This window comes from Callospermophilus lateralis, unplaced genomic scaffold, assembly GCF_048772815.1.
Source record: "Callospermophilus lateralis isolate mCalLat2 unplaced genomic scaffold, mCalLat2.hap1 Scaffold_65, whole genome shotgun sequence".
Classification (NCBI taxonomy): domain Eukaryota; kingdom Metazoa; phylum Chordata; class Mammalia; order Rodentia; family Sciuridae; genus Callospermophilus; species Callospermophilus lateralis.
In genome coordinates, this window is record NW_027514826.1 from 560,711 (window position 1) to 632,799 (window position 72,089).

Sequence of the window (72,089 nt, forward strand, 5' to 3'; positions counted from 1 at the left end):
GTAGTTTTATGACCTAGAGATTTGGTATTGAACCATTAGCATGTTCTTTTGTAATAACTGTACTGAATTTAAGGTGATAATAGGATAGACAGACATGGAGGTCATTGGCTAAAAGATGAAATTACAGTTTTCATGTACTTCTCTTTTTATAAGGCAAGTAGTACATAACTGGCCCTTGTGCAAACCATTCTTAACTTGGATGTTTAGATGACTAGCAGAAGCAAAAAGTACTTGTATACGTTGAAATTTATTGTATGAGATGTTTCCCCCTTAGCCTTCAGAAGTGTCTGCTTTTGTAAATCAAAAGAAAAATACTCTGAGTTTGTGGGAGAAAAAAAGATTTCACAAGCATGTAATCAACTAAATATTTGATCCTGGTGACTTGGATCAGTGGTTAAAGCCTGAACGTGGAATCCTTAGCTCTCCAATTGCCTTATGGTGACTTTTAACAAATCTCTTGTTATTCTCCCATCTATCAAGTGGTAATGCTACCTGCTCTAACCACACATAGCTGCATTTCAGCCTATCAAGTTAATGCTTATCTACAAAGTACTTTGAACACCTCTGAGAATGAGGTTATGTAGTCTTAACTTTTTCTCACCTCTACAAAATTACCATCTCACTAGCATACTAAATTCAGCTGTTGTAATAACAATTATAGCAACAAGCTTATCAAGCTGTCTTGTTCTGTTTGAGTTTTGGTTTTATATTAATTTTGAAAGGTACTACCTCTGTCCATTTAGTGGCAAGATAGGAATACTGATGAAAATTGCAGAAATGTAAGCAAAGGTCACCCAGAGAGAATGGAAAGATAGATGCTGTGAGTTCTCACCTAGGCTTTGCTAACTCTGTGTACATGTAGCCTTGAATTTGTTTCTCTTCTTCCTGGCAGTTTAGTTTTCTCCATCTATGAAATAGTATGGTGGGATGACTTAGCTTCTGTCGGCCTTGGGGAATATGATGGTTGAGTCTGTAGAAACTTTATTTGCTTTAGATTGGGGGTTCTTAACTGTTATATTCCATGTACCCCTTTAGCAATTTAACAAAGGACCCCTTCTGAAAATATTTTTTAAATGCACAAAATAAAATGCATAGAATTGCTTATGAAATGTAAACAGTTATCAAAATGTTAATTGTGGTATAGTGATGTATGTTCTTCTTTATAACACACTGAATAATAAAATGTAGCCTCAGGTCTAATGATACTATAATTTTGAAGTAGCAATGACTGTACTAAGTTATGTTAGGGTATCTACAACAACTATAATGTTGACATGAAAATGTCTTGTGGTTATTTTGGTAGCATAGTCACAGGATTGCTAATACTTTTATGAATTATTATAACTATAACTACAGTTGAAGAAGTTTTTCCCAAAGAGTCCATAGACACACCTCCTCCCTGAAGTCTCTCCACAGAAGCCTTGGGAGTCAGTGATTCCCAGGTTGGGGAATGCCTGCTGCAGACCAGTGGATTTTGTTTTTTTCCTAGACAAAGCAATTTGGGGAAGTTAAATTATCATTTCTTATGGAAACTTGCCTTTTAGGCTTTGTGATATCTTTCAGTATCTCTACCACTTGAAAAACAGGGACATATGAAATAAAAGTCCATTTTACAACCTATGGTGGCTATTCTTGACTGTGGAAAAAGTTAAAAACAATAATTCATATGAAATTTTTGTGTCTGGTGGATTTTGCTCTATAAGCTCTCAGTTACCTGTTAATCATAACTGTTGCTCAGTGGGCTAAATCTGGGCTGCAGGGTATGTATCTCCAACTTGTATTTTGAGTTCTAGTGGGTTTTGCTTTCCTTTCCCATTTTAGACCAGGGTGCTTTTTTTATTGCCTTTTCCAGATAGTGCTTTGACCACAGAAAATTGTGGAATGGGTGGTTTTCTTTGGAATCAGTATGAACTTGGGTATAAACTTTAACTTTCATCTTGTCCTTGTAGGACTGAATGTGGGACTAGCTAGTGTCCTTCCACTTTGATTTAAAAATTTCCTTCTGTTTGGGTTCAGAGATCATTCTCAGAAAGCTCTTGGGTCCTGATGTAGAAGAAGCGGTCAGATTGGACACCTTGAAAGGTAAAGAACTTGATAATAAGCCCATAACTTCTGAGATTCGGTCTGCATTTGGGGGGTTTTTGTTTTTGTATCCATAGGGTTGCTTCTAAGCTAAATTGTATTGGTTCATTATTCTAGCAGTTCCTAAGGTAAAAGTCATCAAATAAAAGCAAGTCAAAACTACAAGTGCAGTTACCTTATACTTTTCTGTGAGCAGGGACTGAGCGTAAGTCACTTCAGAAGACTGAGGAGTAAGACAGGTGATAGGGGGTGGAACAGGCATTTGCCCCATCACCTTTGGTTTCTAGAAATGCAAGGTGAAGGTGGCAGTGCTCAATCCCATTATGATGCATGCGTCAACCTGCTTTTATTGAGTTTCTCCTGGGTGTCAGGTGGTGAGGTGATGAAAGACATGGTCCTCAGGGAGTCCCCTGTCTATATATAACAGTGCCACAGTTTTATAGGTGTTATAGTAGTGTTAATACAATGCTATGTGGCCATAGAGGACATATGGGGGACAGTTGGCAATCTAGGAGAATTTCACAGAGAAGGGAAATTTATTCTAAATACTTCTTTGGGTAGCCATTATTCTAAATGATTCAAATCAATAGTTGGAATTCACTTTTAAGTGCTTGAATGTTGTCGATTCTAGTTTAATATGAATTTTTCTTTCTTTGAAAGTTTGCTAGTTATTGAAGGTCAGTAGATACATTTTACCTCATAAGCACATTGATATTTTATGTGGACCAAGGTCTAGACATACCCTAGGTAGAGTTTACTTTCTTTCGCAGTCTTCCTGCTGGTGGGGAGAGACTGTTTTTTCCTATTGTGTACTGTTGCTGAGAAGAAGCCTTTTATTAGTTGGCATGCCACAAGTTAAGAATGAGCTCGGAATGGAATCCTGAGGCCTTTTAGTTCCACATTCTAAGTTTGATTCTATGCTTTTTATGGAGTAGTGGTCATAGCATAGAAATGAAATTTGTTAAACATGACATAGTTCTAATAAACTTGGAATAGGAAAGTAGGAAAGCATCGTTGTCAGAGCTAAAATTGGAATTTTAGAGGTGATTCTGAGCTTGGTCAGATTTATTTGTGAATTTACCTAAAACTTTACACCAACCCTACAGAGTCTCCTTTTAAAAATTATGAATAATCTGGCCGTAAATTATGAATAATCTGGAACTCTTCTTCCTTGCAGTTTCAGAACTATAAATTCTGGGCAAAGGCGGGGCTCAGTGTCATGACTCTAGTATATGAGGACTAATATTGAAAATAGTTCTCCTTGACCAGTATTTGTTCTGCTGGCTTAATCTTAAGCGTTTTGCACATAGTAGGGGTTGAATAAAAGGAGATCACATGGCCAGGTTGCTCAGCCCTAAGTTCCTTCCAAAGTCTATGAAAATACATTTTCTTGCTGGATGCTTGCCCTGTAGAGATACAGTTGAGAGGAGGGAGGAACCATGAATAGTCTTCACTTTGTCAGTTCAAAAGGGCGTCTGGAATTTTGTCTTTTCACCTTTTAGAGTCAGTGCTCAATTCTCTATACTCATAAGAAATGGGCAGAAGCAAAAGTACCCTAACCAAATGCCCAGAAACTTCAAAAGTAGAAAAATAAATTTTGATTTCACCCAGTATTTCTCTAGTGTCTGAAAGTAAAATATGCAGTTGGGAAGGAGGAAAAACCACAGGGTCTTGAATTATCTACAGATTGTGTATCTACCCTTTAATAATTGGAAGTAGGTTCTGTTACATAGAGATGACAATTTTCTTGTCAATTAATATTTTAGAATAAGTGGGAAACCTGTTTTTCTCTTAAGGTAGTTAATCCCAAATTGATGTGGTTCATTTTTTAAAATTTATTTAGGAATTTTTTCCCACTATTTACTGTCTTCCAGGTGAGATCACCTTTAAGAAAGGGGTTCCCGGACTCCCCACCTCCAGGATGAGCAGTGCAGTGTCGTGACCGGGGGTTTCGGTGAGTACACTGGTGGAGCGAGCACTGGGGCACAGGCCTGGCTTTGAGAGGTGGTCTTGAGGAAGTTTGGGCTTTGCTTCACGGACCTTTTCCCCTCTGTATCACCCAACTCCCCTCTTCACCTCCTGTCCCTCAGTAAGCACCATCCTACTATTTACTTCTTTGAGTTCAACTTTTTCCAGTTCTGTGTGTGAGGTCATGCAGTATTTGTCTTTCTGTGCTTGGCTTATTTCACTTAAAGTAATGTTCTCTGGTTTCATCTATGTTGTAGATGACAGGATTTCAATCTTTTTTTAAGGTCAAATAGTATTCCAGAGGGTGTGCATGAATGTAACGCACTTTCTTTAACTGTTCATCCGCTGACAGATACTTGAGTTGATTCCACATCGTGGCTATTGTAAATGCTATAGTGAGTGTGAGAATGCAGATATTTCTTCTCCATGTTGGTATCATTTTCTGGGTGGATGAAACCAGTATTTTCATGCCATTGTAGTAAGTTCTGGAAGTAGAGGGATGAACAGGTCGGTCTCCGTCCCCACCTTCAGGGAGCTTCTGGTGCTGTTAGAGATGAATGTCACACAGATGATCACATGATCAAACATGTGATCATAAACACGGAAAAACGCAGGGTGCTGTGAGAAGAATGTGATGCAGACTCCCGTGTAGATTCCTGGTTTTAAGGAACCTTCCTTCTCTGAAGAAGAAACAAGCTGGGACTTCATTCTTTAAACAAAAATGTGCAAACTTGACGTGGGGGTTAGCAGAGTGTCAAGTGTCAAGAGTGACTCCCAGATTTCTGACATGAGCAACTGAGTGGATAAAGGAGACATTTACTAAAGTGTGGGAAACTGAAGGAAAGTCGTTTGGGAGGAAGACTACACAGAGACAAGAACTCATGTTTGATCCTGTCAGGTTGGAACTGTCTGGGGAAGTGTGCAGTGTATGGGTGGGTGCAGTTGCAGCTGGAGGCTGAGCCATGGGGATCTGGGAGCTGACGGCATGGAGAGGACTTCAGGATGAGCACAGCCAGGGCCCACAGAGACTCCTGAGGAGCTTGGGGCTTTAGAGCCTGAGTGGAGAAGAGGCCTCAGGGAAGCAGGCATAGAATGACTGGAGCACTAGGAGAAAACGAGGGAAACCAAATGAGGTCATTTTCAAGAAGGAAGGGATCCCTGGCAGAATCTAGATGAGCTGGGCGTCATGGTGCACGCCTGTAGTCCCATCACTCGGGAGGCTGAGGCAGGAGGATCACAAGTTCAAAGTCAGCCTCAGCAATTTAGTGAGGCCCCCTAAGCAACTCAAAATAAATATAAAAAGGGTTGGAGATGTGGCTCAGTGGTTTAGTGTCCCTAGGTTCAATTCCTGGCACCCCCTGCCATCCCACACAAAAAGATGAGAATTTTGCTCATTTGTTCTTACTGTCAGAAGGCCTAGAGCTTGGGGTGATAAGAGAATAAGGAACTATATGTAGAAGTACTTTGAAAATAAAAGTGTTTTATGGTCACAGCATTATTACTAGAAAGAGTCTGTGCTACCAGCTCATAAATTCGTGGCAGATTAATAGAGATTTGATATTTGTAATATGTTTTGCATTGCTTTGGAAAGAGATTGCAACACAAATGCTGGGTGTTTCCAATCAGTGAGAAGCCAAGTAAGTCACAGAAGACCCAACCCTCTTAGTGTGTTGTGCTGAGTGTTATAGAAAAACCAAAGACCTTGAAACAGGGGGTTGTCTTCAGAGACACAGCGTTCACACAGGGGTAAAATACGCACACGGAGTGGTCAGTGTGTGACACAGATGGGAGGGAACAGGAGCTACAGGCCCTGTACAGGGGTAATGCTTTTCTTTCCTGAGGTAAAGGGTTTGGAATAGCCTTGTCTGTGCGGATGCATTTGCTGCTTCCTCCCTACCAGAGGTTGCTGATGTTTGTTGGGGAGTTACAGAATGCTTTATGATTCTCTGTCAGATTGGACAAACAAAATCCATTTTATAGTTTAAACTGGAAAAGCAAAAAGGCTGAAATGTGATAGGGATGAAATATAACCTTAAATTAAAAACAAAATGTTTAGCCTAGCAACATTCCCTATGTTTTGTTATAGTTCTTTTTCCTGTCTTCTCTATTTAAAAAGTGTGTATATTCAGAACTTCCATGAATTCCTTCTGTGTCCCAGGTAAAGTGGTTGGAACTGTAAAAATTTCTAAATGACAAAATAGACACTTGGCATTGATCATACTGCCAAAACCTAGAAAATAACTGACCCTCCCAGTATTAGTCCAGTTTTCAACTCTGGAAACACATGTAAGCTGCAACACCTGAGCTGTTTGTGACACGTTTTGATTCTTCAGCTACTAATCCTGCACTTAATAACCTCCCCCTTCAGTCTTGTGTTCTGAAGTAAGACACCAGCAGCAGAAGGGGAGGGAGGGGAGGGACTGACTCAGGGTATACCTGGATTTTCCCTTAGCCAGTCTGGGCTTCCCTAAATAAAGGGCTTTCTCATTTATTCTCTAGCTAGGTTTGGGAATATTTACTTGACCTTTATGCTGCACATTAGCCTTGCAAATTGGCTCAAAAAATATATTAGACTTCAAAAATGTTCTTTTACCTTCAGAATTATGGATCATTCCCTTGCTTACCCATGCCTAAAGTCCCTGTCATTAAGCAGTGAGAACACAAGACACATATTTGGCATAATTTAATAGAAAGATCATGGAAATCAGGAACAGAACTGATTGTATTTAGTATTGGCTCAATATTTGTTTTCAGAAGTACCTCCTTTCATGTCTCCTCGCCCTTGAGGCCCTAAGAAAATAAGCATAGATTCATTGGATTTGTGGTTTGAAATTGGGGTGGGTTTGTTACATTTTGGTGCCATTGTTTCGCCACCAGAGCTAAAATAGCAGAGAGTCACTGGATCTGCACTTCCCAGTGGTTTCAAAGCATTGTTTTAGAAGAAATAAAAGAATAAAATGTTTTTGAGGATTTTGTATTCAGAAGTAGAGAAATGTGAAGGAAACTAAATGGCTAAAGATTAAACTTCATTTCTCCTCTGCTTACAGATGCCTAGTTCTTGCTGCTTGGGTGGGAGGTTGTGTGCTGGGATAAGGTCTTAGTCACTCTTCAGCTACTTCAGCTCCAGAGCCTGTGGCCAGGATAGGAGTGTTGCCCTTTCTTTTAACTCTGCTGGAAGCTGAGGGATGATCTTACTGGCTCTTTGTTGGCTGGTGCTTTCCTCTTGATCCTGTTGTGATGTGGTTTTATGTTTCAGTGTTATGTTATGTCTCACCATTTTGGGGTGTTCTTTTCTTGTAGAGTGCCCTGGAGATGCGAGATTTTCCTTTGGCAGCAGGAGGCACACACCCAGAGAATGCGGGAGCTGCAAGGAGAAAGGACCCACTTCCCCAGCAGAGAAAAACAAAGAGGAAAAAGGTGTACAAGTGGTCAGTGCTAAGGGACACGCCAAGCAAGCAGTGGGCCACTGCTGCTGCTCCCAGCAGCTGCTTCTGCGATAGCCTGAGAGGAACTCGGTGAGCCCGTCCCTGTTAGTGACTGCAAGCTCAGGATTTCAATCAATGCATTCCAGTAACCCTAAAGTGAGGAACTCTCCATCAGGAAACACACAGAGGTGAGGACAAGGGCCACTCCCCACGGCCCCTTGGGGATTCCTGGTGCACCACAGACACTTACTGATGATACGGTGTGTTGGGTTAGAAACAGATGACACCCAAATGGGAAAGAAAGGGAAATGGAATAGTAAATAGGAACAGAAGAGTCACCGGGCTAATGACAAAGCTTATGTAGTTTCCCTGTAGTATTCTTTACTCATCGTTCTCAGACCTCTCCTCTTTACCACTGCACACCTTGCCAAAACTCCCTTACAAAGACCAACAGGACAGTTGCTAAACTTGGCAAGGTGAGGGCCTGAGGTTGCCCCAGTCCCATGCCAGCTTTCCCTCTGCTACCCAGTTCTTGAGTTTCATTTTGAAAGGAGCCTTTCCTTCCCACACTGGGGCAGTGGTTGGTCTACCCTGTTTTGGTAAAATGCACTGTTGGGAGGGATTCGCGTCCTGGAGGATATCCCTAAGCTTCCAGGCACCAGTGGGTTTCCCTCTTGCTCTCTGGGACTGTCCACATTTCCCAGCAGGGAAGCTGGCCTGTCCTCACAGCTGTCTGTCACCAGGCTGGGGGTGCATGTTTGTTGACTCTAAACTAGTCTCCGTGTGAGAGTCACTTCCCTATGTACATAGAAACCTTTGTCCTTTATTGACAGAAGGCCTAGAGATGGGTCCCCATGTGACCAGGGTTCCTGAGACCTGGCAGTCCACTGTGTTCAGTCCGCCTCTGTGGATGGCTCTGAAATGGGAACGAGCAAGTGGCTGAGGTGCAACATGGGGTGGTTATTTAGTCCTTGGGGTTTCCTGGACCCACTGAAGAAATTGCTGCTCCTGTGCCTGGTGTCTCATTTCCTTTTGTTATTTGTTTCTTCTAGTAGCCCTAAGTCAAAGCAGGAGGTGATGGTCCGTCCCCCTACAGTGATGTCCCCATCTGGAAACCCCCAGCTGGATTCCAAATTCTCCAATCAGGGTAAACAGGGGGGCTCAGCCAGCCAATCCCAGCCATCCCCCTGTGACTCCAAGAGTGGGGGCCATACCCCTAAAGCACTCCCTGGCCCAGGTGGGAGCATGGGGCTGAAGAATGGGGCTGGAAATGGTGCCAAGGGCAAGGGGAAAAGGGAGCGAAGTGTTTCCCCCGACTCCTTTGATCAGAGAGATTCTGGGACTCCAAACGATGACTCTGACATGAAAGGTATGTCTGTAAGATCCCTGAGACTCAGAGGGAAGTCGGTGTCCTGAGGGAAAGCCTCTGACATGGGCTGGAGGCCAGAAAGGCCAGCTCGGTCAAGTGGGGAGAACAGGAGTCAGATTCAGGAGTTCTCCCAGGGTGTAATGGAACTGTTCCTTCTCACTTTTCTACTCACTGGAGCCTAGTCTGGAACCACCTTGTTGAGTGCTGCCCAGGGGGATGCACATAGTTTGACAGGGTACCTCACAGGGCTGGCCACATTTTTATGCATGTCTTTGGCCTCTGTGCTGATTCTCCTTCAGTTTCCAGTCAGTAGCTCCAGCCTCTCTGCAAGTGGCATCCCCTCCTGTTCTCCATCCGAGTAGTCCCCCTGGGCTTGGGTTTGTGCTCTCTGGTTGCCACTTTGCTAGGCTTGCAGACACAAGGGGAAGCCTTGGTGGCCCTGACAGTACTCTAGACTTGTCACAGCTGATTTCACTGTGGCAGGAATGAGGGACTACCAGATGTGGTAGAGATTTGGCAGGTACCAAAGTGGAGTCAGCCAGAAAGGGGTATGATATGTGATTTTAGGTTTTTTTCCTCCTAGTGTAAGAACAAAAATCTAACTGTAGGCCAGAATGTGAAGTTAGTTTTCAAGAACTGGAACCCATAAGAAAAATGGAAAACCTTGCCAGGTGCAGCAAAAGCTGGCCTCATGGTTATCCCAGCTATCCTGGAGCCTGAGGCAGGAGGATCATCAGTTCAAGGCCAGCCTGGGCCATTTAGTGATGTGTAATGGAACTGTTCCTTCTCACTTTTCTACTCACTGGAGCCTAGTCTGGAACCACCTTGTTGAGTGCTGCCCGGGGGGATGCACATAGTTTGACGGGATACCTCACAGGGCTGCCCACATTTTTATGCATGTCTTTGGCCTGGAGACTCAAAATGAAAAATAAAAGGCCTGGGGTTTTAGTTCAGGGTAGAGCATTTGCCTAGCATTCAGAGGCCCTAGGTTCAAGTCCCAATATTGTGAGAAAAAAAAAGAAAACCTGGGTGATTGTTCCCCCTTTCTTTCCTCCCTACCTCTATTCCTTTCTTTTCTTTCCTTTCCTTCCTTCCTCAGGTGTTGGAAGGCCTCCTTAAGTTTTGGAGGCCTACTATGAGGGCCAGCACTATGCAGATGCTAGGGGTACCATGGTCAATAAGATAGACGCAGTAGCCATCCTTAAGGATTTGAGTGTATCTAGAAGCTGATCGTTAAATAAACAATGAAATTTCATGAATGCTGAAGTAAAAGAAGTTAGGCGACTATGAGTTCCATTAGCTGGGGCATCTAGGCAAGTCCAAGAAGTTTGAAAACTGTTACCAGGAGGGAGGGACAGTTATACTGATATCTGAAGGATGTATTCTATTTACAGAAATGAGGAGGGAGGGTGCTTTGTAATGAGTCATGTAGGGAGAAGAGTGTTTGAAATTTTATAAGCAGAAAGAAGGTTTCCTCTTAACAAGATAATTTCTTCTTGAAATTCTCAAGGTGGGTTTGTGTTGTGATGCTGTAAATGCTGGCAGAAAAAAAAAAGAGTCTCAGTCTTTCCATGATAATGAGTCTTTTATTCTTTTAGAATGTAATTCTGCTGACCATATAAAGTCCCAGGATTCCCAGCACACACCACACTCCATGACCCCATCAACTGCCACAGTCCCCAGGTCTTCCACCCCTTCCCATGGCCAAGCTACTGCCCCAGAGCCCACACCTGCTCAGAAGACTCCAGCCAAAGTGGTGTATGTGTTTTCTACTGAGATGGCCAATAAGTAAGTAGATGGCACTGTCTTGCTGTTAAACGTCACTTATGTGTGTGGGGAGAGGGGACCTTAATTCTTATTCCCCTTCCCCTTGCAGATTGATTTTTTCCCTCTTGTATCATGTAAAGTTGACAGTACAAAAAGAGATAAAATAAAATGTAAATCCTTCCCCATCTTACTCCCCAGAGGCAACCACTGATAATACTTCCTTGACTTTTCTTTCAGAATTTTTTTGTGCTAATACAAATATACACATCTACCTTTTTTAAACATAGAAGAGTGATTGTATAATAAACACTTTTTCTACAATTTGCTTATTATTATTTTTAAATGCCCCAAGTAGTAAATATCTATAGTCGAATAATTAAAATTAAAAAAAAAACACTAAAAAGAAAAACCTCTGGAATTTAAACATAACTACCATGAACGTCTTGCTATATATGTTCTGAGTGAATGGCTGAATCGATTTTTATTCATTTATTCGTCAAAAATACCCTGTGTGCACTTTTTTTTCTTTTCTTTTTCACTTAAGATAAAAAGTGAATCTTAACAAACTTAAACTTTCCCTATCCCTGGGTGTTTTTGAGATTTTAGTGTTCACACTTCTCAGTTTGGGATTTTGAACTAGGATCTTCTATAAAATACCTTAATAGTAGGTTCATTAAGAAGAAGAAAGTTTGGGGTTTTGTTTTTTGTTTTTTTTGGTGCCTCTTTTGGGGTACATTCATGGCTGTCTTTTAGTTTCAGGTGTTTGATGATAATAAAATGTTTCCCTTAGTTTCTTCTTCTGTTCTTAAATTTATTTTTTAGTCGTTGATTTACTTACTTACATATGGTGCTGAGACTTGAGCCCAGAGCCTCACACATGGCAGGCTGCGCTCCACCACTGAGCCACCCCCGGCCCCTTGGTTTCTTCTTATCCAATATCTCTGGTGGTTCTTGGTGCTTCTCCTTCCACTCCCTTAGAGGTCCAGCGTGGGGTCCAGTTGGGGTCACAGTGAGAGAGACAGAGTCATGGCCTAGCATGTTTTCCATTTTGTCTCTGCAGAGCTGCCGAAGCCGTGTTGAAGGGCCAGGTTGAGACCATCGTCTCTTTCCACATCCAGAACATCTCCAGCAGCAAGGCGGACAGAAGCACAGCCCCTCTGGTATGTGGTTGAGAAGTGGGTCCACAGTGACTGCCCAGGATCGGGTGGTGATTGACAAGGAGCTGTATTCTGGATATCTAGTGTGACCCTGGTATTGTGGGACCTTAGGCATGTCACACTGTGCCTTTCTATCAGATGCTGGTAAACTGATGACGAGTGAGGGGAAGAAGGTGCTAAACAAAAGAGGAGTTACACAGATATCTCAGGGTCACCATCTCTAGGAAAACCTAAATTCAACCTATATGTAGAGCAGATTTTTTAAAAAATAACATTCTTGAATTAGTTGAAGAAAAAATATGCAGTGTTTATTTTAATGCATATGGTTGATTAAATTGAACCAAACGACATTTCTGGTGTCTGGCACTGTCCAGGCATTGCACCAGATGCTGTGGGGAGTGCTAAGAAGCTCAAGATACAGTCCCTGTGTTCAGAGAGCATGAACTCTAATACTGGTATGAGTCTTAATCATGGGAAAGTTAAATGACAGTAAGCAAAGTTATAATTCCAGATAAAATCGGTGCCATCTTGTCTACTTTGTGTATCAAAGAAATCTCCATCTCTGTGGACATAGCAGAGCTTGAGCTTTCCTCAACTGAGGGATTTTATATTTCCCAGGTTATCTGCACTACTCAGATGGAGAGTGAATATCGTTATATTTAAAATGCTTGTTGTCTGGGGGACCACTGGGTACCTTGCAACCCAGTCGAGCTTTATTGACTTAATGGTAGTTCTTAATACAGTTGTCACCTCCACCTTCTCTGGTGCTAAAATGTAATCAGAATTGGAGTTAAGGAGGGAATTAGTAATGATCCATTGCTCCAAATCTGAAACGAAAGGGGTAGTGAGAAACAGTTTCCTTGACTGTAATTGCTTTATTAAAACTGACCCCACCTCTAACCTGGCCAACCAAACCAAACCTGAAACGGCACGACAAGGAAAATTCGGGTGACCTCCATGCTTCGGTTGAGGAGTTGCAAAAGTGGAATTGTGCAGAGTCAAACAGATTGAGCTGATTTTACCCATACAAATCTATCTACAGAAAAATGTGCATCAGTACTTCCAAATGAAACATTTGTGTATATATTTTTTTACAGAGTATAAATACTCAAAGATGTTTTTGCTTATATGAAATATAAATTCTTCATATATGTAGATACACATAATAATTCATGTGCAGATTTACCCAAAGGTAAACATTCCAGAGAGTAAGTGGGGAGGTAAGTTAAGAGCCTTGTGGGTTTAGGAATACATAATGGATTAAATGAACAAGTAGGAACAAATGAACACCAGAAAGTGATTAGGAGGGTCACTGACGGCTGGTGAAAAATAACTGAGAAAGTTTGTAGACTAGGCCCTTCTTAACCCTCTGAAGTCTCAGCTGTGCTAAAGTTGAGACCTAGAACATGTACATCCTTCTTCCAGACAGTCGTAGTGTCTGTGTCACCAATTGTAGGTAAGGGAGCTTTTATCCAGGACTCAGTTTAGCAGTAGTACTTAATAAGTTAAAAAGGGCAGCCTGCTGTCCATTGGAAGGAACAGATCAAGGGACACCGCGAGCTAGATCACCTCAGACTTGTGTGCAAATGCTTCCTTCCTGCAGATTATCCTACTACAGTTAATGTACAAATTCTTATCAGATATGGAATCAGTGATCACAAACTAAAAACAGAAACCATAGATGTGAGGCCCCTGGAAACTCAAGGAGGGGAACACTTCAGTCATCACCCTACCGGAGGGGATGTGACATGGAGTGGCCTCCCGCTGTATCCAGCTGGCAGAGCACAGAGCTACAAGTGAAGCATCAGACCTTTTGATTGATGACGATAAGTCTGCATACCCTATTGTACTTCCAGGAAAAAGAAAAAGGTGTTAGGTGTAGCCTCCCACATACCAAGGAACTAATCTTTTCCCTGAATCAAAAACACATAGTAGACATGTGATATCAAACCTGTTCCTCGAAATAGACACTCAGATGTATTCTCTTTGGCAGAGTGGCTCTCCCCTGGCATGCTTATACAGTTATTGGAACCCGATCTTCAAGAAGGGAAAGAGGATGACATTGGACAGTAAGGTTTAAAAAAAATCGAAACATCTCTATGTCCAAAGAAGGGTTGTACGTAAATAATTTCAGAATCAAGTGTCAGTATAGAGTTATGTCACTGGGACAAATCCTTTATAACATATCTTGCTCTTTTAATTGCCCCTCCGTTCAGTTTACCAATGATCTAAACAATCTCATTTATCTTCAGAATACACAGATATCTGCCCTTCGCAATGATACGAAATCTCTCCCACAACAACCCCCAGATCCAGCCAACCAGGACCAGAATTCTTCCCAGAACACCAGACTGCAGCCAACTCCACCCATTCCGGCACCAGCACCCAAGCCTGTGGCACCCCCACGTCCCCTGGACCACGACAGTCCTGGGGTGGAGAATAAACGGATTGCTCCTGTAGGCAGTCCTGCCAGCTCCACTCCGTTGCCTCCGGACGGCACTGGGCCAAACTCAACGCCCAACAATCGAGCAGTGACCCCTGTCTCCCAGGGGAGCAGTAGCTTTTCGGCAGATCCCAAAGCCCCTCCACCCCCATCAGTGTCCAGTGGCGAGCCCCCCACACTGGGAGAAAACCCTGACGGCCTGTCTCAGGAGCAGCTGGAGCACCGTGAGCGCTCCTTGCAGACCCTCAGAGACATCCAGCATATGCTCTTCCCTGATGAGAAAGAATTCTCAGGACAGAGTGGGGGGCCCCAGCAGAATCCTGGGGTATTAGATGGACCTCAGAAAAAAACAGAAGGGCCAATCCAGGTCATGATAGCTCAGTCCCAAAGCCTGGGTAAGTGTCCTGGGCCCCGGACAGATGTGGGAGCTCCCTTTGGCCCTCAAGGACATAGAGATGTGCCCTTTTCTCCAGATGAAATGGTTCCACCTTCTATGAACTCCCAGTCTGGGCCTATCGGACCTGACCACCTGGAGCACATGACCCCTGAGCAGATGGCGTGGCTGAAGCTGCAGCAGGAGTTCTACGAGGAGAAGAGGAGGAAGCAGGAGCAAGTGGTGGTGCAGCAGTGCTCCCTGCAGGACATGCTGGTCCACCCGCACGGGCTGAGGGCTGTGGGCCAAGGGCCGCCCCCTCCCTACCAGGTGACTCCTGGTGAAGGCTGGGCACCCGGGGCTGCAGAGACGTTCTCTGATGGAATCAGCATTTCACATTCTCTGTCCCCCAGGGCATGGCTCCCCATTCCAACATGCCAGGGAGCCAGATGCGCCTCCTGGGATTTGCAGGAATGATAAACTCTGAAATGGAAGGGCCAAATGTGCCCAACCCTGCGTCTAAACCAGGCCTCTCTGGAGTCAGTTGGCCAGACGATGTGCCAAAAATCCCAGATGGTCGAAACTTCCCTCCCGGCCAAGGTGTCTTCAGTGGTCCTGGCCAAGGGGAGCACTTCCCAAACCCCCAAGGATTGTCTGAAGAGATGTTTCAGCAGCAGCTGGCAGAGAAGCAGCTGGGTCTCCCCCCAGGGATGGGCATGGAAGGCATCAGGCCCAGCATGGAAGTGAACAGGGTGATCCCAAGCTCCCAGCGCCACATGGAGCCCGGGAACAATCCCATCTTCCCACGGATACCAGTCGAGGGCCCGCTGAGTCCTTCCAGGGGTGACTTTCCAAAAGGAATGCCTCCACAGATAGGCCCTGGTCGGGAACTTGAGTTTGGGATGGTTCCTGGTGGGATGAAGGGAGATGTGCATCTGAATGTCAGCATGGGGCCCAGCACTCAGATGATACCTCAGAAGATGAGAGAGGCTGGCGCAGGCCCTGAGGAGTGGATGAAGTCCCGCCCAGGCGGCTCAGACATGCTGCCTGCCCAGCAGAAGATGGTTCCCCTGCCATTTGGTGAGCACCCTCAGCAGGAGTATGGCATGGGCCCCAGGCCATTCCTTCCCATGTCTCAGGGTCCAGGCAGCGGCAGTGGCTTGCGGAATCTCAGAGAATCAATTGGGCCCAACCAAAGGACTCACAGCCGGCTCAGTCATATGCCACCACTACCTCTCAACCCCTCGAGTAACCCCACCAGCCTCAACCCAGCTCCCCCCGTCCAGCGTGGCCTGGGACGCAAGCCCCTGGATATATCTGTGGCAGCCAGCCAGGTGCATTCCCCAGGCATCAACCCTCTGAAGTCTCCCACGATGCACCTAGTCCAGTCCCCAATGCTGGGCTCACCCTTGGGGAACCTCAAGTTCCCCCAGACTCCGTCACAGCTGGCAGGCATGCTGGCAGGCCCAGCTGCTGCTGCTTCCATTAAGTGCCCCCCTGTTTTGGGGTCTGCTGCTGCTTCGCCTGTTCACCTCAAGTCTCCATCACTTCCTGCCCCATCACCTGGAAGGACCTCCTCTCCCAAACCTCCCCTTCAGAGTCCTGGGATTCCTCCAAACCATAAAGCTCCCTTCACCATGGCCTCCCCAGCCATGCTGGGAAGTGTAGAGTCAGGTCAGTATGTCAGCATCCTCACAGTCGCACTCATACCTGGAGATTGCCAGACCCTGATTTTGCTTAAGAAAATTGGTGTCTTTGAGTGTAACCAGAGGAAGTGGCCTTTGCCAAAACTCGTGGCAAGGTGCATCATTCTGAGTACTGCGTTAGGCGTTTGCACAAGTACCCAGCCCTACAAAGTGTCTGTGTGTGGTGGGTACTGTGGAAGGAGGAAGGGAGTGGGACGCTGTGTGTCAGTTGTCACAGTGACTTACCTTAGCACAGTGAACAAGGCTGGTGAGATAGAACGTCCTAACTGTGGGGAAATGTGACTTCCTCAAATCCTGGGCCCACCCACTTCAAGGGGCTATGACTGAGTCTTGTCCCACACATAGAGGGAAGCTATTCTAAGACTTGTTTGGTTCTTGTAACTAGTTGCCCACAGAAAACTCCATTTTCTAAGATCAGCTGCAGTTTGTTCATATTTTCTTCTTGGGAGAGACCCTCACTGATGATAGTAGCTTTGTGGGTGGAACCAGAGCTCTGAGGTGTGTACTAGTTTTGGTACAGTCTCCACCTGAGAAAACTAGAACCAGAACAAGATGGGAGGCCTGTCCTGCCAAGCCAAGGGTCTTCCTCTGGGGTAAGCGGGTCATTAAAACAGTGGAATAGCTAGCTGCTTCGGACCTTCTTAGGTCAAGCATCATGGCCATTGTTTTAGTTAGCTTTTTTGCTGCTGTGACTAAAAGATCTGACCACAACAACTTTAGGAGGGAAAGTTTATTTGAGGGCTCATGGTTTCAGAGGTCTCTGTCCATAGAAGGCTGGCTCCATTCCTAGGGACTCAAGGTGAGGCAGAACATCATGGCAGAAGAGTGTGGCAGACAGTAGCAGAGAGAGAGAGAGAGAGAGAGAGAGAGAGAGAGAGACTGCCCACTCCAGATAAAAAATACATACCCCATAGCCACTTCCTCACAAACCACTTCCTCCAGCCACAGCCCACCGGCCTCCAGCTACTACTCAGTTGGTCCCAGAAGGGATTAATTCATTGATTAGGTTAAGGCTGTGACCCAACTGTTTCTCCAAACCTCCTTGCATTGTCTTACATGTGAGCTTCTAACCCGTAGCAGTCATGGAAATGAAGAGTTTGTGTAGGGTGATATGGCTGGTCCTGGGGTTGGGCACTAGTCTGGCTTCATGGGGTTCTAATACCTGGATCAAGTTCTAAATTGTGACTGGAAGGGAAAGAGTTCTATTTATATTTCACATTCTTTTCAATGAAATGGTTGTTTGTAATCTCATTTTTCTAATGTATTCCTGCTGCGTTTTGTCTTCACATCTGCTGATCTGTCATCTCCATATCACGCCACAGTTTCCTTCTGCACACACAGAGAGCTTGACCAGAAGATTGATGACTCGTGTCCTTGGTCTAATAACACTGTCCTGCTCATCTGTCTCCTTCCTGGCCTTGCCAGTTCATTATCATAGGGCCCAGTAGCTCTCAGAACCAGTGGACTCCCTGCCCATCTTTGTTTTGTTTTGCTTTGTTCTCCTAGGTGGCCCTCCACCGCCTACAGCCAGCCAGCCAGCCTGCCTCTGTGAATATCCCTGGAAGTCTTCCCTCGAGCACACCTTACACTATGCCTCCAGAGCCAACCCTCTCCCAGAACCCTCTCTGGATTATGATGTCTTGAATGTCCAAGTTCGCAATGCCCAGTTCGACCCCATTGTACCATGATGCCATCAAGACTGTGGCCAGCTCTGATGACGACTCCCCTCCAGCCCGTTCTCCCAACCTGCCGTCAATGAATAACATGCCAGGTAAGAAGCCAAAAAGACGGGTGTGGAGCTGGTGCTGACCAGGGAGAGACTTCCTGAATTGTTTTCTTAGAGACAGGTGGACATTGAACAGTTAGCCATGTGCCATCAGAGTCAGTCTCAGTGGAGTGGAGGTGCCTGACTAGAGGAGGATGGCCTTCTTCATCAGCTCCTCTGAGGCTGTGAGAGGGCTTCCCTGCTCTGTGTACCTGGCGGGTTCTGGACTTTTTCCTTTGGGGTCATCCTGCAGTCATGCTGAGGTCATTTCTTTCTCACATGCTGATGGGAATGTTGTTAGCTCTCATGTGGTTTCCTGGAAACGCACCCTCGAGCCACCAGCCACCACAGGGTTCCAGAGAGTGGGAAGCCCCTGTTTCCTATACAAGTCCTTTCTTAGAACTAGGGCCATAATAAAAGTCTTCCTTTCACTGTTTGCTCTGTCTGCCTTCATTCCTTCACCCACTCCCACCTCTGCCCCCACTAATCTCAGAAAAAAGGCGTGATCTTCAGTGGTGAAGGTGATGGCAATCCCAGTTAACCAGGTTAGGCTGCGCTGTGTGAGAGGGACAGACGCCATCCCTGCCGCCCTCAGTGACGGTCCAGAGGGAGGCCAGAAGTTTAGACATCCCAGACACTGGCAGACAGGACACTTCCCCTTTTCCATTAAACGTCATCACTGTCATTGCCTTGACGTGTCTTTTAACCTGGAGTTAAATGGTCTCTTGGGAAGGCAACATAAAATAATGCCAGGTTTCAGTTGGAAAAAAAGACTCGTTTGGGTTCTTTGTTATAATTCCTGACCATTGGACTTTTGGAATCAATAATCCTCCATCTCCACAAAGGGCCGTACTTCAGTCGTTCAGGCAGATTATTTTCTTCCTGTGTTAAATTGTCTCCAGTGAAGACGACAACACTGTTTGCTTATTAACATAGAATTTTTCCCTTGCTGTCTTCTGCACAGTCATGTCATATGCGTGGGTCAGACGCCCCCCAAGTATGTTTCAGTCTTTGATGGCAGAGATTTTGTTTTCCCACCAGATAACTTTTTTTGTTAATTTGATTTATTAGTTTTTCTGAGTTGCTTTTAATTGAGTTGATTCCTTTGATATCTTTATTTTTCTAGGAATGGGCATTAATACACAGAATCCTCGAATTTCAGGTCCAAACCCCGTGGTTCTGATGCCAACCCTCAGCCCAATGGGAATGACCCAGCCACTTTCTCACTCCAGTCAGATGCCCTCACCAAATGCTATGGGACCCAACATACCTCCTCATGGGGTCCCAATGGGGCCTGGCTTGATGTCACACAACCCTGTCATGGGGCATGGGTCCCAGGAGCCTCCTAGGTATCCTCAAGGACGGATGGGTTTCCCCCAGGGCTTCCCTCCAGTGCAGTCTCCTCTGCAGCAAGTCCCATTCCCTCACAATGGCCCCAGTGGAGGATAAGGCAGTTTTCCAGGAGGGATGGGTTTCCCAGGAGATGGCCCCCTCGGCCGCCCCAGCAACCTGCCGCCAAGTTCAGCAGATGCAGCACTCTGCAAACCTGGAGGCCCAGGGGGTCCCGACTCCTTCACTGTCCTGGGGAACAGCATGCCTTCAGTGTTTACAGACCCAGATCTGCAGGAGGTCATCTGTCCTGGAGCCACCAGGATTCCCGAGTTTGATCTGTCCCACATTATTCCATCTGAGAAACCTAGCCAGACTCTGAAATATTTCCCTCAAGGGGAAGTCCCAGGCCGTAAACAGCCCCAGGGTCCTGGACCTGGTTTTTCACACATGCAGGGGATGACGGGTGATCAAGCCCCCAGAATGGGACTAGCATTACCTGGCATGGGAGGTCCAGGGCCAGTAGGAATTCCGGACATCCCTCTTGGTACGGCTCCATCCTTGCCAGGCCACAACCCAGTGAGACCACCAGCCTTTCTCCAGCAAGGCATGATGGGACCTCACCATCAGATGATGTCACCAGCACAATCTACATTTCCCGGCCAGCCCACCCTGATGAGCAATCCAGCTGCTGCCGTGGGCATGATTCCTGGCAAGGATCGGGGGCCTGCTGGGCTGTACACACACCCCGGGCCTGTGGGCTCCCCAGGAATGATGATGTCCATGCAGGGCATGATGGGACCCCAACAGAACATCATGATCCCCCCCCCAGATGAGGCCCTGGGGCATGGCTGCTGACGTGGGCATGGGTGGATTCAGCCAAGGACCTGGCAACCCAGGAAACATGATGTTTTAAGCTGCTAAGATTGGATGTGCCGATGCTTGTCAAGATGGTATTCCAGGTCCTGAGCACTGCTTGGAGGGAGCGCCAGGAGTGCTTACTGTTGGTCATGCAATAGGGGGACAGAGACCTGAGGGCTGCTTTGGGGGAGGGGAACTCGAGAATGTATGGATCTGTCTGAAAACAAATTCTTCATTTAATCAACAGGTGTGTGTTTTTTAAGATTTATTTTTTAAAAATTATTTTTGTGGACTTGGGTATCCCATGGTGGCACCTACTTTTGGGAATGTGTAGCTGTGCTTTGGGAATCGCCATCGGTCACATGTTGCACCGTTCTCTGTATGTTTACGTCCTTTGGACTGGCTTCTCCCAGGATTCTTCTATGTTTTTTTTTTTTTTTAATTTGGGCTTTATTTTTTTGTGTGTACTGTACTATATTGTAAAAGGGATTTTAGCAGAGACGTTAGTCTTTGGGGCAAGAGGAGAACAGGAATGCTGGGCTGTTTACTTTAGGTGGAGAATCCATCTTCAGACTTTGGACTATTTTCTCTCAACTCCAGTGTATAGAAAAACCAAACTATGACCTCAGAGCAGAGTATTAATGAAAAGCACAAAAAAGGAACTAAGTTCAGCGAGGGGTGGGGGGAGGGGGGAATTTTTTCTTTTTAAAAATAATGAAGCTTAGGACATTTGTTTCAGTTGAGTGCTCGTCAGCACTGTCTGTCTCTCTCAGTACACAAACCCACCATCAGGTCTTCTCTGTTTCCCCCACGCTTCCCGTCTTAGCTAAGTGTGTTCTCCTCCCTCGGGCCCCCCTGGTGACCCTTGGCCCCCTCCTCTCCCCTCCCCTGTGGCAGCTGCAATACCTGGTGTTCTGCTGGGGACTGCTCCAGAGAAGCCCTGTTCCTGCCGAGTGTCCTCCTGGCCCTGCAGGGGAGCTCTGTCTTGGGAGGGCCCTTGGCCTTCTCCCTGGGCCTTTCCACCCCCAGCCCACTCCCCCTGCCCACCTCATTTTCTGTTCTCTTTTTATTAGGAATTCCCAAGTGAATTTTATTAATGTGGGAGTGGAACAGATGCTAAAAGCTATCAAGGATTTTGTTTTTGTTTTAGATTTTGTGGTTCCTTCCCCTTCCTCCCCTCCCATGCGTAAAACGTTCTGTGTGACCTCCATTAAATTTGATACAAAACCACTCGCCAGAGCTGTGGTGTCAGAAAAATAAACTATATTGTTTCTTACAAAACGGAACTGCCTTTCTGCTCACTTGGGTCCTGTGTGTTTCGTGTTGGTGTACTGGTTGCCATGTGCCCAGCAGCGGAGAATCCATGTGTTAGAGTTGGTCACTGGGGCGACTTGGGAAAGTCTCAAGAGTGCCTTCTCGGATGAAGCCTGTTCCTTGCTACGGAGGAGTCGTTACTCAGGAAGTTCATCCTGTACTGTCTCAGCCCCAAAGTCCTGGTTATGAGCAGAAGAGCAATCCTAGTCCCCTTGCTGACCTTGACCTCTCGGGCGGTTGATCATCCTATTTATTAGGAGTTTTTGGTGACAGTTTAATGGTATAAAATAATTAAGAAGGCAAAGATATGTTCAGCCATTTGAACAAGCTGAGAGGTGTCCCTGCCTCCTGCCAAGATAAAACGGTACTACACCTGCAGATCCTGGGTTCTCAGCCCGTGGATTTCTGTGTCCATCCTCCTGACCCCCGTCCCCACCGTCGGCTTCCTGTCACCCCTGCTGGCCCTGCAGTCTGCACACTGGACGTGCCTGCAGCATCTCAGGGTCTCTGAGGGCCTCTGTGTCGTGTTTCTGGGCAGTTGACTTTATTCTGGCCTGCGCATTTCTTTGGTCATAGGAGTTTTATCCCGATGAGTGGGCGTCTGTGTGCATGTTTGTTTCTAGGTGAGAGAATCTAAGCAAGGAGCAGCAGGTGCAGCATCATTTGCTGACAAACTCGTACAGTTGGGCTCTGCTGGCGTTTCACGGTCTGAGTTTGGTCTGTGAATGTTGCTCTTTCCGACAAGTGCGTTTAAGAGCCATTTTCTCTCACCTTCAGCAGTTTTCCAGCCTGAGCAACACAAGAGCCCCAGACAGCAAACATGTGGAGGTAAGTGTCAGAGCACCTACTCTCCCAGTCACCTCCATGTGTTGTCCTGCTGATTTTTGAGGGGCCCTATGAAGGAGGTGGTTATGATTTCTTCTGCACTTGAGAAAATTGAGCTTAGGAGTTTAAAAAACCCAACTCAATCAGATCTATTCTGTTGGTATTGGGTGGTGTGACTTTTTATGTTCTAGAGAAATTAGGATAGTAAGAGGTTTCCATTTTGCAAATTCAGCTATCTCTCTAGGTTTCTTGCTAGGTTTCTTTCTTAGAGGACAGGGTAACAGCCAAGCATGTGGAGCATGAGATGAGAGCCTTGAGGAAGGCTGGGGACTGGCATTTGTCCATGGGCTCGTTTCTTAGCTGCGCTCCTTGCACATAACCATGGAATAGTGTCACAGTCACTGGTGGTGTGTTGTCCCCTTGCTCCTGCCAGGCAGTGGGGAGCCAAGTCAGGAAAGGGTTGCAGAGCAGGTACCACCTTGGAGGGCAGGCAAGAGGTGGGCAGCCTCTGAGGAGGCAGTTACAGTTGGCTCAGGGAGTGCTGCCCCCTTCTGGAGAATTGCTGCAGTACAAATCAAGTTTCCCATTTCCAACTAGTTGAGACTTTTAAACACGTCAAATCTTTCATTTATTTACTCTATCAACATATGCCAACATTTCATCATGATGTGTCTGATAAGCCAAGTTTATTTGGAGCTATTACAACTTTTTCTACTTATTATGAAATAAAATCAAATTTTGAGAGACTTCATGTGATTGCATAGGGAACTAATGATGCAAGATTTTTTTTTTTACAAAAAATCAATAAGTGATAAAAATTTCTCATCCATATACAATCCTGTGAAGGCTCGGCCAGTCTTCTCTTACCCGTTCTCCCTGAGTTTGGGATTGGATGGAGGAAATGCAGTCAGTCATGGCCTGCTGCTTCAACTCACGGGTAAGTGGTGGGGCATGGGTCATGACATTATTTCTTAAGAGCATTTTTACTAACACAATCTGAAATAAAGTAATTCTGCAGTTGTAAATGAACACATACTGTAGTGATCTTATGAAGGATGTGGCATGAGAAAATAAAATTCATTCATTTTGTGGTGCTGGGGATCAAATCCAAGGCCCCACACTTGCTAGGCAAGCTCTCTGCTACATTCTCGACCCCCAATAAAATTTAAGTCACTCTTCAAAAAATTGATCCAACCTCTTTCCCAGTTTTCCTACTCTCTCACAACTTCTCAATATTGTGATTGCTGTTCAGCTGCATCACTGGGGCTGTTAGACCCCAACTGGTTTATTGACCTGCTGTCACTGTTTGGAATTCTTAACTTCTTGATATTGTGCCGTACATTTCCATTTTTTGGTACTGGGATTGGAAGAGCACTCTACTACTGACCAACGGCTCCAGCCCTTTTATTTTGAGATGGGGTCTTGCTAAGTTGCTAAAGCTAGCCTCAAACTTGTGCTTCTCCTGCCTCAGTCTCCTAGGTAGCTGGGGTCACAGGTGGGCACCACGTGCCTGGCACTGCATTTATTCTTACTTTCTGCTTAACCAGCAGCTGGGAGCACCCCAGCTAGACAGTCGTGTTCCAATTAAACTGTGTACCCCTTTGTCGTTTCCTTTTCTTTCTCTGAGCACTTTCAAAGTCGTGAAAGGAGAAGGAAATCGTCTTTAATATAGGACACATGTATTCAACAAAACTGGTAGAGGAGCCACTGTATGTAAGAACTGGGCTAAGGCTGGGATGAAACAGTCGATGTTTGATCAACCACTAACAGACAGGTCCCCACTGGTGTGAAAGTGCTGACCCTGGTCCAGCAGGCCAACAGGCCGTCTCCATAGAGCCTCAAGCCAAGGGGATGTTGTGTGACTCTTGAAGGAGGGAGTTTCCTGTTGGTGAAGGAAAGGGAAACAGCAGGGTGGTCTCTTTAAGGGGGCAGAGTACACCATGAGCCCAGAGGAAGGGGCGGTCCTGAAACCCTGGAGCGGCCCACTTCAAGGTTCTGAGCAAGAAGGCTTAGGGTGTCACTTAGTGGTAGCGGTCGGGCTTAGCATGTGTGAGGCCCTGAGTTTGATCCCTGAACCACAAAATTTGTAAATCAGTTTTAAGCAACGGAATGAAGTGATCCGATTTTTTTTTTTTAGTTGTAGTTGGACACAGCACCTTTATTTTATTTATTTTTATGTGGTGCTGAGGATCAAACCCAGGGCCTTGCACATGCTAGGCAAGCGCTCTACCATAGAGCTGAAGCCCCAGCTCAATCAGATTATTTTTCATAAAATTTACAAACTGGAATGTGTGGAAGACAGCTGGGGGCTGGGGGAGGGAACCACAGGAAGATCACTAGTAAAACTTGCTTATTTTACAAAATCCTTAAACTCAAGACTCATCCCTTTTGCTTTAAAAAAAGAAAAAAGAAAAAACATCAAATTGCATCACATTTCCCATACTGTTTAGACAATTTGAATCTTAATGCCACTTTCTGTTCTCTAGCTCAGATCTGTAAATTTTTTGGAAGTCACAAACTCTTACAATTAAGAAAAATCATATAATCTTAATTTGGCGGTTAAATTTTTAATAACACATGTAAAGCAAATAGTCTAAAAAGCACAAAAACCATTTTATGGCCAAACATTTCATGGAGGGAGTTAAATAATAATGTTTAAAGGAAAGTATATTATGAGGATTGTAATAAACTTTGTCTCCCCCTCCCTCTCTCCCTCCCTCTCTTGTTTAACCTGGCTTCTTATCTGGGTATGAATCTGTTTTCTGCCTGTAGGTGACCACACTCCAATGTCAGCTCCTGGCTCAGTGCTTAATTGCACTTGGCAACCAACCCTGCTAGAGGAGGAAGGGGAGTGGGCGTGCGATCACACAAAGACGGCAAAGAGAACCTTCACGGGGGTTGTCTCACACATGCTTCCTCACACAAAGTTAAATGATGAATTCATTTATTTCACCAAATTCAAAAGAACTCGGGCTTCCCTTGCAAAATACCCCACTCAGAGTCCAACCAATTTTGAGGGCCCTAGGATTCCAAAGAACTGGTTCAAGAAACCAGTCATAGGAAAGTCAGTCTTTGCTTGCAGCCACAGGTGGGAGGCAGCTGGGCTGGCTTACCTGTGTATTCAGTGTGGTCCTGGGGGGTTGGACTCCTCATACCTTGCAAGAGGTGAAGTCCAAGAATTTAATTTTTTTTTTTAACATGGGAAGCAGCCCCCAGCGCACAGCTGTGTGCAGGCTGCCATCTTCCTTTCTCCAGTGGCCAGAGCAGGGTAGAAGGCAGAATGGCTCACAAGTCCCAGTGGTGTCTGGCTCCAATTAATTCATGTTAAAGGTGAGTTTCAGTTTCAAGATTTTATGTATTTGTTTACTATAGAAAAGGTCTTTCTGTAAAATCTTCTGGGACCATGCGTCTACTTCTGATCTTCACCAAGCTTCCAGGGCTTTCATTTCCTCACTTCCCATTTAGGGACTCCGCAGCCACCCTGTGAGGACCTCTCCTGAAGACTCTGCCTGTCCCCAGGAGTCCGTCTGTGACCTGAGAATGTGCTTCACCGGCTCTGGTTTGGCTGCTCAGTTCTCAGTGTCAAGTGTGATCGGGGGCTGGGCCCAGCACCTTCTAGGACGGGGTCATCACCATTACATTCAGTCAAAATGTATTAGTTACAGGGGATGGAGGACTGCTGTGATTTATTTTGTTCTCCAAATTACAAAGTCTCCTAGTCTTTGAGCTATTAAAAAGTTTCATACACACACAGATTTATTTATACAAGTATATATGAACATTTAATTGAGTAAAATGTGAAAATAATTAAATGACAGTTTTGAAATGTCAACCCACTGCATGGAGTTACACTCCATGTTTGTATAAACATATCAAAATATACTCTACTGTCATGTAAAACAAGAAATAGCAAATAAGATTTTTGTTTTTTGGAAAGTCAGTGCAGTCAGGGCCTCTGAGGCCGCACGCTGGGCAAACCCTTGGAATGTCAGCCGCCCCGTCTTCCTCAGGACCCTCCTCTACTGCCCACTCCCACATTAAGCCACTAATTCTGAGGATAAGCCGAATGCTCTTATTCTAACAGAAAAAAGAGGCTTGTGACATTTGTAAGAGGGAAGCCTTTCCTTTTGGTGGCCAAGAAGCAGGCCTTCTACCAACAGCATCCCCACTAGCAGGAAGAGAAAGAGCAAACACAGGCCTGTCCGTCAGAGGGCTGGTCCGAGTCCTGGCTCTGGCACGCACTAGCTCAGCTCAGGCAGGGCTGCCGACTCTCAGCCCCAGCTTCTCACCCACCTGACGGTGAGAAGATGACACTCACGTGTAAAGTGTAACATGATGAAGAAAGTGAGAAATACATTCTTCCATCAGCTTCCACACCTCCCACTAAATCTTTTGAACCTTGGAACACAAGGAAAAAGGGAATGCTGAGACACTCAGCATGTGGTGCTCTATATTCTTTGCAACACAGGGTGGAGGCACCGGGTCACCAGCCCGGATCAGAAGCATAAGGACCTGGGAAGGCCGTAGAGCAGGGGCTCTGTCTCCCAGGCCACGGTGGTGCCAGCAGATGGTGTGAGCAGGCCTGAAGGGCCTCCTTCCCACACACTCGGAGGTCTGACCAAGCATGACTCTGGGCCAGCAGCTGCACAGGCCACTCACCTGTCTTCCCGCTGTAGGACGTACAAGGCCATGTCCATGGCCCTCTGCTCAACCACCTGGGTGAATCTCTGCAGGGTGGGGCAGCTCGAGAGGCTGTGTACCTGAAAGACCACAGGCAGGACTTCAGATCACAGCTTCTACCCCCAACCTGGCAGCTGCTCGGCTCCCACCCAGGCTGCAAGGACCTGTCTTCTGGGAAGGGGCTAAATAGCTCAAAACGCCATGACCCCAGGTCCTTCCAAAGCCATGCACTCCTGGTGGGTTGAAGAGCCAGAATCGAAAAGATTTCCTCCATTTCTGATGGCTCCCAACCACTCCACATTTTTTAAAATTTTTATTTAAGTTAAAAAAAGAATAAAACACCAAGGCAAGGGATTCACAAATTTCCACTTGACTTTCATTTTCCCTAAAATGCTTTCTGAAGATCTGCCATACAAATGCTCTACACGATCTCTCGCCCATGACCTCAGACCACTGCACCTAAGCACAGGTGCGTTTGTGCCTCTGCGGCATGAGGTCATTTTCACAAGAGAAGGAAGGAGGCTCCTACGCTGCCACAGTGTCCAACTTCTGAATCTAGAGAGATATTTCCCATGTGTGATCTTCTTTATGTATTCATTATACAAAAGAGGTCCTATGGCTAGATTAGTTTGAGGAAAACAGACTTAAAGATTAACTGGAAAAAAAGATTAGCTGGAGGCCGGACCGCGGTGGTGCACTCCTATAATCCCAGCGGCTCAGGAGGCTGAGACAGGAGGATCGTGAGTTCAAAGCCAGCCTCAGCAATGGGAGGCACTAAGCAACTCAGTGAAACTGTGTTTCTAAATAAAATATAGAAAATAGGGCTGGGGATGTGGCTTAGTTCAATCCCCGGTAATCCCCCCACCCTGAAAAAACAAAAGATGAACCAGAGTTCTTGTGTGTGTGTGTGTGTTGCTAGGGACTGAACCCAGGACAGCAGGGCCTTGTGCATGAGTGGCAAGCACTCTACCAAAGGAGCTCTACCTCCAGCCCCAGAGTTCTTTACTATGGGCTTCTCAGATTTTTAATATGATGATATGCATATACTCTTCAAAAAATGTAGAATAAATAAGGACCCAAAAGTTTTAGATCCTAGCAGATACTGACTGAATGTAAAATTCACATGTAAAAATTGAGCACCCTGGGCTGGGGTTGTGGCTCAGCGCGTCTAGCATGCGCAGGGATGTGGGTTCAATCTTCAGCCCCACATAAAAATAATTAAATAAAATAAATGTGTTATTAAAAAAAAATTGAGCACGCCTCCCTACCCACAATCCTCCCTAGTCATCACCCACTCGACCCCTACTCTATCAAACACACACACACACACACCCCAGGTATTCTAAACAAATTTCAAGAAACTGATCTAAAGCTGGATATCTGTACTTCTGACTGATCTAGAGCTGGATGTCCATACTCCTGACTGATCTAGGGCTGGAAGTCCAAACTCCTAACTGATCTAGTGCTGGATGTCTGTATTCTTAACTGATCTAGAGTTGGATATCTGTACCCCTGAATAATCAAGAGCTGGATGTCTATATTCCTGACTTATCTAGAGCTGGATGTCTATACTCCTAACTGATCTAGGGTTGGATGCCCGTACTCCTGACTGATCTAGGGCTGGACGTCCCGTCTGTACTCCTGACTGATCAAGAGCTGGATGTCCATACTCCTGACTGATCCAGGGTTGGATGTCTATATTCCTGGCTGATCTAGAGCTTGATGTCTATATTCCTGACTGATCTAGAGCTGGATGTCCATACTCCTGACTGATCTAGGGTTGGATGTCTATATTCCTGACTGATCTAGAGCAGGATGTCTGCACTCCTGGCTGATCTAGAGCTTGATGTCTATATTCCTGACTGATCAAGAGCTAGATGTCCATACTCCTGACTGATCTAGGGTTGGATGTCTACATTCCTGACTGATCTAGAGCAGGATGTCTGCACTCCTGGCTGATCTAGAGCTTGATGTCTATATTCCTGACTGATCTAGAGCTGGATGTCTGCACTCCTGGCTGACCTAGAGCTGGATGTCTGCACTCCTGGCTGATCCAGAGCAGGATGTCTACACTCCTGGCTGATCTAGAGCAGGATGTCTGCACTCCTGGCTGATCTAGAGCTGGATGTCTATATTCCAGACTGATCTAGAGCTGGATGTCTGCACTCCTACCTGGGTGAGGAGTCCATGACTATTCCCGTCCCCTCCTCATTGCTCCCTCTCCCTCAGCCCCCACATCCACTCCACCTGTAAGCCTCACCACAGTGGCCTACACACCAGAGGGCCTCCACCCACTTCTCCCCACCTAGTTCCAAGTCAGGAGCCTGTTCATCCAAGTGCCTGCCCCATGGTCACCAAACCCCAAGGTTCAGGGAAAACTGTCATCCCACCTGTTAGCAGCCATATTGTCTAAGAGAATGAAGAAGTCCACTTCGATGCTACTGTCGAGGCCCATCCCTTCCTTCACCTCTTTCAAATCCTCTGAGATCTGTGACTGCGAAGTAGCAGCCTCCTTCCGGCCTCTGCCAAAGCAATTTTAAAAATATTTTTTACATCATCTTTATGTTGTATAGCAATCAAGAGTTTACTAAATGTGTGTTGCTCAACCTTTTGAGATCTCCTTCAATCCTCACAAATAGCCAGTGGAGCTAGCTGCATTATTCCCATTTTATAGATGAGGAAATTAAGATTCCACGAGGTCAAGTGATTTATAAAAGTTAGCAAGGATCAGGAGTAAAATTAAGGTCAAACTTTCCAAGTCCTACTCTAGATTCCTATCGTGCCCACCACCATGCACAGCCCAGGTCTGTCTGGAGACAGCACTCTCTCTCTCTTCTATGAACACATCTCATATCACTTTGGTGCAGCTCAGAATGGCTGAGGACTAAAAGGGTCATCCGCCCAAACCAACGGACCTGCGTGGCAGCACACCAGCAGGGACAAGGAGGGCAGTCTGTCTTCTTGGGCCAGTACACCTGGATTCGCAGGCTGATGACCGGCTCACTCACTACCTTATCCACCCACTCCAGAGACGGAGTGTAAAGTCCGAATGGGGAAAAGGCCTGTTCACGACTGTACACCACCTCCAGACTCCCTGCACCTCCGCTGTGAGCCTGCGGCCACGAGTAAGAGCTCCTGCACTCCCTCGGCAGTGGCAGCAGGAGGCAGCCACGAGGGTGGGTCTGGGCAAAGCCTCAGGGCAGGCAGGTCTGCCAGCCAAGGTGGGGAGGGGCACCCTCCACTAGGCAGTTACCTGATCCTCTGCCTCAGGTTCTGGCAGCTTTGGTAGTTGGGGTATAACACTTCCGAGTCTGCCTCAACAGTGTGGATGACGACAGGTCCTGGGAGGAATGGGGTGCACAGGCAGGAAGAGGCTTCACTGGGTTCTTCCCAAGCCCCACTTCCTCCTCCTCCTCTTTGTCCACCACAGAGATGGAGCACAAGGTCTCCTTAAGGAGAGCAAAGGCCCCAGCACACACCGGCCCTGCTGAGTGTTCCCACGGCCCGAGCATCGCACAAAGCAGGCAGCAGCCTTGTTCTGCCCAGCACATGCCCTCCTACGGGGCCATGAACAGACCAGAGGGGAATGGACTGCCCCCACCCTGTCCCACCTCAGGCATTCTGAGGAACACCCTTCAAGGTCTAGAGTTGAGTGAAGGTCTGAGTGAAGCATTCTCCTTGATTTTCTTATCCCACACTCCCCTGTCTCATCCCCAACACTCCTTGCCTTCAAGCCCTGCCAGCAACTAAGCATCCTAATGAAGAATGGGCTATCCCTAATTTGATCAGAACTAGGTTATTTTCTTCCCAAAGTTCAATCTCATAGGCCAATATGGCAACTTATCACATAACAATCTGAAAGGTGGCCACAAAGCCATAAATCTCCTCAGGCTGGAGTCCTGCACAAAATAAAAGTCAGCCTTCTAGAAGAATTGCTAGGAACCAAAGATCAGACCACAGTGTTCCTATACCTAGCTGCTGCTCAGAGATCACTAGCTCTTTTTCCCTCTGGCAATGCCTGGAGGTATCCTAACACCCTGCCAGAAGCAGCAGAGTCCTGTGGCGGCTCTTTTTTTCCCACAGCCCAGGCCCAAGGGCAAAAGGAACATCTCCCATCAGCAGCAATCTGGAATTCACTGCGGTCAGTCCACACGGCAAGTAGGTGAGCCCGAGTCCCAAGGAGCTCTTTATTCTCCGATTACTGATGACCGGAACCCCAGGTTTTTAAAAGCAGCCATGGTAGCTTTACTAGAACATGAGAATCCAAACACACTTCGTTGGTCTCCACAGAAGGAAACCCCACTGAAGGCCTGTCAGTTAGGTCTTGAGTCCGTAACTAACCCACAGGGCTGCCTTGGGAAGCCACTTTCTTTCTCTAGGGCTCATGTGCAATCCCAGGGGTGGAACCCTATCAGTGATCTCGGGAACCTCGCCCACCACTATGTCCAACAGTAACAGTGCTGATACCTGCAAGGTGGTGGTTCAAAGCCAGAGTCTATCTGCATGTCCCATGCCCCCTCCTTTCCTATAGTCCCTTGACCTCTGAAGAATCCTGGGCTTCTGCATGTACAAAAACTCAAAAAATGATCTACATGCACATATCCCTGGATAAGTAGTTGAACCTATAGGTGACAGCATGGTTTTCGATACCAGACTGTTTGAATTCCACCATTTACCGTTTAGTGTGCCTGGGCAGGTCATTTAGCCCCTCTTAGTTCTCTTATTTGTAAAATGGAAAATGGTACCTTCCTCATAGGGTTATAAAAAGACTTAAACAATATATGTGAAGTCCTTAGAATACCGTTTGGTATATACCAAGTCTTTAGTGCTAGGATTTTAAAAACTGATAATAATCTAGTATAACACGGATGGCACTACAGAGTATTATACCATCTGGAGTCTGCTGCTGTATTGGCACCTTAGAACTACAGTTTACAGTAAAAAGACACTCTAAATAGCTACTCAAATATGAACTGAGCCAAGGACTGGCCAAATGGGGCCATCCAGCAGTCTCTAGCTTCCTCCCAGCCTGCGTCTCCACAGTTCTCACGGAGCTCCCTGGGGCTTCTCGAAGATTTCCTTCCTAAAGCAAAACCCAGTGTCGCACCACTTCCATTCATGGTGGCACCTTCTGAGGTTCTTTGGCTCATTCAACTCCCTTGATGCTGGGGAGAGCACAGAAGTAGCTCTAACAGGAGTCAAACTGAAGTCCCCATCTCTCTGAGTCCCATGCATACAACCTCTACCCAGGAAGCCACACAAGAGACATGTAAGGACCCACAGAATTCCCTGCTGGAACCCTGGGGCATCCCCAATTTGTGACCTGCCTGAAGAGAAGGGGTCACCTAAAGACATCTTTCCTCCTTTGTCACGCCTCTGGTGTTTCCAGGAAGAGGGAATTTGCCCTTCTGAAGCTGAGCAAGTGAGGACTTCAGATCAGGCCCTGTGGGTGATTCTTAAGCTCTGGGCTCTCCAGGAGGGAGGAAGAGCTGCTCTGTTTGCTTTCTGTTGGCGATACACATCTGTGCTTAGCAGCCAACTGCAGCAAGAAACCAGCCGCAGCACCCAACCCAGCTAGGGATAAGGCAGGCTCCTCTGGCCTGAAGTTCCTATTCTGTTACACATTTTTAAAAGTTCAATGAATGTTTTGTTTCTATTTGAGATACTGCTAAAGAAGCTAAAGAAAAGAACAATAACCTTTGCCTTATGGCACCCTTTACTATTTTAATTCTGATGAGGTAATGATGCTCTGCAGACGCTCTGCAGACCAGGGATTCAAGTAAGTCTGAATCAATAACAAATGATAAAATGCAGCCACCTTTTCTGGGGGGGTGGGGGGGTCAGGGGTACTCGACTACTGAGCCACCACCCAGCCCTACTCTGTATTTCGTTTAGAGACAGGTCTCACTGGGTTGCTTAGGGCTTTGCTAAATTGCTAAGGCTGGCTTTGAACTTGTGATCCTCCTGCTTCAACCCCCCTCCCCCAGATACTGGGATTACAGGACTGTGCCACCGTGCCCAGCCAAAAATGCAGCCTCCTTTGATGGCCAAGGACCCTAGATATATGGGATCCATGAGGGGAAAAAATGCAGTCCTTGGGAGTAAAAAGTTGGGGAATTTCTGACCGCAGCCATACACAGGTTTATCGTCAAAACTCAACTAGGAAACGCAGCTAATGCTTGGGTCTTACTGTGAATCAGCACTCTTCTGCCCTCCTCTCCCTTAGCAGGTCACTACTGTCCCCGGGATGCAGCCAGCACGGCCCTGGGCAGCCTGTGCAGATGCCTGGGAGGAGAGGCCAGAGCAGGAGGCACACTGGAGCCACTCCTGACAGGTCAGGCTGAAGCTGCAGCACACGGCAGGCAGCAAGGACCCTGAGGACAGGCACACCCGAGGCCACATGTGCAGAAGAGAGATGGGGAAACGGACACAGAGAGGGACTCTGGGAGGCCGCTCCTCAAGGGCCAGGGGCTGGCTTGTAGATCCCACAGACAGACCTTCTTTCTGACGTTGGAAAAGCCCAGCCAGCAAACATCGAGTGGACTCCAGATTCCAATGCATTTTGGTGGAGCGAACACTGGAAAAAACAGAAAGGCAGAGACGCGCGGGAAGGAAGGCTGAGTCATACACTGCACCACGAGCAGCTGCAGTCTCCGGACACCCAGGGCCCTGAGCTCAGGAAGACGCTTCGCTGCTGCTCGGTGGGATGGCTGCCCCCAGAGGACGCACAGGCCAATGAACGCGACCTCCAGTCACTACTGCTCTCAGGACCACTGCATCAGACAACTCTCCCCCAAACCTCTCTGGGAGAAGACAGGAGCCCCTGGGGTGTCTGACCCCTCACACTCAAGACCTCACTCAGTGCCACATCTCCTCTTCTAATGACTCACAAGACCTCCTGTAGGTGGAAAGTCGGCGAAAGGAAGGGGACGTCTTTGACATAGTTCTTCCTCAGCCTCTCCCCCAGGGCAAACATCTGCTGCATGCCCACCGTGGTCAGCTGCCCAGCCAGCATGCCCCCCTGAGGTGGGGAAGAAAGAGAATCAGACACCTTCCAGCTGATCTCACCCAGAGACCCACTGAAACTCGCAGTGGCCCAGAGCAGGACGCATGCTCACCTTCAAGGTAGTCCTGCTGTACTGAGAGTCATAAGGAGAATGTGGTTTCGGGCCACCAGCTCGGTGACTGTGTGATCAAACTGAGTTTGGGGTGGGACTTCTAATAGCTGGGGGTTCCACTCTACCTGTTGTGATCATAAAAAACAAGATTTTTTTTTAAAAGTTTCTTGAAACTCACAGCATTAACATCTGGTGGTCGCATGGAACATTAGGCAGAATCACTCGGACATTAGGCTAAAGATCTTCCCGTGGGAGGAAAAGGGAGAAACGACCGATTTAGGATTCCAGGTGTTCTTGGCCCAGGTCCTATGAGTGCTGCACTAATACTGTCAGGAGCTACTCTGGCCCTGAGCCCAGGCTGAAGGGGAGAGATGGCCAGTGCTGGCGGCAGGTGCTTGGCATGCATGAGCATGGCCTTAGTGACCATGCCTGGGAAATCTCCAGGGAACCTGGACCCCCACGTAGCACACCACACATGCTGTGTCCCTTGTTATCAGTTCCTGCTATCCAATTTCTGAAATAAACAGCTGCCACCAGGAAGCCTTGGCTGCTCCCCACCTCCCTTTATTCCCTGCAGTCTGGCACTTGCTCCCGCTGTCCTGCAATGGCTCCCAGACATCCCAAGTGGCCACAATCCCCAGCTCCAGCTGTCGGTGACTCTCGCAGCCAGGAGTGCACCTCCACACAACCTCGCAACCTCAGCTGTCCTTTCCAGTGCAACCACACCCTCCCAGGCCCAGGACTCCAACTTGTGACTCCCTGCCACACACCATCCCTGCAGCCCTGCTGGCCATTACAAAGTCACTCTGAATGCTCCTGCTGTGACCGCACATCAGAGTAGACCTTACTACCTCCTCCTTCCTTTTTCACAGTTGATCATCGCTCCTTCTCCTCAGTTCTGAGCCTGGCTTGCATAGCATGGCCCAACCTCTTCTCAGCACCCCCTCAGGACTTCTCCCCTGCCCTACACACTACCTCTCCAGCCCCACAACTGTTTCCTTCAGCGCCATCTTCATACCTCCTAGTTTTTCAATGTATGTTCCTAGAATTTTCTTTCCTGTCATCTGAGAAGACTCCTTCGTTCCGTAAGACTCAACAAGCCTGACCATGGCTCTGAACTTCTATAGCAATACTGGTGGCTCTCTCTGGTAACCTTTACATACTGTTCTAGGAGAGTTCCTTTACTGGTCTGTCCTGTTCAGTAGATTCAGCTTCCTGAGAACAGAGACTCGGTCATTTATTGACCTTTGTATTCTGAAATCCTAAGAAGGGCGTAGCACACCATACATGCAATTAATAACTCTGACCATCTGCCAGATCCTGTGGAAGATATCAAGCTTGAGATAATTTGGCCCTGCCTTTCCCTGATTTTCAGATTAATAGAGGAAGCAAACTCTGAATCTAAATGACATAATAAAAGGGAATATGTGCTATAAGAAACCAGATGAAGTCCATTGTAGTTCAAGGTAAAACAGACATTCTCTTCTGCTTGAGGATTCAGGGAATATTTCACAGAACGGATCATATGTGAAATGAACAGAATTTAGACAAGCAACAACTGGGACTTGGGAGTTCGAAGCAGGTAAGAAGAAATGGTGGCATTCAGGATTCCAAAAACAGCTAGAAAATTGGAGCAAAGTAGAGATACTAAAGAATGTGTATACAAAGAAGTAGTCTAGTTTGTCTCAAACTGGGAATGGTTTTCAAGCCTTTTAATTAGCAAATGCCAAGAAAAGCTGAATATTCAATTTGTACATGTAAATGCAAAAACTGGAGTTTCTCCAGCTGCAGTAGGAATAAGAACCCAGAGCCCCAGGCAGCCAGCCCGTGGCCCACAGCTCCAGAGTAGTTCAAAAGTCACGGGTATAATACTATTGGACTGGGAAGACCAATGCAGGAAAGTCAAGTTTATGATGTCTGCCATAGTCTACATGAGTACTGTTGGTCACCTCTTCACTGCTATGACCAAAAGGCCTAAAGAGAACAATCTAGAGAAGGAAAGGTCTATGTGGGACTCACAGGTGCAGAGGTTCAGTCCATGATCGGTTGGCTCCATTCCTCTGGCCAAGGTGAGGCAGACCAGGGTGGTGGAAGGGTGTGGTGGAGCAAAGCTGCTCAATGCTGGCAGCCAAGAAGCAGAGAAGACAAGGCACCAGAGACAGAATGCAAACCCCAAAGCATGCTGCTAGTGACCTACTGCCTCACCTGCCAGTCAGCACCCAGCACAGCAGCCCCCACCCCGAATCGCCAATCCATGCAACGGACTGATCCACTGATCATGTCACCATGCTCATAATACAATCATTTTACCTCTGAATATTCCTGCCTTGTCTCACCCATGAGATTTCAGGAGATACCTCAGTCCAAACAATAAAAGGATCCAAGATTTCACCTAAGGCAGCAAGAACAGAGGAAGTAAATGTGAGACATCTGAATTAGTAGGTAAAAGTTTTATTTTGTGGCTGGGTTGGCAGTAACTAAGGAAAAAGAAAGGAAAACTACTACTTTGATTTTGAGCCTGTGTACCTAATGTGGAAAGGGTAGAGGAGGTACTCCCTGACTAACACTAAGACAGAAGAAAGCGGGGAAACTGCATTCACTTTTGGTCACTTAAAAGTTTGAGTGAAGTCCTCTGTGCTCCCAGTACTCTTGGCATAACCCCGTCATTGAAATGTTCTGTCTCTCTCCATCACTACACTGAAAACTGACATGAAATCACCCTTCTCCAGGTCAGAGACCTAAGTCCACAGGGCCATTCAGCTTCACTGAGAAGGCTCTCTGCTTAGCCGCCTTTGTGGTTCCCAAGAGACAAGTCCTGCAGTGCAGGTCACACCAAGTCTATAGCCCACATTTTCAGAGGATCAACATGGTTTCATATATGGTGTCCATCCCACATACACACTCTCATCCTCTTTCCTCTTCTTAACTTAATGATAAAGACTGACTTGATAAATCTCCTTATATTTATACCCCATTTCCAAAAAGAAACAGACGACAGCAATATCTAAAATCTGGTAAGACAACCAAGTCAAAGTAGGTAAGAGACAAAACCAAATAAGCATAGGGGCAAAAACAGATGCAGTAATAAGGTTACCAAAAATGCATCTATCAAAAATCCATACACCTATCATAGGTGGACCACAAGTTTGGCACCAACTTTCTGGCTTTTATATAAAAGGAGAAATTTGATCAGCTAGACAAGTTTAAAGATAAAAGCAAGCAAACTGTTCAGGAGAAGTACACCATATCTAATGCTAACAGACAAATTCCTCCCAAGGGTCCTCATAAAGAGGAGAGAGTAATATAATGAACATCTTTTCAGTAGTCACAGCAATGAGTTCTGTGGGGTTGTTTCTCCCAATTCCCTCAACACAGAAAGAGAACATCTCACCAAAGCACATTTCAGTGAAGCCAATTCTATACTGGGAGGATATGCTAAATTCCAAGTAAGAGAAAAAATTTTGCAAACAAAAAACTTCCAGGTGTAGATTTTTAAATAAAACCATAATTTTAAACCTGGGTTATACACTGGCATCAGCAGGACATTTTCTAAAAAGTTACTGATGCCTGAGCCCTATTCTGAACCTCCCTGGGGGGCAGGCCCTTTACTTCTTAATGATGAAGAGTCCAGACAATTCTAAAGTTTCACCAGAGAAGATCTTACAATGTCTGGGCACTTGGGCCAATTAAACCAGGATTCTGGGAGGAAGACCCAGGCATCAGTATTTTTAAAATATCCCCACTTGAGTTCAATATCCTACTAAGGTAAAGAACCATCACTATAGAAAGATGGATGTACTGGCCTGGCACATTCTTCAGGTGCTGCATAAAACCCAAAATACCTTAACAATGAAGCTAGGGGAGGGTGAACTGTCTTTAATGAAAACAGAAGAACCTGCCTGGTGGTCATCCTGCCACTGTCTACAGGGGAACTAGGGAAACCTAAAATGAGAGTCAAATCTATTCTTTTGAAAGTATACTAGGATCTACTGTAATGATCAGGAAAACAGCTAATTATGTTCCATAATTTTATTTCCAAGGCACATACTTTTATCAAGATAGGCTAAACAAGTAGTTATTTAAGCCCTAAAAAAACCACTCATATTTTAAACAAGACTACTTTCTAAGGATTTGTAAAATAACTGAAATGACCTGTCACATGTGTTTATCTATAAACCAATGAGAAATCAGTAAACATGTACCAAAAGAAATTTTAGTTTTTGAATGGCTGCTACATGGTCCCACCTAAATATAATTAATATCAGAACTAGGAAGATAGAAAATCACAATCACCTGTCTATTAAATGGGGTATTGAAAAGAAAACCTGGGCAAGGCCTTCCAGAAGCAAGTTATAGAGGGCTGACGACATTCACTTGTGGACATTCACTGATGACATTCACTTGAAAGAGGGTGGTTTCCACCCCTGGCTTTTATGCACATATTTTATTCTAGATTACCAAACAGTTTTAAAGCATCTACCTACAGTCTGCAGGTATGATCTGGTAGGAGAGGTACTGTGTCTTCTCTTATTGCAAAACGAGGCCATGGACTATGATGTTCTGCATTTTGTAGTTAGAGATGATGGATGAAGCTGGTGTGCTAAGCAATAAGGACCCCCTCTTCCAGAAAGGCATAAGACACCCATCACACACCCACTGGCTCAGGAGAAATCTCTAAAAGAAACTAAATCTTTTTACAGGGCTTCGGGGAATACATGCACTGTACATTCGAGGCCCAGGTCTAGACAGTCAAGCTTTATTCTTTGCTACCACTGATAACCTGTCTTTAACATGAAAAAAAAAGTGTGTGTGTGCATTCCTATCAATTACTTCCCAGCCCTCTGTAACAAGAATAAATGGGGAAAAGTGGGGGTAGAGGTTGCCCAAGAGATGGGTCATGTGTTTACAAAATGATAAGGAAATGATAAGGCCTGCTTTGAAAACTGGGTTTTAGTGTATAGTGTGAAGAGTCCAACTCTCTCGGTTTTCTCTAGAAAGCAACTATGACCAGGAAGATGGACAACCTATTGATTTGTTCCAACTTCAACCTAAGCGTCCCACACTAGGCATTCCACAATTACTTGTGGGACTTGGGGACCTGTGTACAGAGAGGCTAACCACAAAAAAACATGGAATTATTTGTGGTCTAAGGCTATTTAGTCATCCTTAACCCTGCAGAGTTGAAAGCATCATACCCACAAACCGACCACAAGCCCTTCCACTAACTATAGGTCTAGAAGCCTGAAACGCAGACAGCCAGGACACAGCGAGTGTCACCACGTCTTCCTGAGACTTCTAACAGCCTCCAGCTAACCCTGAAGAGGGAGTCCTGGAACCTGTCCCAAGGCAGCCCGAGGTCCCCTTAGGCAGGTCCCTGACACAGCGCGAAGGTCCCCGACAGCACCAAGGCGGCCGTCCCGGCTCGCGACACGCCACTTTTCGGCCCTGGCGCGCCGCTGACCACTGGCCAAAGGGCCCCCAGGCGAGTCCCGGGCTCCTCCGGAGGAGCAGCGGCGCCACAGCTGGGGGCGATCCTGGAGGTCTGGGGCGTGCACCGCCAGAAGGGCCCGTCGGGGAGCTGGGGAGCCGGGGAGTGAGCGGGGAGCCGGGGAGTGGGGAGCCGGGGAGTGGGGAGCCGGGGAGAGGGGGAGCGGGAAGCCAGGGAGCCAGGGAGCCGGGGAGAGGGGGAGCGGGAAGCCGGGGAGCCAGGGAGCCGGGGAGAGGGGGAGCGGGGAGCCAGGGAGCCAGGGAGCCGGGGAGCGGGAAGCCGGGGAGAGGGGGAGCGGAGAGCGGGGAGCCGGGGAGCCAGGGAGCCAGGGAGCCGGGGAGAGGGGGAGCTGGGAGCGGGGAGCCGGGGAGCCGGGGAGAGGGGGAGCGGGGAGCCAGGGAGCCAGGGAGCCAGGGAGCCGGGGAGCGGGAAGCCAGGAAAGCCGGGGAAGCCAAGGAGCGGGGAGCCGGGGAGCGGGAAGCCAGGGAGCGGAAAGCCAGGGAGCCGGAAGCCGGGGAGCCGGGGGAGCCGGGAAGCCAGGGGAGCCGGGGGAGCCGGGGGAGCCCGGGGAGCCGGGGGAGCCGGGGAGCTGGAAGCCGGGGAGCGGGGGAGCGGGGAGCCGGGGAGCGGGGGAGCCGGGGAGCGGGTGAGCGGGGAACCGGGGAGCGGGGATCCAGGGAGCTGCTCACCTGGTCTGCGCAGGGCAGCGGCCACAGCGGGCTCCGCGCGCCATGCGGGAACACCAACTGCACCTGCTTCAGCTCCAGGTGGCCGCGCGCCTCGGGGCGCAGCTCGCCTGGGGCCGCCCGCCGCGCGCGCAGACAGCAGGCCAGCGCGGCCAGCGCGGCCAGCGCGCCAGCCGGGGCCCACAGCCGCGCGCCCAGGGCGCGAGCTGCCATGGGGCCTCCCCGAGCGCGCGGGGACCGCAAGTGAACACTCCGGCCCACCCGACGGGCCACACCTCGCCCTTGCCCTAGCCCTCGAGTTCTCAAGCCCGCTTTCCAGTCGGGTCCCTGCGCTCCTGAAGGAACAGGCCCCGGCACGAATGGCGGACACCCCACAGATGGCCGGCTCCACTGGCCACAGCTCCCAGCCCTCTCCCGCCCCAACCGTCTCTGCCGGCCCCGCAGAGGAGCACGGGAAGTGGAGTCCCCAGGCGCGCTTGGCTGGCGCCCTCAGCCAGCGGGAACTACAACTCCCACAAGGCCGTGCGCCGGGACTCCGCCAGGCGGGGCGCGGGAACCCTCCTGGGCAGGCCTGGGCGGGGCGGTGGGAACCCTCGTGGGCAGGCCTGGGCGCTGGGGCGGCGGGAACCCGCGTGGGCAGGCCTGGGCGCTGGGGCGGCGGGAACCCGCGTGGGCAGGCCTGGGCATGGGGGCAGGAACCCAGGAATCTGCCAGGAGGAGGCCAGCTCCAGGTAGAACTGAAGGACAGGGAGTGGGACTTTGAATCTGGCTTTGAACTTGGGAAACTTATTCCAAGTAAGTTGTGGGGGTCTGTTGCTGAGGCCGAGCCCAGGTCACCGGTGAGTGGCGACCCTTGCAGAGGTGGGCGCAGGGTTGTACTGCCCACGCTTACCATCCAGCCTTGGCTCACACACTTCTAGGGCATGAGTCCTCGCAATCTCATGTGGGACATTGGTGCTCAGGGGTGTATTTACTTACTGTTGGGTCATTGTCGGTGACTTAGGAACAAAGCACCAAGCAGCCTGCTGGCGGGAAAGAAACACCAATTGGGTGCCAACGCCTGTCAATCAGTGGGATCTCCTGGCTAAGGCCTGTCAATCAGCAGGATCCTGGAGTTCAGCCAGCTCGCCCCCCCCCAACTCCTGCAGGACAAGGGACTCTAAAACACCTTTTCTGTCCCAAGCCCTTCCCTTCCTGCTGTAAGCCCCATTTTCCTCAGACCCTCCTCCTGTCCACTCTGTTGGTCTGATCAAGTTCCACCGGAGAGTGACATCTCAATAAAGCCTTGTTCAGTGGCCTCTTAATCTGCCTCCTTTGGTCATCGCTATTGCCTTACCTTACACTTACATCCAGAATATTTCCTGTGGGAAAATCCAGGCCTTGCCTGTGGGCAACCCAGACCTTGATCTGCCCTGACGCTGGCTTGTCGGTCTCTGTGAATACACAGGCAGCCCCACGTGAGTCTTGGGTTTTTGCCCAACACACAGCCAAGACCACACGTGTCTGGCTCAAGGAAAAAGCCCAAGTTGAGAGGAAAGGTGTTGTGAGGAGTTGGAATAGAAACCTTCCAAGCCAGTCTTTGATCATTCTGAATTCTGCCCTTGAGTCAAACTGGACTCAATGCAAAGACAACTTGTGCCTGGAGCTTGCCCCTGACCTGATGCCCCTGGAAGGCTCTGAGTGAGTCTGGGGGCAGGGTGTCATCTTGTAACCCTGCACATCCTCATAGCTTTCCTGCTGCCCAACCCATGGGCTCACTTTTCTGAGTTGTGTGTTAAAAAATTCTGTTTACTACCAACTGAGTTGTGTTCCCACAAAAGTCCTATATTAAAACCCTAAACCCTAGGCTGGGGACATAGCTCAGTTGGTAGAGTGCTTGGCTCGCATGCACAAGGCCCTGGGTTCAATCCCCAGCACCACACACACGCACAAAGAGACACAGAAGGTCAGAAGGTTAGAACTGAATGTAAGAAATCATTTGAGAGACATTGCAGCTTTGCAGGTGAGCCGAAGGAGGGCACAGGGAGAGGGCGGCCTGGCAGGCCAATAAAGAATAAAAAGTCTTTAAAAAGAAAAGGAAAAATCTCTAAACCCCAGTGTGATTGTATTTGGAAATAAGCTTTTAGGAGGTGATTAAAGTTAAGTGAGCTACACAGGTGTTGGCTCTTCATCACCATGAGTTTGACTTACAGTTTCAGTTTTCAGTCCAGGTGGAGTGACCTCGTTGCTCTGGGCCTGAGATGAGGTGTAGAGGAAGAGAAAGACCAGGAGGAGGGGGCCAGGTACAGATGTACTCTTCAAGGTCACAGCTCAGGATCCGGGTCCCACCTGCCTACAGTTTCCACCACCTCCCAAACTGCTCATCCACCAAGTGGATTAATCCAATGATGGGTTTAGAGCCCCATGATCCAATCATTTACCCAATGCCCCACCTCACTGATTTGGGGACCTAGCCTTCAACATGAACTTTTGGGGGACGTTCTAGATCTAAACCATATCAGTGCCCTAATAAGAAGAGAGAGAGAATTCTCCCTTCATGCCCATGTACCAAAGAAAGGGCATGTGTGCACCCAGGGAGAAGCCAAGCCAGGAAGTAGCTAGTAGAAATGGTCTCTAGTAGCTAGTAGAAATGGTCTCAAATAGTTGATTATGTGAGCCGGAGCTCGTAATGAGGAGGAGAACCCTCACCAGAGAACCTTGACCATGCTGGAACCCTGATCTCAGATGCCAGCCTTTAGAGCTATGAGTAAATCCATTTGTTTTATGCCACTCAGGTTATGGTGTTTTTTTATGGCAGACTAAGACAATGACTTATTCTGATCTCAGTAAGGCATCCAGGAGATCAGACGGCACCGCTTTGACACTTGTGTAGTGAGATGTAACCTCAACAGTTCAGGCTTTTCTCAACAGTGGGCCAAGATGGTTCAACTTCAGTGCAGAACAGCCTGGTATTGGAGCGCTTCCATTTCAGCACATGAGAACGCCTTCAAGGCAAGTTGTGTTGGCAGTACCTTCTGCAGTAATAGGCCAGGCACCTAACACACACCTTGCACTCTAGGCCAGAGTGAGAAAACAGGCCAAACGGGTCTGGGTCCAATGGTTGGAAACTGGGCAAGTGAGAGAGGCTAAGGTCTCCAAAGCCGCCTGTTCTGCCCATCCTAAGGAATCGTTAAAAACTCCCGAGCAGATGGGGACCTGCTCATTAGGTCCTCCCCGGCCTCAGCCCACCTGCTCCCCACCTTGTGGCCATCCCACCAAGCATCTCCTGGGCCGAGTCACACAGGCAGGAAGGAGAGAGAAGAGAGCAGGAGAAGAGAGGAAGCCTAAGACAATGACAGCAAGTCAGGACGCCCTCACCTCTTGGGACACCAGGACACCAGCTATGCCCTCCCTCCCTCCCAGGAGAAGCCTGTGTACCCCTTCTTAAATAGACCTGCTTTGTATGCTTGCCTCCATCTGCTGCTCTAACTCCTAATCCAGCTCGAGGGAGAGCAGGACTGTCCGGAACCCGCAGGGACTTGGCGGCATCATGGGCAGGTCTTCTCCTGCGGGAGCAGTGGCAGGGACCGTCCTGCAGAGCAGCAGGGGAGGGAGATGTGTGTAGGAGGCCAGAGCAGAAGGGGTTGGAAATGACAGATCCCATGTGGTGATCAAAAGTACCATTTTTTTTTTAAGAGAGAGAGAGAATTTTTAATATTTATTTTTTGGTTCTTGGCGGACACAACATCTTTGTCTGTATGTGGTGCTGAGGATGGAACCGGGCTGCACGCATGCCAGGCGAGCTCGCTACCACTTGAGCCACATCCCCAGCCCTGGAAAGTACCATTTGTCAGCCCTGAGCCAGCCCTGGGGAGTTAAATACTGTGTGTGTGCATCCTGGATCCTGGTGTAGTAGTTGATGAGCTGCCATTTAAAAGGAAGGAGAGAATCCTGAAAACACGGTCTGGGGACAGACTGAGGAGGGGAAAGAAACTGAGCAACTGTTATTCTGACCGTGATTTTACCACCAGACAGGGATGGGTGGCTTGAGAAACAAGCCCTCCTTCCACCAAATTGTCTTCAGAGATCATATCATGCATTTAATATCACGCAAAACTCAGGTTTTTAAAAGTCGTCCCTTTGGTCACACAGGATGGTAGGGTGTATTTTGGCAGATCATAGGTTCAGAGTGTGACTCACTCTGTTCAGGATCCACCTCTGTGGCCGTCCTGAGGTGGACTCACCCTGGTCACATACTCAAGTTCAGGCCAGGAAAGTCATGGCCAGGTAGCTCTGTCTTCCTCCTCCCCTCTGTTCAGCAGGCTCACTGAACAGAGTGAACTCAACTGTTCGGGCCAGGCTCATGGGTCTGCAAAGGGTGGGGCCGAGAGGAAGGCTGGCAGTAGGGAGGCCACCCCACAGCAAGTCGGCCTGCTGACTAGGGCTGATGTGAGATGACAGGGTCACGTCTTCTGATTGGCCATTTCCCGTCTCCTCAGCCAGTGGAAAGTCCCACCTGCAGCCGCCCTGTAAGGGGAGGGGGAAGGGGAGCCTGCAATGAACACCCCCCACCCCCCACCCCCGCATTTCCCTTTGTCTAATCCAGTGGATTCTATTATTCCCTCCCCAACCTCCCTTGTTTAGGATTAACATCCACAAATTAGAGGGAACATTTGGCCTTCGGTTTTTTGGGATTAGCTCATTTCCTTAGCATGATATTCTCCAGTTCCATCCGTTTATGGGCAAGTGCCATAATGTCATTCTTCTTTATGGCACAGTAATATTCTATTGTGTACATATACGCCACATTTTCGTTATCTATTCATCCATTGAAGGGCACCTAGGTTGTTTCCATAGCTTGGCTATTTTGAGTTGAGCTGCTATAAACATTGATGCAGCTGTGCCACTGTAGTACGCTGCAAATCTCAATCACAAGATTAGATAAGAAACAAACATGTCGACTGGTCAGTTTCCAGTGAGGACCACAGTACCAGGCTCTTATTAAGTACTCCATAAATACTTGCCAAGTGGAATTACATCTCTTATTGCTTCCTATATAAATCTCTTTCTGAGGAATTTGTTTTACAGAAAAGTATTTACTTTATCATAAGCATTGAGAAGTACTAAGGTTAATTTTCCTTCATTTCTTACGGTTGTCAAGAGGCATGGAGTCTGATTTCAAGTTAACTAGAGCAAATATCTAGAACCTAGCGGTCGTCGTAATGGTGATACCGCGTGGTATCATTCTGAATTAGAAGGGAACTAGGCGGGTTAAGAGGCTGTTGCAACCTAGGAAACCTAGGGGTCATTCATGACGTGGTTGGGGAGTCAAGGGTGACTTGAGTCTGACTTCTCAGGCGGTGCCATTCACCTGGAAAGGTTAGGCAGAAGTTAGAAGTTAATCTTGAATGAGATCCTTGTAGGCAGCTAAGTGACCTGTGACAGCTGGCCGTGGGGTGGAGCGCAGAGTAAGTTTGGGCGAGGAGCATGCGTGTGGGACTCCTCTGCACATAGCTGATAACTGGAATAACAGAAGTGAAGTCTCAGAGCGAGGGAGAGATGGGAGGAGAAACATGCAGGTCCTAGGGCGGGACTCCAGGAAACCACCATTTATGGTAAGGGCAGAGAAAGACCGAGGAAGAACAGGGTGATAGAAAGAAAGTCAAGATGTGGGCGCGCAGGAGGAAGAGAATGTCTTGCTTTTTTTTTATATATAGTATTTTTTAGTTGTAGTTGGACACATGCCTTTACTTTATTGTTGTGTGGTGCTGAGGATCGAACCTGATGCCTGCACATGTAGGTGAGCGCCCCACACTGAGCCCCAGCCCCAGCCCAGAAGAAGGTTTTAAGAAATGGACAACGGCATCAGTGACACTGAGGAATCAGGTAATACCAGGCCCAGGATCCACCTGGTTTAACATCAGAGGAATCACATACAAGTGGGAAGTCTATGGGAAGTCGGTGTAGATGTGTCCAGGAAGGAAGACTGAGAGGAGGTGTGTTAGGTGTAGTCGTTGGAGGCTCGTGGTTCACGAAACTAAGGGAGAACTATCTTTTGAAGATAAGAGAAAACTGTGTATGTGTTTAAATGTTGACAGCAGGCTGCAGACGGAAGTGGAAAGAGCAGGAGAGGTGAGAGGCCAAGTTAGAGGAGCAGTGCGTGGCTTCCCACGGAGAGAGGAGGGGACCTGAGTGGAGGTGCTGTAGTACAGGAAGCTGGGCCTTTGTTCTTGGATGGTCTCTTTCCTTTCTGTAAAATGAGAGAATGACTATTTGTGCAAAATGGGGTGGTGAGTGGTGAACTGACAATTGAAGAATTGAGGTTGAATTAACTGCAGTATGACCAGAGACTTGCCAGAGACCACAGAGAGCCCAGCAGAAGAGTGTTCTCCAGCGTTTTGGTGAAAACATCACCAGGGGGTATTTGTTGGAATACAGGAATGAGCGCCAGAATGTCTTACTAGATCTGAGGCGAGAGCCCAGGACCGGACACTGACAGGTGTCAGTTAATTCAGACATAACACCTCTTCAGATGGCACTCTGAGGATGACTGATGGACAGTCAACTGGTCATCCCTCAGTATCTGCAGGGGATTGGTCCCAGGGTCCCGATGTCCCTGGCCTGGGGATGCCAGACTCCTGTACAACCAAGTCCTCATATAAACAGCCTAGTCTTTGCATATGACCAACGTGCATCCTGCCATACACTTTGAAGCACCCCAGATCACGCATAAAACCTAACACAATGTAAATAGTTGTTACACACCTTATTGTTTGGAGATCGATGACAAGAAAATAGTCTGAACTTGCTCTGTATAGATGCAGCTTTTGAAAACAAAGTCTCCCTGCACTGCGGTTGTGAGTGTGCTGTGATTTGGGTGAATGTCCTTAGAGGTCCAAATGTTAAAGGTTTGGTCCCCAGAGTGGTGCTGTTGGGAATGTTAGAGCCTTTGAGAGGTGAAACCTTACAGGATGTCCTAAAATCACTAGAGTCATGCCCTCATAGGGGATGAGCAGACTCCGGTATCTTCCCGGGCTTGGGAGGTGAGCGGTTTGCTCACAGTGCACTCCTGCCATGATGTCTGCCCTCACCAGAGGTCCAAAGTCACGGGCTAACTAATTTTGGACTGGAACTGAGAAACTAATGTGACTCCATTTTTGAGAAACCAGCCTGTACCTCAGAGCAAAGCCTGTCCAAGGAAGGGGGCATGACCCTTGCCCTAGGAAAAACCCACAGAGCACTCCTAGGCACATTCCCACCTGCTGAGCCAGGTGTCCCTGACTCAGTCAGGCTAGGTGAGGGCCCATAGCAACCCCCTAGCAACCACCAATCAGCATGAGACGGAAAAAATACCTGGGATGCCAGATGACCCCCCAGTAGTTTATGGTGGTTGATAACATGTTGAGAAACCATGTAGTTTAGCACATACACCCCTCGTGCCTAAACCAATCAGTTCAAAGGAATCCCTTTCTTGTACTAATCAATCATCCCCACCCAACTTGTTCCCACCAGTGAATGTGCTAATCAATGTTAAGAGTTGTTGTTTGACTTTCCCTCGGTGTGAAATGGTTTGCTGTGTGATGTTGTGACACATAGAGGATCCCCTCAAAACCTATAAAATCTCACTGAACAAAGGACCAGGACTCACTCCCTGGGACCGCTGCGTCAGAAACAGTTGTGAGTCGAGGCTTTAGAGCTTGCAATAAAGACTCTTGTGTGATTGCATCGGATTCGGCTCCTGGAGTGGGGTCCCGCGAATCTGGCATTACAGAACCTCCAAAACCATCAGTCAAGATAAACCTTTTTTATCCCTCTCTCTCTCTCTTTTCTTTTTCTTTTTTTTCTTTTTTTTTGGTGCTGGGGACTGAACCTAGGGCCTTGTACATGCAAAGCAAGCACTCTACCAACTGAGCTACATTCTCTCTTTATAAGTTAATTAAGTTAATTGCCTCAGGTATGTTGTTATAATAACAGAAAGTTGACTAGTACAGTCCAGAACCCACCGGTATGGCGTCTGGCGAGGGCATTCTGGCTGCATCATAACATGGCAGGGAGCACCCCAAGGTAAGGGGGCAAGAGAACAGGTGAGTGTGCTTTTATAACCAACCACTGCTGCACTAACTAACCCATTTCCAGAGGTGACCTTAACCGTTCTTGGAGGTGAAGCCTCCTGTCAGGAGGCCCCACCTGCCAACTCTGCTACGATGGGAGTTGAATTCCCAGCACACAGACCTTTGGGGACACATTTAAACCGCGGCCACCTCTCTCACCTGTGAGACTGGAACTTTGTCCTTTGGGACTGCTCTCCAGGGAGCCTTTGTCCCCCATTACCTCACTTCGATGGATGGCTCCCTGATTTTTTTTCTTGAAAATCATTTAGGAATTTTTCTGATGCAAGTGACACAAAAATCAGACTCAAGCTGGTGTACCTGGAAAGAACTGATCGTCCCCACACTTTCAGGAGAGCTGCCTCGTGGCCTAGCTGGAGAGACGTTCAGACGATACTGGGTGCTCTTTCTTTGGTAACCCTGGGCTCGATCTCCCGCTCAGTAGCCTTGATCCTCAAAGCTCACTGATGACTCAAGCCTGGCGCCTGCATCGAGCGACTATGCTGTCTTTACCACTCAGTCTACCCAGAAATGGCAAGCCGCGTTCTCCCACCCCTCACCCACAGAGCCCCGGGCCTCAGAATCAGTTGCCAGATTGGAGACACGCGCTTACTTCTCATTTCCAACCGACCCTGGGGCTGGGGGGACTTAAGTCTACCACAACACGTAAGCTGTGAGGGGTTCAGGCAGTTCTTCGAAGGGGATTCGCAGACTGTTTTTACTAAAAAGGATGAAGGGATGTCAACAGGTGTTTGCAGGCCTCTTCCCGCCTCCCTCCCCTCATCAGCCAACCCCCAAGGCCTTCCCGGGACCAGGGGACCAGAGGACCAGGGGACCAGGCGGAAGCTGCCGACCTCTCACAGCCCTAACTGGGCCTGTCTTCGCCATCTCCTGGTTTAAACATCCTGACTCCCACAGCCCACAACAGAGTGACTTACAACATGGGCGCTTGATGCTGTGCTATTTGGGTATTTGCTGTTTTACATACTGAAATGCTGGTGTTTCTGTTCGTGTGATGCTGTTATTATAGTTTAAAAAATCCGAATTTGAATTTAAGTTTTGAGACATATCAGCGATATGCTCAGTTAAAATTTGGAATCAAATATAAGTGGATTTGTTTAAAAAGCCATCTTTTATACTTCCGTAATTCTCAAGAAAAAGAAGAAGATTGCAACCAAACAAAGCAAAACTCCTGATGCAAGAATAATCCTTATCTATCACAAAGACTTTCCAGCAAATGGAATATGAACAGGACCCGACTGGCACTAATATGGCATTTGCATCAGAATTTCTGTTCATATAGATGACATAGGAAAATGAAGACAATCAGAGATACTTTTTTTTTGAAGCAAAGAAAAATAATAATTGTCTTAGTTCATTTGGGTGCTATAACAAAATACCTTATGCTGGGTTAGTTTTAAATAATATGATTTTATTTATCACAATTCTGGAACATGTGAAGTCCAAGATGAAGGTGCCAACAGTCCTATCATAATCCTATCCCTTTTTTAATCTCAAACTTATTTGACATAGGATTTGTTTTAAATAGCATTTTATTTTTATATTACAATGTTATGTTTATATCTAGTTAAGTGTACGTACATCTTCTTAAGCTTATGGATTTTTGTGTTTGAAAAGCATTAAATATCCTCATCAGCAAGATGGCAGAACAGGACTTCCCCGTGCCGCTTCCTCACAGACATGGAGTTTAAAGTTCGCCCTGTGAGAGTGCACTCCACAGGAGGAGACCCAGGGTGTGGCACAGAGGAGTACAGGGGAGGCAGGACAGTGCTCACTCACACCCCCTTCTGCAACCCGGAGCAGAGCGCACAGAGGGCCCTTCCAAGAGAATTGAAACCGTATGTCAAAAAAATAATTACTATGGTTGAAGGGGGAAGTCTGGGGGCTGGTAGAACCTGGGAAACCAGACTTCTTTGGGGGTGATGAAAACATTCTATATTGATTGTGGTGACAGTTGCCATCTCTGCAGACACCGTAAAACCACTGAGTTCTGTACTTTTGGCAAATTGTCTGACATGTGAATCATATCTCAATAAAACCACCATAAAAACTCTAGACAGTGTCCCCGACAAGATCTAATCAGAATTCTGGGTAACTGTTAGAAAAATCCGAGTGGATTAAAATCAGTATGTGGGTTTACCACCTGCCCAAGAAAAGAGCCTTTAAGATGAATCAAAAGGGGCTGGGGTTGGGGCTCCGTGGTGAGTGCTTGCCTAGCATGTGTGAGGCACTGGGTTTGATTCTCAGCACCACATAGAAATAAAGGCATGTGTCCATCTACAACCAGATAAAATATTTTTTTTTTTAAAAAAGGATGAATTGAAAGCTTGTCTTCAGACCGTGAAGGGTGTCAGTGCCATTTTTGACTCATTCTTTTCAGGTTCTTTAAGCAGTAAATGAGTTCTCGGCTCTCTGCAAGCTGCCTATAGGAAATTCAACCAGAATGTGTAAAAACAGCCACCAAAATGGGGGCTCAAATCAAACCCCATGCATATATGATTTTGTTGGGTTGAGCCCAACTTGTACCTATGCCTACAATGCTCTAAATAAAATTAAAAGAAATGAAGATGGTGGTGCACACCTGCCATCCCAGTGACTTGGGAGGCTGAGGCAGGAGGATCACAAGTTTGAGCCCAGCCTCCACACTTGATGAGGCCCTAAGAAATCTAGTGAGACTCTGTCTGAAAATTAAAAAAAGGAAAAGTCCTGAGGATGTGGCTCAGGGGTTAAGAGTTCCTGGGTTCAATTCTCAGCACTCCTTACCCCCTCCAAAAAAAAAAAACCCACAAGAATTACACTGTTAAACTAACTTTATTAATGTAAACCAATATTCTGCTTCTATTTAGAGGAGAGGGCCTACTGTGTGCCAGGAGTGTTGACTGCTTTGCACACATCCTATGGAAGCCCCATAAACCTATTTTACAGATGAAACTGAGGCTTGGAGATTTTATGCAGCCATCACCATTCTTGGTGATGCTTCCCAAATTCACATTGCCCAGAAGGGCCAAACCTCTATTCTAGAATTGTGATCGTTACTTTAAAAGAAACACCTGAGAAACGTTTGAAATGATTGGAGTGATTGCATTATTTGGTGGCCCAGAGTGAGAGATCTGGCTGGAGAAACTCTGATGCACTCAAGTTAGGTTTGATGTCATCTGCTATGTGGGGACCTCTCAAATTGTCCTTTCTCTGTCTGTCCTGCGATTTTTACCTGCTACGCTGGGGACTGATTTTTATTTTACCTCCATACTGTGGTGACTAGCCTGTTCTTATATCCTCTCCAGCACAGAGATGGTGAGATCAGGTCTCATGGCTTGGATCTGAGACAGGGATTAGAGGGCAGGTCCTTGGACAAGCTTGGTTTTATGAGAATTTTTTCCTGCTACCCAGGCACACGGATTAGGTCCTCCTATGTTAGGGATAGAAGGGGATTTCTGTCAAGGCAGTAGGGAATTTTACATGAATCTCTGTTTGAAAAAAATATGGTGGAGAACATTCCAAAGAAGCAGAGTTTAGACTCTTCTTGGTTCTGATCGGAGGTTGCTGATGATTCAGAATTTTGAAGGTGATTATTCTCAGCCTTTTACCCTGGGGCCTCTGTTCCTCTAACTATTATGGAAGTCCCATCTTTTTAAATTAATGACCCGGGTATGAAATTTCAGAGCCGCTAAAATTGATTTGTCTATTTAGTTACCTCTTTTAAATGTAAAATAAAATTGCATTTGTGTGTAAAATCCCCCAGCACCAATGAAAAGTGCAAGCCTACATTTGCCGAGAAATATCTTTATTTGTCCTCTGGGAGGTCTTAAACTTTAGTTGGCTTCTATTAAACTTTTATGAGAACAAAACTAGCAGATGACTTTGGCTTCAAATAGGTACATTTTGTTGTTGTTTCAAAGAAAGAACAGGCATTCCGGAAAACAGAGCTCATTCTTTTCAATAAATTATTTTTGCAGAAAAAAATTGGGGTGTGGGGGGATACATGCAGACAACTACCAGCACCCCTACATGGCAGGATATTTAAATGAGGTCATAATTAGGCTTTATTTGATTTATTGAAATGGCGCTTCGAATATCTTCCCGCAGGGGGCCAAGCGCTATCATTATTCATTTCTGTCTTAATGGAAAGTATTTTTTTTCTGCATTCTCTGTCCTAATTTAAAATGCAAATGTTCCCAGGAAGCTTGGTGGATAATGGACGCAGAGGGTCCTGGAGGGAATGGTGGCCCTCGGGGTGGGCAGCTCTGAGTGGAGATCCCACTCAGCCATGTGTTTTTAACTTGAAATCAAACTACTTGTCTAAAACCCAGAAAGGGGGGAAATAGAGAGGGGTTCAGCATTGCAACAGATTTTGTAACATACTCCACCTAAGTTCTTTATTTTTTTTTTTGGTACCAGGGATTGAACTCAGGGGCACTTGACCCCTGAGCCCCATCCCCAGCCCTATTTTGTATTTTATTGAGAGACAGGGCCTCACTGAGTTGCTTAGGGCCTCACCATAGCTGAGGCTGGCTTTGAGCTCGAGATCCTCCTGCCTCAGCCTCCCGAGCTGCTGGGAGGACAGGCATGCGCCACTGCACCGGACTCGTCCACCTCATTTCTAAGGTACACTTGGAGGTTGGAGGAGGGTGAATTGTGAGCTGCCAGAGATGTCCAGGTACTGACCCCTGGAACCCCAGAAGCTGTTTCTTGATACAATACACCTGATGAAGGCGCAGATCTTTCCTTGGGAAGCACTTCCTGGAGTTCCCAGGTGGCCGTAAGAGGATATAGCAGGAGGAATCCCAGAGGGCTTAAGATGTCACACTGCTGGCTCTGGAGATGGACAGAGGAATCTTCTAGAACCTGGAGATGATGGATGCCCCCAGAAGCCTCTACAGTGAACCTGTTTTCGAGTCCTGACCTCCGAAACTGTGAGATGACAAATAGATGTGACTTTAAGCCACTGCATTGGTGGCGATGGGTCACAGCAGCCTGAGGACAGCAATGCAGGCTTTCCTCTCCGTCCTCAGTGACTTGCCAGGCTCCCCTCCTCCATCCTGGCCCTCCTCGGGGGGACCACAGCCCCAGCCTCCTACTTGGGCCTTCAGCTCCTCTGGGCAGCCAACTTGGGAAACTCCAGCTTTGACAAACCTTCAATGTCCAAGATCCAAATGTTCTCATGTGAAGCGCCTCACCCTGCCTGGGCTGGTGCCCGGGACACCTCCAAATCTTTTTGGGGTTCAGTGGTAGGTTATTTTTTCTTTTCTTGTATTTATTTCAGACCTCAATCTTTTCCCCCCTTTCTCCATCACTGACCTACACTCCCAGTCGGTGGTGGTTTTGAGTCAGAGTGCTCCTTACACTTCAGGTGACCTCCCACAAGTCAACCTCTTCACCTCCGTTTCCTGTTCTGTGGAACTCCTGGGGGGTGGGTGTCTGTCCATGTGCCATGCAGGTTCACGCCAGTGAGCTGCCTGGTACCCATGGAAACATGGTAGGGGCGGGCACCACCTCAACCCAGCACAATGTACAGGAACCAGTGGGCAGTGGGGAGCCCCATCTGGACACTGGGTGCCTAGACACAGGACCTAAGATCTGGCCCAGTTTGAAGAAAGATGGAAGATCTTTTAGGGACTCTAACAAGTACTCAGGTATACTCAGAACAAGCACTGATCAGGAAATTTTTAGATACCCAGATTTGGCTGAGGTATCTAATAAATACCCAAATATACACACACATGAATATGTATGTATATAAAGTTTTTTTTTTCTGTTTCTTTCTTTCTGTTTTTTTTTCTTTGATACCCTTGAGTGCTTAACCACTGAGCAACATCCCCAGCACTTTTTATATCTTATTTTCCTTTTTTCTGGTCCTGGGGATTAAACCCAGGGCTCTGTACCTGCAAGGCAAGCACTCTACCAACTGAGCTAGATCCCCAGCCTTTATATTTTTATTTTTTTTAATGTTGAATTTTTTATTTGTTTATATGGTGCTGAGGATCAAACCTAGTACTTCACATGTGCCAGGCAAGTGCTCCACCACTGAGCTACAGCCCCAGCCCCTTATAGTTTATTTTGACACAGGGTCTTGTAAAGTGGCTTAGGGCCTCGCTAAGCCGCTGAGCCCGCTGAGCAAGGCTGGCTTTGAACTTGTAAGCCTCCTGCCTCAGCCTCCGAGTCTCTGGGATGACCTGCGTGTGCCACCATGCCCCACCTATAAAGGTATCTTTATTCTCCTTTTCCTTCTTAATGTCATGGTGCCTTTTAGGTGAAGAATGTTCATGGTGTTGGGAGAGAACAGCACAAGCCCACCAGCCCCCAGCAGTACTCTGTCCATGAGCGTGACTTTGGGGCATAAAGTACTTACAGAGAGATGTGGGATTTCTGTGTAGCAAATGCAAGTCAGGTTTTATTTCCCTTAGTTATCAAAGTCCCATCTTTGGGGATAGATGACCCAGTTTGAAATTCCTGGTCTTGAGGAGGAGATAATCGTAAGCATCTTGTGCGGAGGAGGGAGGACCCTGTGTGACTTTGGTTGTTCTCACGATCTCCTGGGGGTTTCAACTGGGCTTTGTGTCCACAGAACTCTTCTACCTTTTCATTGAATGGCCTCAAATCTCTTTGTTCCACTTTCCTATACGAATAATTCAATAATTGAATTTATTTGATTAAGCATTTTTTAAACTGTTTAAACCATGCTTTAAAAAATTTCATGTTGCTTTTTCATATAAAAATGTAATTAATTTTGGGATTAGATTATTTTGGGGTATAATTTATGCAATGCAAAGTTCATCCTACTTGGCATACTATTATGTGCATTTTAACAAACCCACAAAATTAAACTATAGAACAATTCTGTCCCCTTTTCCTCCTAAATCCTCCCAAGGTTCTTTGGTTGTGAACTGTTCTCACCCCCATTCTCTTGCTACAACTGATCTAGTTTTTGTCTCTACAGCCTCTGCCTGCTCCAGTTGTCATATAAATCATTATTTTGTGGCTTGTTGAATCTGGCTTTCAGATTCCAGAAGTTGAGAGACAAACATATTGTTGTACATTATCAGTTGTTTGTTTGTCCTTTTTCATTGCTAAGAAGTATTCCATATCCCAGTTTGTTCATCCGTTCATTTTTGGGAGAAAATTTGGATTATTTCTAGTGTTGGGTAATTATGAATAAAGCTATAACCATTCAAATACACTTTTTAGTGTGAATGCAAGCCTTTGTTTCAGGTAGATATCTAGCAGTAGGTCTGCTGAGGCATACAGTAAGTGTATAAGAAACTACTACAGTAGTTTTCAAAGCTGCTGTTAAAGTTGGTGTTCCTACCAACAGTGTATGAGTGCTCTACCTCCTCTTCAGTGTTTCATGATGCCAAGTGTTTGGATTTCAAACATTCTTGGAAGCTTCCCTCCTGATAATACCAAACATCTCTTGTTTTCCAACTATATAGATTCTCTTGTTACATTTACTGCTACATAGAATTTACATAGAATATAAGCAGTATGCAGATTTAACTTCCATATTTTTGCTGCTAGTTTAACAATAAAATTTATTTTTGTAGGTTAACTGTGTATCCTAAACTGTTCTAACTTTACTTACTAGTTTTAGTAGTTTTTTTGTTGTGTCTCATGGTTTCTGTGTTAACCATCACATCCATATGGAGAGAATGGCCGTAGCTTCTTCCACGTTTTTAACTTCTTTTTCTTAGTTTTTTTTTTTTTTTGTTAATGGTGATGAACTATAGTTACAGGTTGAAAGTCAGTGGTTAAGTCTGGACATCTTGGCCTTATTCCTGATATTAGGGGGAAGTGATCAAAATTTTAACATGAAGTCTGATATTAGATGTACTTATTTCTTTAGAATCTTGAGGAAGTCCCTTTTAAGTCCCTTCAGTTTTTGAAAACTTTTATAATGATGGGTGTTGAATAGTAAGTACTCTTTCTGCATCTATTGGGATGATCATAAAAGTTTCTTTTTAGTCTGTTAGTTTGTTGAATTACATTAATTTGTTTTTGAACATTAAATCCAGCTATCATTCTTTGGATTTGCAATAAACCCAGATGGATAATGATGAGTTCCCTTCCTATTTTGTTGGATTGTTTGCTCACATTTTAATTTTGTTTTCTATGTTGGTAGGGTAAATTAGTCTGTAAGTTAATTTTTGTAATATTTATTTCATGTTTGCTATTAGGATTATACTGGCCCTAAGATGAGAAGTATTTTCTCCATTTTCTGTACAAACTTTGTACAGAATTGGTGTTATTTCTTCCTTAAGGGTTTGATCATTTTGAACATAGAAATCATCTGGGCCTGGAATTACCTTTGCAGCAAGTTTGTTGAACACAATTCAGTTGAAAAAAAAATGATAAGGGCTATTCATATTTACATTTCTACCCCATTTCAGTTCTAAGTTATCTTTTTAAGTAGAATCTGCTCATTTCCTCCATGTTGTCAAATCGGCTGGCATAAAATTGTCCTGTGTAGAGTAACAGGAGGGAGACTTGGGAGAGAAAACTGAAAGGACTGGGGCTTTCCTTGCTCCCTTAAGGTTTTAGACTGAATCAAAGTCGTGTCCCTGAATGTCACCTTGGAAAGTCTGGTGCTTATAAAATTGGGCTACCCAACACTCCCTAAGGGCAAGAGACCCGGTAATAACAACCCAGAAATACCATGGCATATGTATTTTTCTCTAGGAAAATTAACTTGAAAGTTGCATTAAGACTCCCCTCCCCAATACCCCATTTAAAGGACTTCATGGTCTTTGCCACCCTCTCTGCACTTTGTGCCTTTAAAAATAAAAATGGACTGGATCCAATCCAGGTTCTTCACTTTGCAGCTGAGTAGGCCCTGATCACACAAAGCAGGTGGGAAAATACAGTAATTTCACAGGAGCAGGAGGCTGAGGTCCTGAGTCTCTGAAATCCAGCGCGAACCTCTCTGCCCACTTTGCAAGCCTCCAGCAGCACCGTAGCCTCGCGAGACTTCCAGGAGCCCGTGAGGAGTCGGGCTCTGCGTCTCGCTGCGTGGTGCGTAGGCAGGAGGGGAGCGGAGAGCCGGGATACGCCCCGCCCACATCCGTCCGCGGCTTCCTATTCGCTGCCGGCCCTCGTGCGTCGTGACATCACAGCGTACACCTTCCCGGAAGTGCGTGTGGCGAGGAGGCGCTGGTTCGGTAGAGTGTTGCACCGCCGCTGCGGGAGCGCAGTGCGGAGAGAGGTCGCTCTCTGCGCGGGGCTGCAAGGCCGCAGCGTGGAGGTCGCGTCCCGGCAGCGTCCCTGAGGTGTTTCTCGACCCTTCCTGCCCCTGGTGGTGGGGTCCTAGGACCAGGGGTCACGGCCAGGTCCCCGGGGGTTTCCTTAGGCGGAAGTGCAGGTCGCCGCATGTGGCCCGGCGAGGGGAGCTTGCCCCCATGGGAAACGCCGCTCCTGGGTCCCTGCTTTCCTAGGAACTGCGGGGTCCCCTTGCAGTCACTGAGGTCGGGGTCACGTGGGGGCCGGCAGCGGTGGCCTGGCTGGGTGGGGGGGAAGGAGGACAGGGGGGACAGGGGCGCCGTGGAAGCCGAGCAGAGGGCACGCCGGGAGGAGAGGGGTGAGAAAAGCAGCTAATTTTCACTTCCGAGGAACCACCCCTGAGTCATAAAGTTTCAGGTGCCACTCAGGGTGACCGTGACCCATTGGGGGAGGCCTGCCGTTCTTGCAAGTCTTCCAGTTAAGTTTTCTGGAAGTCTGCCCTAGGTCCTGAACCCGGAGCCAGCTTCTCAGGAGACAGGACATCAGTGAGCCTCGTGGGGCTTCGGGCTACAGAAGTGTACAGCCACCAGCTTAGAGGTGGGGTCCTTCCGGGGGGGTTGCATGGCCCTCCTTTCATTTGGATAGGAGGGGAGTTGCTCTTTGTCCCGTGTTTGAAGTTCCTTGGTGTGCATGTGCTTGCAGGTGGGTGCTTGGGGACCGTCTCTCCATGCTCAGGCACCTGTGTCCGCGGCACTGGCCCATCCTGAGCTGCAGCTGGAGTAGGCTGTGCCTTTGGAAGCGGCGGCTCTTCACCATGAAGGTACAGTCTAAATGTGTAGGTACATTTTCTTTTCACCTGGAGGAGGTCCCATTCCTAGGAATGGGAAGTGCTTTATCCTTATTATTAACTGGAGGGCTGGATTTTAACCTGGGCCATCCGATGTCAGAGCCCCATGTGTAAACACTGAAGCTCTGTTAAATTGCCTTCTGAGAGAACTGAAGGCAGAAGCAAATAGAAATTCCTTTCATTTGTGCACATACAAAATCAATCTAGGAGGGACACTAGATTGATTAGTTACATGCCCAAATCCTCACTGGCCAGTCTTTCAAGTGCAGGATCCAGGAAGCAACCAGTACCTCTATTTTATACTATTTAGGTTCTACTATTTTATACTATTTAGATTGGCTTAGCTCAGTATCTGATGATGGCAGCATCTCTTTGATGTCGCTACTGTTTTATCAGTGTTGGTCCTTCACATCACCTACTGATGGTGTCTAAGCAGCCTGATGGCTGCATTTCAAAGTCTGGGAGGTTTAGTGGTGCCCTTGTGAGTGCGTTGAGTTGTATGTATGTAGAAATGAGCTGAAGGGTGCTTTTCAGGCCCAGCTGCTGGTGAGATTTAAAATATTTGGATGATGGGGTTCCACCCCCAGCTTTCCCTCCAGCTCAACCCTTCCAAGGAGGAGCACCTGTGGGAGTTTTTTTGTTTGTTTTTGTTTTTTAAACTCCACACATTAATTCTGGTGAACAGAAGATAGAAGAACCATTACTTTAAAACTATCATTCTTATTCCCAAGTTTACGTTCTTATTTTTGAGATTGGATGGTTTCTTTTTAGGCACATTTGAGAGGTAAATGGTCCAGAATTTTTTGTTTCTTTTATGTTCTTCAGGTAGTCTTTTTTTTAATATTTATTTTTTAGTTTTAGGTGGACACAATATCTTTTTTAAAAATTTCTATGTGGTGCTGAGGATCGAATCCAGTGCCTCACGCATGCCAGGCAAGCACTACCACTTGAGCCACGTCCCCTGCCCCTCTTCAGTTAATCTTGAAGTAGAGGGCTTAAATTTAAGTTTAGTTATGCCCATGACTTCAGTGTGATTTAATTAGGTTGAATGAAAAATGAGAGAGACTCTTGGACCAGTGGAAGTGTATGACCTATACTTTCTGTAAGCTTTCCTATTAACCCTATTGAAAGGCAGAAAGAAAATAATTTTAATAATTATTTTCAGTACATCATATTTTATCCACTGTAGGTGAAATTCTATCATTTCAATATGAAATTTTATACAAATTAGTGAGATATTGTGTATTCTTCTAAGACTTCCAAATTGTCCTATCTTTTAACACACAGCACCATCTCAAAATCAGACTCATCACATTTCAGATGCTCAACCACCACAAGTACCTAGCAGTTGCTGTTTGAACAGCACTGACCTAAAAGGTCCAATTTTGGGTTCACTGAAAATTGTCTTTTTATGCAATTCCAGCTACCAGGTTTTTCATTCCCAGTTACAGAAATTCTCTCAGTGGCCCATCCCTACTCATAGTGCACTTTTTTTGAGATAAGGTTTTAGATATTGATTGCTATAATTTTTTGAACATCTTCTGAGTTACATTTGAGTTTCTAAATGCGAGTTTAACTTGTGAATTTTTTTCCCACTAAGACATGAAGTCCTAAGGGAGTTAGAACCTTAATAGTATAAAATAGAGGTACTGGTTGCTTCCAGGATCCTGCACTTGAAAGACGGGCCAGTGAGGATTTGGGCATGTTGTAGGCTGTGATAGAAGTGGCAAGAATGCAGTCTTTCCATGCACTGTTACACAGATAGCAAATTGATCACTTTATTTCTTCCTTGCTGCTTTGTAGAGACTTGGGTGCCCTGGTAAAATGCAGTGTCCAAAGCCTGCTGATTGGTGCAGTTTAAATGATCTTGTAACAGTTCTTAAATCCTGATAGTCATGTTGCCTTGTGTAAAATCAGTTTTTGCAAGAATTCTGGAGGCTAGAATAGGGTGTTATGGTCATGTAAGATAGGTTTGTCGGGTCATTTCATAGGTTTAAGTTTTCCTTCTTTTTTAGTACAACCATGTAGTCTAATGACGTTGAAGGTTATTTCCCCATGCTAGAGCTGAGGCTGAGTTGTGAATTATAGGTGAGTTTTGCCCGAGCTTCATGGCTAGTGTGCTCACCAGGATTGCCTCAGTCACTGAGGTTCCTAGTCCTTGCTGGGTGATGTCAGAAAGCCTGTATTTGGGACAGTAGGAGCAGTGAATGCTCTTCAAGTGTGTAGGCTGTTGGAACAGACGGTGTTTCTGGTAGTGATGGTCCTGCCATGCAGGGCTCTTTCCAATTGTCCTTCTGGCTTATCATCCCCCACCCGACGCTGGCACTCAGAATCCAAAATCAAAGGAAGTAGTTTCTGAAAATTTGATTGGAAATTAAAATTAAAAATAGGCAATAATTACAAGAGTTCTGACACTCTATGGTCTTGAGTCAACGTTGTGAACAAGAATGGTTAACAATCACTATCAGGGTGTGGTAGTTGGAGCAAATGAGCACAATGGAAGGTATACATTACAATTAAATACAGTTGTATCAGATGTCATCTTTGTTGAGTGTGTGTGTAGCTTACAGAGGAATGTTGTGTGTGTCCCTGAGTCTGTAGGATGGAGGGTGGAAGGAATCTGTAAGTCTGATAGCGCCTACTCCTTTAGGTTAATGTAGAGTCATTCCTTTGCTATAATTTTTATGACTGCTGTTCCACAGACAAATGTGCTTTTCTCAATTGTATTTTTTTTCCTTTTTTATTGGATCTTTATTAGTTATATAGAAAATTGGGGTTGAGTTTGACATAATTACAAAGGCATAGAATAGAATTTGCTCTAATTCAGTTCCCAGTGTGGTTCCCTGCCCTCCCCTCTTCCCTCCCCGTTCCCTTCTCCCTGACCTGGTCTTCCTGTGTTTACTTTTTCTTTCTTCCTTTCAGGCAGTGTCTTGTGTGCACAGGTGGTGAGGGTCACTGTGGGGTGTTCACGTACAGGGAGGTCACATCCTCCACTGTTCTCGCCTACCTGGCCCTCTCCTCCCCCTCGAGCCCCTTCCTCTAGTACACTCATCTTTTTTGTTTTGATGGAATCCCTCCTTTTCCATTTCTTTCTCTTTATTCTCCCCCTTATGTTGGACTGGCTTCCACATGTCAGAGAAATGTGGTATTTTTAAAATCCAGAATTGTGAAGTTTTTGGAAATGGTTTAATATAATCAAAATGACGAATGGATTTTTTTGGGTTCTGTGTCTATCTTTCTGAAATGCAGTTTATTGAGTGACCTTGAATTTAAGTTTTCATTTCAGTGAAGCCATCTGGAGAACCTTAAAAATATCCGCTGTCTGTATAAATTTAATTCCGACCATTTTATCAATTAAGCTAGACTCTAATGAATGGAATATTTGTTTTGTATTCTCCTATAGATTCTTTGATAGTGTTTTGCTTTGAAACATGAAAACTTAAGAAAACAGTAGACTTTCCAACAAGACACTCTTTCTAATCGTTACACTGTTGCAGTTCAGTTTATCTGGAGCCCAGGGAGGAATGCTAGGTTTGCTATCCTGAGAAATGGGGAGAGGAGACCATTTTATGTAAGTTGTGTGTATGTACAAATGTAGGCTATCTTCGTGGCTTTGACTGAATGCAGTCAATGGAAGATGGGGCTGAAAGGCTTGGGAAGAGCAGGTGGAAGAGGGTGTGGGGTGACAGAACAGAGGGTGGGGTGGGGGCTGCATGTTGAGTTGTGGTTGGGCTGCTGGACCTCTGATGAGGGTTGGATGTGGTTGGATACTGCAGTGACCCCTAGCCAGCACCCCAGGGACACACCAGGTGTCCTGGAGCACTTTGGAAAGAGGGTCTTGGGAGTTCTTGAGGATGTGGGTTGCAGAGGTTCTGTAGATGGTTCAGGGAGTGGGGCTTTGCCTTGAACTCGATGCTCTCCAGGTGCAGAAGTGACTTTTGGATGACTTGGTTCTTGCCTAGAAGGTGAGAACATTGAGACTATGTCTTGTCCGTCAGTCAGGAGCAGTCCTCAGTCCTTCTAGGGTGTGTCCTGGACAGGGTACCCATTTTGTCTGTGTTCAGACATTTTAGAGAGTTGTCTTAACTGTTCTGGGTCCATTGTGGGCAGAAATTGCTTTTGTGTTGTGCAGTGAAACTCTTAGGGTGGCTTGGAGCTGCATCACCCGTAGTGTCGGGCCATAGTGGATGTCTTTGTTGGAGGGTTTCATATGGTGTCATTGTCATCGTAGGGTTTTAGTTATAGCCGCTCTTCCTCGTCCTGTATAGCTGAGTATAGGGATTCCAGCGTTCATGTTGTTCTGCGTGGAACATGGAATGGGTTTCAAACAGTAGGCGCAGATTGTTTCTTGAAGGCTGTGGCTATAATGTGTACGTGGAGTGGTGGGCTGGTATTTGTAGTGTCATGCACGAACATATCAACTCTCCACATATTCAGAAAGAGAATTGCCAGAACACTCAAGAGTTTCTGAAGTGTGCACATAAACTCCAAGAAAGAAAGCTTCTTTCTTGGTAATATCTGGATTGATGTCAAGGCCTTGAGCATTGTGGAATTGGCGTTATTTTCTGTGTTGGCAGAGAAGTCGACCTGGTCTCTGCCCCCCCCCCAGGTCTCAGAGGCATGCTGCTGCAGGCAGGCCATCGCCCCTTCTGTGGGCCTTGTTCTCATTTTCACGTGGAAGGGCTCACTTTTGTGATCTCTGCTGTCTCTAGTAGGTGGAAAACCTTGTTCCTCTGGTTGTCAGAAAAAGCATATAGAAATAAACATCTTCTGCCATTCCAGAGTTATTTGTCAGAGAGAATCACGAGCTGAGAATAGCAGGAGGAGCGGTAAGGGATCTGCTGAATGGGATCAAGCCTCAGGATGTGGATTTTGCCACCACGGCCACCCCGTCGCAGATGAAGGAGATGTTCCAGGCAGCCGGCATCCGGATGATAAACAACAAGGGGGAGAAGCACGGGACCATCACCGCCCGGGTGAGTGCAGGAGCTGGCGACACATCGCATGAGGCTTTTGTCATTTTAAGAAGTATGATAATATTTTGTTGAAAAAGCAAGTAACAAAAAACCTAATAATAGTATCTACCGAGGGTTTGGTCAGAGGCTGTGTCCTGCCGTGTTAATAGCCATGATGTTTAACTGAGCTTGATCCTTAGCTCTTACCTCCAGCCCCGGCCCCCTCTTTTTTTTTTTTTTTAATATAATTTAAAGGAATGCAGTCTAACTGTAAAAAGTATTGGTAGTTTGTTTAAAAAAGAAAAACAAGTCCATATGGTGCAGTTTTTGTTCTTAATTTTGCTTTTGAAGATGCTGCCCTTCCTCCTCTGTGGCTCTTGTCAACAGCAGGCGTGTGGCTCTCCTCCCACCTTCCCAGTGTGTCCCTGTCAGTGTTGGTCAGACCCGTGTGGTGGGTTGCACTGTGAGGGTGCTCCTGGGTGTGTGGTCCTTCCTGCGGTCCTGCCGCTGTCCTCTGCGTAGCCCTCCCTGGGCCACGTGCTCGGTGCCACTCTGCAGAGCTGTAAAGTTCTTACCCCAGTGAAGCACACCATGTTTCAGGAACCTCTTCCTTGTTATACCTCCCTTTTTCTGGGTCCCATGTGGAGATCTCTCTTGGTTCTTCCTCTCCTTTGAGTAGGTGAAGCCTGAGCAAGCCCCACATGAATGAAAATGTTTTTATTTAACCCTGAACTCGCTTGGCCCCACTATTTTTTTTTTGTACTTTTTTTTTTTTTTAGTTTTTAATATTTATTTTTTAGTTATCGGCGGACACAACATCTTTGTTGGTATGTGGTGCTGAGAATCGAACCTGGGCCGCACGCATGCCAGGCGAGTGCGCTACCACTTGAGCCACATCCCCAGCCCTTGGCCCCACTATTATTCCATCTGGGAATAGTTTTCTGTCAGAAAATTCGAGACTTTGTTTTTCAGTTTCTGCTATTGCCACTGAGGAGTGGATCCCATTTAGGTTTCTCCTTTGCTGGAAATCTGGTGGTTTTATTTTTTCCATTTTGAAGCCTTTGGGTCCTCCCACTGTGGTGTTTTTAATTCCAAGGAGACATCTCTGGGTTTGGGTTTTGTCCTTGTTGTGCAGGGCACCACTGGCCTGCCTTATTCCCTTGTTAAGGGCCTTTTCCTCCGGAAGTGTCTTCCTGTGGACCTGGGGGAGGTGCCCGTCTTCTGAGAAGGTCCTATCTTCTCTTTCTCTGTCCTTACGTCTTGTATTTTTCACTTTTGTGGGAACATCTTCACTTGATCTCTCGACCTTTGAATCTCATTTGCAACTTTTGTGGCCTTTGTTTTTAAGTGTCTTTCCTGGTGGACAGTCATGCAGTGCTTAATAGGAATACGTGCTGAGAAATCTGATGCTAGGCAGTTCTCTTAATTCTGTGACCCTTGTAGTAGCAAGTACACAAGTACTATAGAAATACCTTGTTTACATTCTATTCTACAAGTTTTTTCTATTAGAAATTTTTTTTTTGGTTAAACTTCCTTAACTGTTTTTGTTATATACACATTAGCTGAGGCTTCTGCAGGGTCAGGATCATCATTGTCACTGTCTTGGTCCTCTGGGGTAGTAACACATGGAGCTGCCACCTTCTGTGATAATCAGGCCTTCTGAAGTGTCTACTGGTATCTGTTTTATAGCTAATTTTTTTTTCCGGTACCAGGAATTGAACCCAGGGGTGCTTGACCACCGAGCCACATTCCCAGTTCTTTTTTAATATTTGATTTTGAGACAGGAGCTTGCTAAGTTGCAAAGGGTCTCAGTAAGTTGAGAGGCTGGCTTTGAACTTACCATCCTCCTGCCTCAGCCTCCCGAGCCCCTGATTGTTACCATTTTGAAAACCAGTGGAGCAAGGAGAGGGGCCGTGTATCTTTTCACTTATTCTTGTTTTTGAGGTGTAGGTTCACTAGTGGGCTTGAAAAAGACATGAGATCAAATGTCTAGGATCACAGTTCCATGAGTTGTTGAAAAGAAAAACTTCCCCCCGTCTGTTTAGTGGTACTGAATATTGATTTTTCTAAAACAATGTATTGCAGCTTCATGAAGAAAATTTTGAAATCACTACACTACGCATCGATGTCGTCACTGATGGAAGACACGCCGAGGTGGAGTTCACGACCGACTGGCAGAAAGATGCTGAGTGCAGAGATCTCACTATAAATTCTGTGTTTCTAGGTAATGTGTGGAGATGAGATGTTTTCGTCCAGTCTGTGGGAGTGCCTCTTAAAGCCTGCATACTGGAATGTGCTTCACTTCAGGCGCTGCGTCCGGTGTGGCTGAGGGTGTCGTTGGCCACAGTCACAGTCCCTGGCTGAGGCTCTGTCTGCGTGGGTTGCTGGCTGGGAACTGGAGATGCCCACGCTGTTGCTTGTCATGAACATTGGGCGATCTATTAGCTGTGAATGGTTGGAACGGTGCCTGGCCCCTCCTGGCCTGTGGCTTCCTAGTTGCATCTGCACAGTGGGAGCAGACGTGTCCCACCTGGGTCTCTTCTGCCTCTGCATTGCCTTGTGCACATGCCTCCTCTCTGTCCTGTCCCTGTTCTTGTGCGGTGGCATACCATGGGGATCACTTTAGTTCTGTTTTGTTGTTGTGCCTCCACAGAGACTTAGATGGCTTCTTAGTATTGCATCTTAGGAATCACCAGTCATCAGGGGTAGTGTGTGGGGTGAGACCTGTGTGTGGTCTTCTGTGTCAACAGAAGTGATGTGAGTTAGGTCAGTGTTTTGAACCATTATCGATACGTCATTTTTTGAATTCTAAGTAAGATTTGTGTCACGGGTCGGGAAGGACAGTTGTAGGCCGAGTGTGGGATACCTTGCTGACTACCTGATGACAGATGCCATTTCTAGGCCCCTTGGCGTCTGGGCACACCCATGGGTACCTGATGTGCTTTTCTGTCATTTAACTCAGAAAAGCCTCATTTAGTGGGTTTCCCATTTGACAAGTGAAGAAAGTGTCAGAAGTTCAATACAAAGTTCAGATCGGAGAGCCAAGATGGGGCTCGCATTTGTACAACTTGGATTTATGACCGGGGCGCCCAGCGAGTGCACATTTTCTCTTCTTACAGTGAAGGCTTCTCAGGTGGGCTTGTTTTTTCCTTCATCATTCATGCTGTGACTGCACCGAGTGATGCAGTGTGCATGGTTTCACCTAGCTGACCTCTTGTAAGCATAGTTAAAGGGAAAGTGCATATTGTTTTTTGAGATATTTTACAAAACAAAAGCCGTTCTGGGTGCCATGGCATTATAGCATTGCTGAACCCTTACAGTGTGCCAGGCGCTGCTGAGAGCACGTTACCTGCCTTCAGTGACCCTGGCAGCTCTGTGAGGCGAATCTCGGTGTTGAACCCAGGGTGCTTGGCCAAGGTGCACATCTTCTAAGTGACAGGATCTGGATCCTGACTGAAGCTGCAGGGCTGTGCAGGGGATACTGTTGACCAGGGCGTCTTTATTTATAGGAGATGGAGAACAAACAGAACCTCTACATTCTCTTTGTATTATAAAACCAAAAAGAAATTCTGAAAGAGTTGTTTTGTTTTCATAGTAATCTCTCCTCCCCACTCTGCTCAAATATAGTATGCTCTGTCTCAATCTTATTGAAGAATTGCTCGTGTATATTGCTTTAAGAAACAGAACCAAAATTATTTCCTCCCCTTAATCTGTATATTGGAAAAGCTTGAGTTGCTGGGAGTTAAATTTTCATTTCTCTGATAGTGTCAATCTTTTACTCCCTGGTCAGATTTCATCTTTTTTCATCATTAATATGCATTAAACCAGATCATATCTACCAATCTTGCTTTATTATATGATCATCTTGTTCCCTCAGTGAGTCCAAGAAGGTCACAGTGGGGATCTCTATGCTACATGTTTGTCAATGATTAATGGAAATTTCCTGTGATAAGCAGCACAGGATAACCATGGATTATCAAGATTCTCTGTAATTGGCTTTAATTATATTGGTCCAGTGTGGCAGTCTGTTGTCTGTGTTGAGGGGATGGATAAGGTTCTTTCCTCATGGATATGAGTTCAGTCTTTCCTATTATCTCTACTCTTCTTTCATCTCATTTCTATCATCTCATTTCTATCCATGCATTTAGTAAATGTTTATAAAACATCTGTAGAGTACAATAAGTTCTCTGAAACTTCAAGGAGTCAAAGATGACCAGTGAACATTTTCAATGCTAATAGTTTTTTCATAATCCACAGTTGACATAGATAAAAGCTTTCTTCAGTAGGGGGAGTATCTCATTTAAATACCGTACAATTTATATATAATTATTTTATCCCCCTAGATTTCATTGTCTTTTAGAATATCTTCCCAGCGCCTCCCACACTGACTCAAGCAAAGTGAGCTCTCCCATTGAGTTTGAGAAGTATTTGTGATATGATTAAATGCTTGAACATGAGAATGTTGTAAATCAGTAGTAAAATTATTTACCAAATTATTCAGTGGTCACTTAAGTGGAAGTGTAAGAATTGATTTAGGAAACTATTCCTAGAGACAATAGTGCCCCCATGGAAAAAGGCAGTCTTGTTATTCACTGTACCTGGGGTGATAATTGGCATAAAAGATTTTGTTTTGATCAGTGTTACCAAATCCTAGGAGAGCCATCTGATAGGATACAAAGTGTTTTTGCTTTGGTGGAGACTTAAAATTAAGTACTTTTCCTGAACATCAGAATGTGAAATTAGAGCAATTTCATGTCCTTACTAGAATTATTTGAACAGGTGTTCTAATTTTAGAAGGGGTCAATGATCATGGATACAGCTCCATTTTTCCTGAAATGATCCTTTGATTTGGGAGGGATTCTTTAGAGTGTTGTTGAGTTGTATGTAATTCATTTGCTTCTCTTCAGTATATTTTCATTACACTTTGTCAGTTTCTGATGTGGGCCCCTCTATTCAAAATCACCAAAAACTCGTAGTAAGTCAAATGTATTATCATGGTAGCAAAAAGTGGATCCAATTCATATGGCTTTCAACTGGTGAATGAATAAGTAACTCATAATTCATGCAATGATTCAATACTCAGCAGTAAAAAAGCACAAATGAATGATAAGTGACTAAAATGCATAATGCTAAATAAACGAATCTAAGCACATGACTCTGTATACTATGTAATTTCACTGACATTATATGACATTTTTTAAAAGGCAAAACTAGAGGGACAGAAAAAAAGATCTGTAGTTGCCAGGGTCTGAGGGGATGGAAAAGGGTGGATCACTCGAGGGGAAATACAAATTTGGAGGAATAATAGAACTGCTCTATATCTTCATCATAGTGGTAGTATGTAATTTTATGAAGTTGGCAAAACTCATATAACTATATAGTTAAAATGGCAAATCTTCAACTGTAGAGATTATTTATTGAGATCATTTCTCATTAAACCTGGATTTAAGAAAAACTAATGGAAGAATTAATATGGAATAATTAAACAATCTCCCCAAAACAGGAAAAAAAGGGGGGCAGAAAAATCAGAAATAAAATAAGCATGATGGTAAAGTCAATTACATGAGTAATTACATGAAATGCAAATATACTGAATACCCCATCTAAAAGGCCATGGTTACTAGACCAAGTTTTTAAAAAAACAACCCAAGTGTATTCTCTTATGCTTTAAAAATAAATACATAAAGTGGTTGAAATCCTAAGAATGAAAAAAATATTATCTTGAAAACACTGACTTAAAGTAATTCTATGTGACCATATTAATATCAAAGAAAGTAAACTTAAAGGCAGGAAACATACTAGAGATAAATAGTGGCATTTCATAAAGATAAAGAGGCCAATTCACCAGGAAACTACACCAGTCTTAAATTTTTATATCTGTAATAACAGTTTCGAATAATATGAGCAAACATTGATAGAAGTAAATCAGAAATTGACAAATCTCCAATGGTAGTTTAATACACCTAAGTCTGATACTAGACACAAGAGAAAAAACTCGATAACAAACATGAAAATTTGTACAGAATATTTGAGCAAAATGACTAACCAACTGTATTTACTTGAGATATTTGTAGAACACTGCATCCAATAACTTCAGAATGAATTTTTTTCAAGTGCACATGAAATGTTTTCAAAATAGACAATACATAACACAACATAACATAACACAAGCCTAAACAAACTTCAAAAACTTGAAACCATTAAAGGATATATTCTCATACTATGGTGGAATTAGAGTAGAAATTAATTAATAGAAAGATAACTAGAAAATCTGAAAATGCTTGGAAATTAATCAATGCTTTTCCAAACGACCTAATAGTCCAGAAATCACAATGAAAATTGATAACAAAAATGCAACACATCTGGGGCTGGGGTTACTCACCAAGCATGTGTGAGGTACTGGGTTCAATCCTCAGCACAACATAAAAAAATAAACAAACAAAGGTATTGTGTCCATCTACAACTAAGAAAACCTTTTTTTTTAATGCAACACATCTAAATTTATGTGAGCAAAACAATGTAGGCTAAAGAGTGATTTATTCCCTTTCTAAGCTCCAAATTTCTCTGGCTTGCCTATTCTGAAAATGGAATTGGGCCCTTTAAATATTTTTCTTTGCCAACTGGAGCTTTGTCATTAGAGAGCACTAGAAGTACCTTGTAGGAAGACAGTATTTTGCTTCCTGGTTTGGGTGTGTGTGTTAGGCAAGCTTCTCCAGCGCGCATGTTTGTTTTTGTTTGTTTGTTTTTTCCTCCAGGATCAAATTTCTGCAGTGTACAGTGAACAGAGGCACTTTCCCTTGGCACCGGCCTCAGGTAGTTGTATAGCAGTGCCCCCAGTAAAACACCTCCCCACTAACATCTTTTGCTGCCACTCCAGAGGATAGATTTCTAACACATTTTGCCTTTAAGGGACAACATCAAGGCCCCCCCCTCCTGGCCCCCTGCGCCATGCCCCGCACACACTAGTCCACGCCCGCCCCCCAGCGGTAGGTGTAGTGCAGTCTGCACCTGGCCGCAGTGCGGCTGTGCGCACAGGGCTGCTCCGGGGCTGGCAGGGTGGCGGGGGCGTGGGGCGGAGCCTGAGGCTGCCGCAGCTGGGGACCTCGGAGTAGAAAGCCCCGGGGGGACAAGGAAGGAAGGCCGGGCCGCCAAGTCTCCGAGCGGCCGTTCTCCTTGGATCTGGGGGGAGCCTGCCCCAACACCTCGTCTTCAGACGTTCCCCTCCTCACCCCCCAGCCCTGGCCGCTGACGGGAGGAGGCGGCGGGGGGCTGAGGGGTGCCGCCATGCCTCTGCCACAGTAAAGCGCCCGGCTGTGAGGAGCCGCTGGGTCTCCCCGGTGATGTCCCCAAGGCGGCAGGCGAAAGCAACTTACTCGAGCCCTGGGGTATAGGCCTAGCTTATCCAGCTTCCTTCCTCCTTCTCCTCCTCCCCCCCTCCCCCCCTTCTCCTCCCCACCCCTTTCGTCCTCCCCTCCCCCTCTCTTCCCTCACCCTTCCCCGCGCCGCCATCTTCCTTCCCTGCCTCTCCCCACCCCTCCAGCAGCGGTGGCCGAGGAACAACAACAGCCACCACCACAGCAGCCTGATGCCCATCAGCAGCTTCCCCCCAGCGCCCCCAACTCGGGGGTGGCTCTGCCAGCCCTTGTGCCTGGGCTGCCAGGGACAGAGGCCAATGCGATGCAACACAAGATCAAGAACTCCATCTGGTAAGAGGATCCTCCATCGCTGGGGTGAAAAAGCCCCGGCACATTTCTGCTGCAAAGGGGGTGGGGGGCGGCGGATGAGGAGGCTGATGTATTCATTGAATGTGGGTTTCCCGACTTGGGTGCAAATTTGTAGGACCTCTGGTGGTGTGGGGAGTTTGTATCAACCCCTGGTCTCCTTAGCCAAAATATGCTTTTACCCAGTCCTCAATTGTGAATGCAGATAAACAAGTTATTTGTGTTTTCCACTCAGTATAGAGAAATAGGGGTCAAAATTAAGTAATTATTGCATGATGATAACATGAATTTGTAACTGGGAATGTGAAATGTTTACTCCTTTTTGTAGTCATAGAGGGAGGAAGAAGTGCATTGTGAATTTTCACCAAACAGACATTGTGGGCAAGAATATTAATATGCAGCACAAAACCTAATGTGTCTCTTCCTTTTAGTTGGGTTAGCTGCTGTTTCTGGATGTTTTTGCCTCCTTTATTCTCACATTGAATTTCCCTTCTAGGGAGCTTATAATTTACATCGATTGTAAATAAATGCTTCTTTAATATGAAATATTTTAAAGTAGTAGTTTACACTGTAAAGTGAATTTTTAATTTACAAAGTGGGGAATCAAATAAATGTTTTGCCATTTTGTGTAATTAAAAGAAAGAAAAAAGATAGAAACTACAGATGAAACACTCTTGCTGTTCCTGTGTTTTCCTGTATGAGAATTTCCAATATTTGAGCATTAGATTGAACTCTTACAGACTGGTAGCAGTCTTAATAATTAAATACATTAAATTAAGTTCATCTTCTGTTAGAGCTATTGCAAATATTCTTTGAACCTGAACTTGCATTGTTTTGTAGGATTTTTTTCATTAACTGACACTTTTTTTAGAAGCATAGCACTATTTTTTAA

General features: G+C 46.2%; 2 pseudogenes; one reads left to right on the forward strand and one right to left on the reverse strand.

Annotated features, from left to right (window-relative positions):
* Window positions 1–7,610: 7,610 nt before the first annotated feature.
* LOC143389789 (B-cell CLL/lymphoma 9 protein-like) lies at window positions 7,611–20,300 on the forward strand (annotated as a pseudogene).
* A 6,739-nt stretch (window positions 20,301–27,039) lies between these two features.
* LOC143389795 (lysophosphatidic acid phosphatase type 6-like) lies at window positions 27,040–40,569 on the reverse strand (annotated as a pseudogene).
* Window positions 40,570–72,089: the final 31,520 nt, after the last annotated feature.